The sequence below is a fragment of the Rutidosis leptorrhynchoides genome, chromosome 8, assembly GCF_046630445.1.
Source record: "Rutidosis leptorrhynchoides isolate AG116_Rl617_1_P2 chromosome 8, CSIRO_AGI_Rlap_v1, whole genome shotgun sequence".
Taxonomy (NCBI): Eukaryota; Viridiplantae; Streptophyta; class Magnoliopsida; order Asterales; family Asteraceae; genus Rutidosis; species Rutidosis leptorrhynchoides.
In genome coordinates, this window is record NC_092340.1 from 329,070,976 (window position 1) to 329,143,064 (window position 72,089).

At 32.9% G+C, this 72,089-nt stretch overlaps 1 protein-coding gene across 1 annotated transcript; it reads right to left on the reverse strand.

The window, feature by feature from the left end:
- Nucleotides 1-30,981: 30,981 nt before the first annotated feature.
- Nucleotides 30,982-31,686, reverse strand: LOC139864493 (NDR1/HIN1-like protein 26). The gene has a single exon (XM_071853077.1). The coding sequence runs from the start codon at nt 31,684-31,686 to the stop codon at nt 30,982-30,984; it is 705 nt and encodes a 234-aa protein (XP_071709178.1).
- Nucleotides 31,687-72,089: the final 40,403 nt, after the last annotated feature.

The following is a 72,089-nucleotide window of genomic DNA, read 5'->3' on the forward strand; positions in this document are numbered from 1 at the left end:
AGATGCGAAAAATCAAATCTAGTACTTAATTGGGAGAAATGCCATTTCATGGTTAAAGAAGGCATCGTTCTTGGACATAAAATTTCAAAAGAAGGAATCGAAGTGGATAGAGCTAAAGTAGATGTAATTGCTAAACTTCCACATCCCACCAATGTTAGAGGAGTTAGGAGTTTTCTAGGGCATGCCGGTTTTTACCGACGTTTCATAAAAGATTTTTCTAAAATTGCCACTCCTATGAATAAACTCCTAGAAAAGGATGCGCCATTCATCTTTTCAGATGAGTGTATCAAATCTTTTAATATTCTTAAAGAGAAACTCACTAATGCGCCGATCATGATAACACCAAATTGGAATCTACCATTTGAACTAATGTGCGATGCAAGTGATTTTGCAATGGGAGCCGTTTTAGGACAAAGGATTGAAAAACGATTTCAACCTATATATTATGCTAGTAAGACGTTACAAGGAGCACAAACGAACTATACAACTACTGAAAAAGAACTCCTTGCTATTGTCTTTGCTTTTGACAAATTTCGATCATATCTCGTTCTAGCAAAAACGGTGGTCTATACCGACCATTCTGCTCTTAGATACCTATTTTCAAAACAAGATGCTAAACCAAGATTAATCCGTTGGATTTTACTCTTACAAGAGTTTGATATTGAAATCCGAGATAAAAGAGGAGCAGAAAATCTCGCCGCTGATCATCTTTCTCGTCTTGAAAATCCTGAGTTAGAAGTTCTAAATGAATCGGCCATACAAGACAACTTTCCTGATGAATATCTATTGAAGATAGATTATAAAGAAATCCCATGGTTTGCAGACTATGCAAACTACTTAGTTTGTGGATTCCTTGAAAAAGGATTATCGTACCAAAGACGAAAGAAATTCTTCAGTGATATAAAACACTATTTCTGGGAAGATCCACATCTGTTTAAAAGTTGTCCCGATGGAATAATACGCCGATGTGTATTTGGAAATGAAGCTAGTAAAATTTTAAACCATTGTCACACAGGACCAACAGGAGGGCATTATGGGCCTCAACTAACAGCAAGAAAAGTTTATGAAGCTGGATTCTATTGGCCTACAATTTACAAAGAAGCACACCTTCTTTGCAAATCCTGTGATGCATGTCAAAGGGCCGGAAAAATAAGTCAACGTGATGAAATGCCACAAAATGTCATCCAAGTATGTGAAGTATTTGACATTTGGGGTATTGACTTTATGGGTCCATTTCCAAAATCTCATAATAATCTATATATACTCGTAGCCATTGATTATGTATCTAAATGGGCGGAAGCACAAGCTCTCCCAACTAACGATGCACGAGTTGTAGTCAACTTTTTAAAACGTCTTTTTGCAAGGTTTGGAACACCGAAAGCTTTAATAAGTGATCGGGGTACTCATTTTTGTAATAATCAACTTGAGAAAGTTCTTAAAAGATATGGAGTAACTCATAAAATCTCCACCGCATATCATCCACAAACAAGTGGACAAGTTGAAAATACCAACCGAGCTTTAAAACGTATTCTAGAGAAAACCGTAGGATCAAATCCGAAGGAATGGTCCATTAAATTGGAGGATGCACTCTGGGCTTTTAGAACAGCCTACAAAACTCCAATTGGAACCACACCTTTTAGACTTGTTTATGGAAAAGCATGTCATCTTCCAGTAGAAATTGAACACAAAGCATTTTGGGCTTTGAAGACATGTAACCTTGATTTACATGAAGCCGGACGTCTACGATTAAGTCAACTAAACGAATTAGAAGAATTAAGACATGAAGCATACGAGAATTCGTTAATCTATAAAGAAAGAACGAAGAAATGGCATGATAAAAGAATCAGAAGTTCAAAGGAATTTAAAGAAGGAGACAGAGTTCTTCTTTTCAATTCACGATTCAAGCTATTTCCTGGAAAATTGAAATCAAGATGGTCTGGACCATTCATAGTCAAAAGAGTTTTCCCATACGGAACGATAGAATTAATAAATTCAAATGGGATTGAATTTAAAGTTAATGGTCACAGAGTTAAACATTACATACATGGTCCGATGGAAGTCGACAACGAAGTTAATCACAATTTCAATACCACAGCTAACTAAGTGTGGGGAGAATCAAGTCTTTAAAGGATAATATATATTTCTGTTAGAGTTAGATTGTCTGTTTTCGTGTAGTTCTCGAAAATGGAACACGTATGGTCTTTCCCTAGCAGACCCTAAAGAACTAGTCTTCTCCCCCCATTCTGAATTTTTATTTTTTTTTAGGTTTTTACAAAATGAAGACTGCCTGTGAACTAAACCATGGTCTAATGCTACACGCTTTGATCACTAAACGTAATAATGACATACTACCGAGTGAAATAGTATCAGTAATCAGAGAAAGAATGGACGGAGTTAGAAAAGGATCCAGATGCGAAGATAATAAGTTACAATTTGGTAAAGGAAAATCAAAATCCGCAGCGAAAAGAAGAGCACGACACCTAGAAAGATGTCACAAATGCGGAAAATGGTCACATGGAGGTAAATGTTCAAATAATCAAACCTATTCAAATACCGAATTTGTTACTTTATGCAGAGACGGACCGTTCATATGTTTAGAAGAAAAGACAATGAATGCTCGAGGTTACGCCTATGCAGCCATGGAAAACCAATTAAACCGACTATCTTATGAATATAATAGATCATATAACTAAGAAATCTATTTCACAGGTATGTCTGTACAGTTTTTATTTTTATTTTTATTTTTAACCTTTTGATAATAAACGCTAATTTGTTCGCTAAAAAGTATTAAATTGGTATTAAATAAAATTAGGTTTGGCGACCGAAATTATTGATATCATTCAACAATTTATTACATCACTGCGAAATTTAACGTTTATTCTTAAGGTATAAATATCTTTAATCAATCAACCCAAAATATTTCAAAAATTCGTCATGAGTTAAATTAGGTCTTGGAACCGAAATTACTTTACCGAAAAGAGGGGCGCATATTTTTGATAATATTTGATTGATTAAAGTGGGATAAAAAGACAAAAAGATTTTTAATTTTATTTTTACCATATTTTTAAAAAAATTAATATTTAAATCTTAAATTAATATTGTAAACTTTGTAAAAACAATATATTTAAATTGTAAATATTTGAAAAATTAATATAAGTTTGGTATGAAATATGAATTTTTAAATTAAGTTTGGTGTGAATTTTTAAAATATTAATTTTTAATTTTATGCATTTTAAATTTTGAGTTTGGTGTGAATTTTTAATATTAATTTTGAATTTTATATTTATGTTGTGTGAATTTAAAAACAAAAATTTACTTTATCTCATTAAGTTAAAAATATGATTTTTAAAATTCGTCGTAAGTTGAAGACTAGGTCTTTGAACCGAAATTGCTTTACCCGAGGGAGGGACGAGAACTTTTATTATCATTATTTTTAATCTTATTGATTTAAAGTATGCCAAAAAAAATTAAAAAACCCAAAAATCTTAGCTTTTAAAACAATCGCTACAAAAAGACAAATTTTAAAATTTTGTCGAGGGACGGACTAGGACATCGATCCGAAACGACCTCGTCCTAAATAACAAGGGAAACAAAATTTTAAAATTAATTTCTTAATTGTTTTATAAGTTAAAGATTATAAAAAAAAAAAAAAAAAAAAAAAAAAAAAAAAAGAGAGTAAACTCCGCGACTCGCGGAGTTTGAAGTGCAAACCTCCGCGACTCGCGGAGGGACAAAAACACAGAAAAAAAAATAAAAATAGCTGAACGATCAGTATACTCAAAAACACATAAACACCCAAATACTGCGAAAAAAGAACCCGAAAATCACCTCCAAAAATCTCAATTTTTAACCGTTAATCACCAAATTTTTTGCTAAAATCATGTTGAGAAGGATGATATCTAAGAACTACTCAAGAAAAACGGTAAATTTCTACACCTAAACACCATTTAATTCGAATTTTAGTGTTCTTGAGCTAATTTTTACCCAATTTGATTTTGATGCTTTTTAGTGTAATTAGACTTAAATTGTTTATGTATTATGCTTGTATAACCTAGATTGATGCTGTTTAACATGATTAGAAGCCTTAAACTTCAAATTTTGAATAATCTAGGGTTTGTGTTCTTGAGCAATTTGGGGCTTTTTGATATAAACAGGTTATGGCCGATTTTTGTCATGAATTATTGCTAAATTGAGTAGTGTAACATGTCTAGGTAGTTAAATGATCAAAACTTTGAGCCTAAACATGATTTTGAGAATTAAAGTGGACTTTTTCAAGTCCAAAATTCATGAACTTGATTTTTGAAAAATAATGCCATTTGAGACTTGTTTATTTGCTAGTAATGATTATTTTGACATGTTATTTGAGTTGAATGCTTATGAACTTGGCAAAAATTTTCGTATATGCTTATTTGAAAAAGTGTAGATTTGATAAAAATGTGAAAATAAGCTTAAGTTTGATATAAATTGATAATGTCATTGTAATTATTTTGATTGATGATTTTGCTGACACTAATGCATATTTGGATGCACAAAATTTGTGTTCGATGTGTTTTGCAGAATGAAAGGGGTGAATCTTCATCCCAAGCCCGCCATGCTCCTGCTGAGAACTTGGAACAACAGGAGGTAGATAACTACTACAAGCAGGATGTACCTCATCCAGTCATGACCTTTTCAGATATGCACTTGGAACAGTTGCACCCGAACCTGAGATTTGACAGACTTTGGATAGATTATCCAAAATATCAACGGGGTTTGCATACTCTTCACTCTAAGGTTGTTGAGGTACCGAGGGTCATAGAATGGGGACCCTTAGAAGCTGTAGAATTGGCCGGGCCAATTAGGGAATTACTTGTACAGAGGTATGGTAATTCTTCTTTTAATGACTGGATATGTTTATTCACCATACGCAGACCTGTATATAAAGTATGGTGTGAAGAGTTGTTATGTAGTATAGAGTTGAATGATCGGGTAGCTAGTTTAACCGATCGTTCTTTTATTAGATTTTTGTTAGGCGGTTCGATGCGCCACATGTCTTTACTGGACATGGCTCAGGCTTTACGTATATATACGCCTGAGGAATTAGCGTCTGCCGATTGTAGAGGATTGATACTAAACGGTAGAAAGATAGATGAGAATTTTGATACACACGGTGTGTGGAGTCAAATGACAAGCCATCACCGTTTCAAAGGGGGAAACTACTCTTATTTGGATATAGATAGAGCCGAATTAAGAGTAATACATAGGTTTTTAGCTAATTCGATTACACAAAGGGGTAAAAACAAAGAAAAGGTAAATGAACAAGATTTGTTTTACCATATGTGTATTCGAGACCCACACAGCGCTGTAAGTATACCATATTGTGTGGGTTATTATTTATCAGCTATGGTTCGAGGGATGCGTCCACATAGCATAATAGGAGGTGGTATTTTTATTACTTTGATTAGTGAATATCTCGGTGTGGATATAAGTCGGGGGGGATTATTAGTAGAAGAGCCGGAACCCCGCGACACTATAGGCTTAAATGTATACCATGGTGCGAAAGTTTTGAAGCGGCGAAATAACGCCGCAGTACGATACAATGGTAGACATCCACAGGTAGAGAGAAACCAGGAACAAGGTAATGTAGGAGGGGGGAATGAGATGCAAGAAATGCATAGGTTTATAGCTTCTCAGGAATACGAAAATGCTAGACAGAGGGCATTTGAAGATTGGCAAGTTCATCAGAACCAGATCATAGCGCATTGCCAACATATAGGTAGAAACTATATTCCTACACCTAAACCCGTCTTCCCTCCTTGGTCGATAGAGATGCAGCCACCATATCCTACGTATGACCCTGCCGAAGCATTCTATAGCACTTATGGTTATGCGTGGAACCCCTATTGGTACCAATATCATCCTTAGTTTACTTATTTTTTTTTATTATTTTGTAATTTGTAATTATTGATATGTTTAATATTTTTGTTAATATTGTAATCATTTTTATAATTATCTAACTTTTATTCTTAGATTTTAATAATTTTTGAATGTGGGGTAATAAACCAAACTTCAAAAATATGTATATATGTTTGCAGTTTATCTTATGTACACAACAGGGTAAAACAACGCATTTTCAAAGACTGGCATTAAGTTCAGCAAAAGCAACTAATTTTGACGACAAGATGCAAAATATATGTGAAATAACAACAAGACGGAATGAACAAATGATGTGCACCATTTATCATTCAGCAAACAAACGCCAATATATTCGGAAACTTTGGTAAAAATTTAATCATTTTCACACAAATCACCCTCAATAATTTAAATTGTTACTGATTTCTTGCAAATGAGGGCATTGCAAGATCTTAAGTGTGGGAAGGGATTAAATTCTTTCGGATTTTAAAATTTTTTACTTTATACACTTGGTTACCATTAAAAATACTAGTAAAGCAGTAGTTGTATTAGAATCTAGTGCTCTCTGATAAAAAAGAACAGCCCTAGTCTTATATACTGACTACCCAATTCTAGTAAAAATTTTCAATTAAATGAATTCAAATCATGTTTATACATATTTATGAACGATAAAACTAGGTTTTAACACCGAAATTATTGTTACCTCGGAAAGGACATAAATTGAGAAACAAACTAAAATGTTAAAATTCATTTAAAATGGAATAGAGGACGATAAAAAGAAAAATAAAAAGCCAAGTGTGGGAAAATTTACCAAGTTATTTTAAACATATGTCACATATATTTGTAACAAATAACTGAAAATACTTTTGCTTTGGACTAAACTAAACTGTTTTACCCGATGAAAGAAAAGAAGAGATGGATCTACACGATGAATCAATTCCATCATTAAAAGGAAGTAAAGTCTTCCGAAAAAGACACGCGCTTCTTGATTTAGGTCATGAAGTTGTCGTCCAGACCAGCTGTAGGTTGACGAAAAATCTAGAAAAGTCATCACTAAAATCAGCAGGAAATCCACGGACCTCAGCATTAAACAGGGTCGCCAAGTGGTCAGATTTATCCTAACCATGAGAAGGATTTATCTCGTACAATGGGGGGGCACCGTGCAAATTAGCTTGATAAGACTAATGAATCAGATCCCCAGAAAGGATAATCTCCTTAAAGATTAAAAATCAGCTTTTAAGACTGATATTACTCAATCCTAGAGATTGACCTTAAAGATTGAGAATTACAAACTCATGGAATTCGATGATATCTAAACTCGAGCTTAAACGAGAAAATATTTTGATCAAAATTATAAACCGATTTGTTTTCTGAAAACCCTATTTTCAATGCGTTCATTACCATTGAACGTAAAATCCTAGGAATTCACCTGGAATTCATTAGGTCACCTGAACTAAATCGGGTGTCAACCGTAAGAACGGTGGTTGCATAGCATGGTCAAAGACAGGACCTTGTGCCAGACCGAAAAATTATAAGGGTGAGCTTTACTATTGCTCCTACCAAGGATAGTAATTGCGTCCGACACGTTATAGACCATAATCAAAAGCATGTCACGGGACATTGCCTTAACAGTTGCTTGTTCAACGCTTTCCTTTACAACCGGACGGTAGTTTGCCGAAAGGTAATATACGGAACAAGTAAACTGGACGTGTTGCTTTCCAAATACAAGGTTAGCAAGTGGGTGACACAAAACCGCAAGTTTTGAGCTAAAATTTTCAAATCTAAAACCCACCAAACCCACAAAAATATTTTGCAAACACCGGTAAAGGGTTATTCCGAAAAACTTATCTAGGGTAAAAACTAGATTTAATTTTCAAAAGATCAAATGTTTTCATAAAGATCCAATTTCCTTAATGGATCTAAATTTTTATAGTCATGTGGGACTGTAAACCATATCGTTACTACCATTGTTTATACCGCCATATAGAAATCACTGATGTACAAAGTGTGAAGAATAAAGAAGTGATTCTAGTATTTCAAGACAATATTGCTTGAGGACAAGCAACGCTCAAGTGTGGGAATATTTGATAATGCTAAAAACGAACATATATTTCATAGCATTATTCCTCAAGAAAGACAAGCTTTTAGTTGCAATTGTTCTATTTACAAGTGATATTCGTTTAAATAATAAAAGGTGAAGACAGAAGACAGATTCGACGATTTGAAGACGCAAACGACCAAAAAGCTCAAAAGAACAAAAGACAATCAAAAAGGTTCCAATTATTGATAAGAAAAGTCTCGAAATCACAAGAGTACAAGATTCAAAACGCAAAGTACAAGATATTAAATTGTACGCAAGGACGTTCGAAAATCCGGAACCGGGACCAGAGTCAACTCTTAACGCTCGACGCAACGGACTAAAAATTACAAGTTAACTATGTATATAAATATAATATAATATATAATTAATTATATTAATTATATATATATTATATATATATATTAAAAACCGTCGGCAGCAAGAAACTCCAAGGGTGTGAGCTGTAAATATATCTCCGCGACTCGCTGAGTTTTAAGGGCATTTTGCCGCGAGTCGCGGAGCCCCAATTTTCAACTCTGGCTATAAAGCCAACCGAATTCTGATCAAATTTATATATCTTTTTCTTTCTTCCTCTTCATACGTAAATATATTTATATTTATAATTTATATTTTAATTTTAATTTTAAATCCTAATAATAAGGGTATGTTAGCGAATGTTGTAAGGGTGTAAGTCGAAATTCTGTCCGTGTAACGCTACGCTATTTTTAATCATTGTAAGTTATGTTCAACCTTTTTACATTAATGTCTCGTAGCTAAGTTATTATTATGCTTATTTAAAACGAAGTAATCATGATGTTGGGCTAATTACTAAAATTGGGTAATTGGGCTTTGTACCATAATTGGGGTTTGGACAAAAGAACGACACTTGTGGAAATTAGACTATGGGCTATTAATGGGCTTTATATTTGTTTAACTAAATGAAAGTTTGTTAATGTTAATATAAAGATTTACAATTGGGCGTCCCTATAAATTACCATATAAACTCGATCGGACACGATGGGCGGGGTATTTATATGTACGAATAATCGTTCATTTAACCGGACACGGGAATGGATTAATAGCCACTAGAATAATTAAAACAGCTGTGACGATCGCTCCAAATCCATATGGACGAACACGTCATTCATTGATTTCATTGCGAGGTATTTGACCTCTATATGATACGTTTTGTAAACATTGCATTCTTTTGAAAAGGCATACCATAAATGAATATTTAATTCCAAGGTTTTCGACATCTGATGATTTCTACATATAGACAATTACCGTAAATAATAGTTTACAATAATAATACTTCCGTTGACAATGCAGTCAAAATAGATACATGATGATGGTTTTGTGAATGCAACGTTTTCTTGAATAAAGCATGCAAGACTCCATGCACATAGCTTGTATATCATGTAAGCAAACAGCGGAAGACTTCTAGGGAACCTGAGAATAAACATGCTTCAAGTGTCAACACAAAGGTTGGTGAGTTCATAGTTTTAATATTACACATAATCCGTATATCAATGTGGATTTACAAAAGTTCAGTTGTTTTATTCAAAACGTTTATCAATAGGTTTTACATAAAAGGTGGATCACAAGATTTCAGTTGTTTCATCTGAAACGTTTATCAATCGGTTCTACAAAATTGAGCACCCTGGTAACTAAACTTTAATGCTTATATAATTTGTACCCTTTGTATAATCATCTTAATAATACACGCAAACCAACGTGTACGCTTCTCAAATAGCATACGTCCGTTAAAAGGCTAGTGCTCTAGCTCGGACGGGGATATCAAGCCCTATGGATCCATATATAACTACTCGCGCCCACCAGTTCTTATAACTGGCAGTTACTAGTTACCAAAGCTAAGGGATTTTCGGTTCAAACTCGGTGTAGAATTTAGTATGTACTTGTATCCATTGCGTTTAAAATAAAGTGCATGTATTCTCAGCCCAAAAATATAGAGAGTAAAAGGGATCATATGAAACTCACTGTTTAATATTGATATACAATATTGTAGGAAAGCATGTAGACGCATCGGAGATAATAAACACGAGGTTTGATTCACAAAAATACCCCCGAACATTACCCATAACCTCCTTGGCAATAACCCATATTTTCCTTAGCTCTAGCTCGCTCGGAAACTCGTTTTGAAAATTACTTGGACAGTACTCCGTCGTAATATTTTATGTACATTATTATTTTTGTATCGCAAAAATAATAATACTAATAATAAGATTAATAAGATTAATAATAATCTTAATAATAATAATAATAATAATAATAATAATAATAATAATAATAATAATAATAATAATAAATATTATACGGAGTAATATATATTTGTGTATGTGTGTTTGATTTTTCATTCGAGCAAAACACCTGAATTTATAGTACCTGGCCTGGAATCTGGAGTCATGCGACTCGCATGGAAATGGCCTTCTGGCCATGCGACTCGCATGAGGACCAGGGACAGCTCACATTGTTTTGGCTCCTAGCTTGTCGACATAATATAAAATAAATATAAATATAATATATATAATTTAAATTAATTAATTATATATTATATTAAATTCACGTGCATAGTTGACTTGTAATTTTTGTTCCGATAAGTCGTACGTTGTCACTCGACTTATGTCCCGGTTCCGGTTTTTCGAACGCCCTTTCGTACGCTGAGAAAACTTGTACTTTACGTTTCGTGAATCGTACCTTTGTCAAAATATAGTCTTAAATCATCCATAAAATATACCACTGTAGCAAAGTTACTGCAGCAAAGTCAATTTTTACTGTAGCAATTCACTGTAGCAAGTCAATTTCACTGTAGCAAATAGTGATTTTTGAAAACACTGTAGCATTTTGAGTAATGTGGCAATTTGAAAACACTGTAACAAATTAGTGTTTAACTGGTTCATCTTAAACGCTTTAGTTAACTTATCTAAATATCAATTGAATCAATAAACGAATGTTACTATTGTTTATTATATATATGTATATATCTTTTTAATATACATAAATCAGTTTTTAAATACACATTGGAAGTTATTTATAAATAAATTTTAATAATAAATATTTCAACTTATCATATACATTCAAATAGATATTTAAACCAATAAGTTTAATGTACGGTATCAAACAATTAATACATTGTTACCTTTTCATGTTATAGTATATATGTATCTATTTACATATAATTGTTCGCGAATCGTCGAAAACAACCGAAGGGTATTTAAATATATAAAAGTAATTCAAAAATTTTGAGATTCAGTTTTACAGACTTTGCTTATCGTGTCGGAAATGTTAATCATACAAAGATTAAGTTTAAATTTAGTCGAAATTTTCGGGTCATCACAGTAACTACCCGTTAAAGAAATTTCGTCCCGAAATTTGAGTGAGGTCGTCATGGCTAACAATAAAAATGTTTTAATGACGAATATGGGTTGATAATAGAGTTTTATCTATGTTTGAATAATATAGATAAAATAATCCAATTACTCGAAGCGTATGAGAGAAGTTATCGTAATAAAGTGAAATGGAGAATAAAGATGCGTCTTATCTCTTAATGTAGTAACGATTGATTTCCGGATTTTAAGGAATAGAAAATCTTCATAATTTAAATAAGATTTGATTTTTCAGAATTTGCGGAAATTAAGATTTTCTTTGATTAAATGCGTAATCTGCCTCTATTGCTGCGTCCGATATTTTGCTATAAATTGACCTCTTTCGTTTCATTTATTTTCAACACTCCTATAATCTTCTTTCTTATTTCATACATCCCAATAGATTGTGAAAATGCTTAATCCAGTTCTGATTCTTGATATTTTCCTGGCTATCGTATCCTTCATTCTTCTTTTTCATCTGCCACCAGAGGAAGTTATTTTCTTCTACTATTACCTTGGGGTTATAGTGTTTTTCATTCTCCCGTGTCTTTATATTGCTATACGCATTGATATACATGGTTTGTAATTTCGGGGTTGTTATCGGGCTTTATGTTCTCCATTATATTTCGGAGCTTCATGCTTTCGTTTTCTCTTCCCGGCCTTAAGTCAAGCGAATAATGGTCCAGAATTCGTAGGTATGAATTTCAGGATAAACATAATTAATGTTCTAAGAAAGAAACGGTAATGGCACAATCTGACTTGTCAAATTACCAGAATATCCGGAAAAGACCAAATCATCAAGAAAATATTTTCTTGATATGTTTAGAGGTTAAATAGAATAAAAGAGTTATGTAACATGGTTTATGATGAGGGTGTGATCTGTGAACCTTTGTCACGTTCCATTAGAAACTCAACATGACTTACTGTAATATAATCACGTTGATCAAGTGTCATTACATTATACTAACTCATGCTTCAGTTCCCAACATTACTTCAAAACATCCATTTTTTTCGAATTTTTTTTTTTAGATTTTAGAAATTAAAATAGTTTCTTTTATGATGTAACACAGATAGCGCGAAGAGGTAATGATTTCAGATAAGAATGGTTTAAAAAAAATATCTTCAGAAATATGGAGTATATTTATAATGGGAGATACGATGATATCTTAGAATATTTAAGATAAGATGATGATGAAGAATATTGTCCGCAAAGGTTTTAGTGTAAGGAGCAAGGTATTCTTTAATGATTTCAGCAGACTCTGAATCATTTGGATTCTTTGAAGGTAGATTTAGTCTTTGTGATTTGTCCACAGCCTCCTTCATGGTCTGCTCAATCCGTTTTTCAATTCCAAACCTTCTCTTTTTCTCTGCTTTACCACCATACTATTCTTTATCATCAAACTTTTGACTGTTTAAGGTCGTTTACAGTTTTTGCTGCTTCATCAACATTTTTCCAAAATTCGGAGAACTAGTTTCGTAGTTTGGGGTGTTTTTCAGAAACTTCACATTCGAAGTATGTAAGTCCAGGAGGTAGACGTTATATGTACATATAACTGTTGGCGTAGACGTGCTACAAGATTTCAAGATACTGATTGCTAATTCCCGATAGTTGGTATGGCAATTGCCGTTACAAGATGTGGATGAGTACATGATACGGTTTCAATGAGTATAAAGATTTTTCGGAAGGTCAAAGATCAATGAAGTTGTTGGTAAATTTACTGCTAATGTGGTGAAACATGAAAGGTTCCCTGATAACAAAAACGTATATGCCAAAGTTACAAGTCTGAAAGGTCGTCGTTGACTGATTGAACGATTGATAATACTGGATACTTTGAAAAGGAATTGCAAGGTTATTTTCGGTAAAAACAATGCTAAAGGATTTATCACAGATACGTGTTAAAGTTTTACTTAGGTTTCGAGAGCTTTCCAGATGTATGATTATAAGTACAAATCTTTCTTCTCGTAGATATCGTGTAGTTGGTTTGTCTTCTCGTTTGTTCATTAGTTGAAGTGTTTCCAAGAATTTCGATGGGTTTGAACGCAAAATGTAATCATATGATGTTCTAGTACTGTTCTGAATTCAAAGCATGGTTTTCGAAGCATGGTTTTGAAAGATGTAGGAATCTAAGAGTGATGTTTTTCGTTTAATCTTGACTTGGATTCTGATCTATCGAAATCAGAATATGAAATTGAATGAAAATGGTTATTCTGCGATGAACAGATACGTATATCTATAGGTTTGAGCAGTATAGTTAATGATTGCTGAATCAGAATTGAAGAATGTATAGTGTAACATATTAATGTGGAATTTATATATTTCTAGGGTATTACCTACCCATTAAAATATTCTCATCATTAACAGTTTGTACAAAAGGATTTTCAATTATAATCTTTATGAAAATATATGTATGTATATTTCCTTCAGATGTAATATAGATTTAATGAGTTATTAAACTCATTTGATTTTCGGTTGGAACTAGAAACGAATAATCTCTTCTATATTAAATATTACATAATCGTCGCAGGATATTTCTCCAATGAAGTTATGAATTAATACTTCATCGTTTATAGTTATTAGTATTCTTCGGTGTCTACGGTGCGTATGAGGTTGATACTCGTGGGACAGATTGTGAAGTTGAGGTTTGCGATGAAGATGTTGTTGGTGATGGTAATGGTACTGTTGGTGTTGTTGTCGGTGGTACTGTTGATGCCGGTGATGCTGCTGGTGTTTGTAACCTTTGCACCATATTCTCCAAAGCCACTACCCGAGCACGAAGCTCGTTGACTTCTTCTACTACACCAGGATGATTGGCGGTTCGGACGAGCGGATGAATAAGATCCAGAATTTGAGAGAGTATATGATCATGACGAGATATTCTGGAGATGAGAGAGAAAATGGTATCACGAACAGGTTCGCCGGTAAATGCTTCAGGTTCTTCGCCAAGAGGGCAATGTGGTGGATGGAAGGGATCGCCTTCTTCTTGTCTCCAATAATTAAGTAGGCTACGAACCCATCCCCAATTCATCCAGAATAGATGATGGCTAATTGGTTGATCCATTCCGGTTACACTGTCTTCGGAATTCAGGTGAATATCCATATCGGAATAGCTGTCAGTGTTTGAACTAGATATGGGATCCATCTTGTATAAATAGGGAGATGATTTTTTATATGAATTAGATTATAGAATTTAGTTTGGTATTCTTCAATACATAATTTACGTATGTATATATAATACCAAATTCCATAAATCACGGAGAAATTTTCGGAAGATATCAGGAAAAGTTTACAGTAATAGATACGCTAAGATATGAATTTTTGTCTATACACTATTTATGCAATAAATGCAGGAAAACGTGTCTAGACTTAAGAATGATAAGCATGTAATTTTCGATAAGAAATGATAAGCAAAACTTTTAACTTGCAGACACGGTCGAAGTCCAGACTTACTAATGCATCTTAACAACTATCAGTTAGACACATTCATGCAAGACCTGATTCGCTAGGACCAACGCTCTGATACCAACTGTGACGATCGCTCCAAATCCATATGGACGAACACGTCATTCATTGATTTCATTGCGAGGTATTTGACCTCTATATGATACTTTTTGTAAACATTGCATTCTTTTGAAAAGGCATACCATAAATGAATATTTAATTCCAAGGTTTTCGACATCTGATGATTTCTACATATAGACAATTACCGTAAATAATAGTTTACAATAATAATACTTCCGTTGACAATGCAGTCAAAATAGATACATGATGATGGTTTTGTGAATGCAACGTTTTTTTGAATAAAGCATGCAAGACTCCATGCACATAGCTTGTATATCATGTAAGCAAACAGCGGAAGACTTCTAGGGAACCTGAGAATAAACATGCTTCAAGTGTCAACACAAAGGTTGGTGAGTTCATAGTTTTAATATTACACATAATCCGTATATCAATGTGGATTTACAAAAGTTCAGTTGTTTTATTCAAAACGTTTATCAATAGGTTTTACATAAAAGGTGGATCACAAGATTTCAGTTGTTTCATCTGAAACGTTTATCAATCGGTTCTACAAAATTGAGCACCCTGGTAACTAAACTTTAATGCTTATATAATTTGTACCCTTTGTATAATCATCTTAATAATACACGCAAACCAACGTGTACGCTTCTCAAATAGCATACATCCGTTAAAAGGCTAGTGCTCTAGCTCGGACGGGGATATCAAGCCCTATGGATCCATATATAACTACTCGCGCCCACCAGTTCTTATAACTGGCAGTTACTAGTTACCAAAGCTAAGGGATTTTCGGTTCAAACTCGGTGTAGAATTTAGTATGTACTTGTATCCATTGCGTTTAAAATAAAGTGCATGTATTCTCAGCCCAAAAATATAGAGAGTAAAAGGGATCATATGAAACTCACTGTTTAATATTGATATACAATATTGTAGGAAAGCATGTAGACGCATCGGAGATAATAAACACGAGGTTTGATTCACAAAAATACCCCCGAACATTACCCATAACCTCCTTGGCAATAACCCATATTTTCCTTAGCTCTAGCTCGCTCGGAAACTCGTTTTGAAAATTACTTGGACAGTACTCCGTCGTAATATTTTATGTACATTATTATTTTTGTATCGCAAAAATAATAATACTAATAATAAGATTAATAATCTTAATAATAATAATAATAATAATAATAATAATAATAATAATAATAATAATAATAATAATAATAATACTAATAATAATAATAATAAATATTATACGGAGTAATATATATTTGTGTATGTGTGTTTGATTTTTCATTCGAGCAAAACACCTGAATTTATAGTACCTGGCCTGGAATCTGGAGTCATGCGACTCGCATGGAAATGGCCTTCTGGCCATGCGACTCGCATGAGGACCAGGGACAGCTCACATTGTTTTGGCTCCTAGCTTGTCGACATAATATAAAATAAATATAAATATAATATATATAATTTAAATTAATTAATTATATATTATATTAAATTCACGTGCATAGTTGACTTGTAATTTTTGTTCCGATAAGTCGTACGTTGTCACTCGACTTATGTCCCGGTTCCGGTTTTTCGAACGCCCTTTCGTACGCTGAGAAAACTTGTACTTTACGTTTCGTGAATCGTACCTTTGTCAAAATATAGTCTTAAATCATCCATAAAATATACCACTGTAGCAAAGTTACTGCAGCAAAGTCAATTTTTACTGTAGCAATTCACTGTAGCAAGTCAATTTCACTGTAGCAAATAGTGATTTTTGAAAACACTGTAGCATTTTGAGTAATGTGGCAATTTGAAAACACTGTAACAAATTAGTGTTTAACTGGTTCATCTTAAACGCTTTAGTTAACTTATCTAAATATCAATTGAATCAATAAACGAATGTTACTATTGTTTATTATATATATGTATATATCTTTTTAATATACATAAATCAGTTTTTAAATACACATTGGAAGTTATTTATAAATAAATTTTAATAATAAATATTTCAACTTATCATATACATTCAAATAGATATTTAAACCAATAAGTTTAATGTACGGTATCAAACAATTAATACATTGTTACCTTTTCATGTTATAGTATATATGTATCTATTTACATATAATTGTTCGCGAATCGTCGAAAACAACCGAAGGGTATTTAAATATATAAAAGTAATTCAAAAATTTTGAGATTCAGTTTTACAGACTTTGCTTATCGTGTCGGAAATGTTAATCATACAAAGATTAAGTTTAAATTTAGTCGAAATTTTCGGGTCATCACAACAGGGGTGAAATTACATTCAAGGGTAATTGGTGTAATTGTTAACAAAGTAGTAAAACCTTGGTTTACACGCAGTCGATAACCTGGTGTATTCATTAAACAAAGTATTAAAACCTTGTTACAATTCGAATCCCCAATTAGTTGGAATATTTAACTTCGGGTATAATAATAATTTGACAAGGACACTTGCAATTTATATTTATGACTGATGGACTGTTATGGACAAAAACCAGACGGACATATTGAATAATCCTGGACAAAGGACAATTAACCCATGGGCATAAAACTAAAATCAACACGTCAAACATCATGATTACGGAAGTTTAAATAAGCATAATTCTTTTATTTCATATTTAATTTCCTTTATTTTATATTTAATTGCACTTCTAATTATCGCACTTTTATTTATTGTTATTTAATCGCACTTTTAATTATCGTACTTTTTAATTATCGCAAGTTTATTTTATCGCATTTTTATTCGCAATTTCATTATCGTTATTTACTTTACGCTTTAATTTAAGTCTTGTATTTATTTTATATTTTACATTAGGTTTTAACTGCGACTAAAGTCTTAAAATCGACAAACCGGTCATTAAACGGTAAAAACCCCCCTTTATAATAATAATATTACTTATATATATTTGTATTTTTATAAAAGTAAACTAATATAGCGTTGAGCTTTGTTTAAAGATTTCCCTGTGGAACGAACCGGACTTACTAAAAACTACACTACTGTACGATTAGGTACACTGCCTATAAGTGTTGTAGCAAGGTTTAAGTATATCCATTCTATAAATAAATAAATATCTTGTGTAAAATTGTATCGTATTTAATAGTATTTTTCTAGTAAAATAATAACTATTTTATATACACCTCGTTCGACATCAATGCCCCACTTATATTCACTCATATTACTCCTTTATGAGAAATAAACTCCACTAACAATTTCTATATTAACTAAATTGAACCATGCATTAAACTAACCGTTACATACAAATTAAAGGAAACATACGACCCGTATCACATCACCAATGTTTCGTTGCTATCCGAGAATTCCCACCATTTAACCCTATATTATCAACACCATCGTTAACAGATTACAAGGGCTGCTATCGGATGCAACCCACCACAACCACCATCACCACCCAACCGAGACCACCATGGAACTACCATTACCACCTCACCTCCATCACCAAACGCCACCTTACACCACTCTAATCATCACTCTCATTTTTGTAATTGTTCGTTCGGTTTTTAAGTAAATCACAACCCATCTCGAAGATGAAACATCTCGAACCACCATCACTGTGAATCGTTTGAACTCTACTCGAAGTGCTACTGCTGTAGCAACAATAACAACCATCACCAACCATCACCTTCTCATTCTAACACCACCACATCAACCCATCGCACCACCATACATCCGTCACCTCATCACCACCCTCACTTTACTCTCTCTCTCTCTCTCTCTCTCTCTCTCTCTTAATTCACTACTCGAAAACCCAACAAACCACTACCACCTTCTTTGTCATAACTGCTGCTTCAATTTTTTTCTTTTTCGTTTTCTTCCTCTGCACGACTTCCAGCCAAACAACAAGATCTAAATCATCGAAACCTATATGTTGAAACAGTGAAACGTTAACAATGATATTATTTGTTGTTACCTCGTTTTCTTTGCTACTCAACTGCACCCGTTTGTTTTGATTCGGTACCATACAATTGTGGCCGACAGGTACCAACCCTTTAACCCCACAACCAAACTCTATTTTATTTAATGGTCGAACATCCATGGCAGCCATATATTTTTATTAGTATTTCCAACTGGTAGCTTATTTATTTATCTATTATGATATAGATAATGGAATGTACAGCTGTACTTTTGTTCCAAATCCTTGTCTCCTTGTTACTGCAAACGTAGCAAAACAAAATTCATGGTATCTTGGGCCGTATTGATTTTTCCATTGGGCTGTTATGATTAATTTTCTGTTGGGCTCAAGGTTATCATTGGGCCACGACTTGCAAACCGTCAATCTTTATTTTTTTTCTGGTTCCTGCTCGACAACACACCCACCTACATTAATTAATGTAAATGATGATGATTGATGATGTAAATGATGATGAGTCAATGATAATGAGGAGCATAACAATCGATTATGCTATGATGATATTGATGATGATGCTTCGATGATGATGAGATCGATGGAAAAGGATGATGAAGGTGAAGATATGATTAGATGACGATGGTTATGATATTAGATGATGAGATGAGTATTAACGTGTATGATTATGATTATAAATTCATGATTTAGCTAATGATCATGATGATGTTAATAAAAGATAATGAACGATGATAAATTGGTTAAAGATGATGATTATGATAGATAGATGATGATGGTTGTTGCCCCTGATCAATCCCGTTTAGAAAATGGAGAAGAAGGAGAAACAGAATTACTAGTTTAATATATTTAAGTTGGGTAGTAAATCAGGAAACAGGAGATGGATGAGTGGTTGGGGTTTTGTCGGGTTATCAAGAGGTCTTAGGTTCGAACTCGACCCGGGGCTATTCTTTTTAGAGAAGCTTTTAAAGGGTATACTCTCTTATTGTTTATTTCTATTATTAATATTATTATTGTCATTATTATTATTAATAGGTATTAGTAAGTATTGGTATTATTATTATTATTATTAATATATGTATTAACATATAACATTTATTTTTATTTTTATCATGATTATTAGTATTACAAGTATTTTCATCTTTAACAATATTATTATTTCTAATATTATTAATAAGATTATCATTAGGATTATTATTATTACTATCATTCTTATCATTATCAGTATTATTACATATAGATATTTCTTTAAAAAAAATACAATACAATAATATTAATACTATATCTCACTATATTTTTATTATTAAAAAGATATTAATTAAGCTATGTATATATATATAAGATATCAATTATTATATAAATATATATTTTTATTATTATATATAAACTTTAATATAAATTCTTATTATTAATGAGAAATATTAGTATATGTAAAACATATAAATTAAATATATTAAATTTACATAAATAACATAATATAACAAGTATAGTATTAACAATAATATATAAACATGCTTCGATTAACATTACATGTATTAATATACATAAATGATATAGGTTCGTGAATCCGAGGCCAACCCTGCATTGTTCAATATAGTCATATATATTTTTACTACAAAATACATTAGGTGAGTTTCATTTGCCCTTTTTACTCTTTACACTTTTGAGCTGAGAATACATGCAAATGCTTTATTAACTGTTTTACAATATTTATATGCGTGAGTTTCATTTGCTCCCTTTTTAAATGCTTTTGCAATATATATTTTTGGGACTGAGAATACATGCGCTGCTTTATAAATGTTTGACGAAATAGACACAAGTACTTAAAACTACATTCTATGGCTGGATTATTAAACCGAATATGCCCCTTTTTAGTCTGGTAATCTAAGAATTAGGGAACAGCCACCCTAATTGACGCGAACCCTAAAGATAGATCTATTGGGCCCAACAATCCCCATCCAAAGTACCGGATGCTTTAGTACTTCGAAATTTATATCATGTCCGAAGGAGGATCCCGGAATGATGGGGATATTCTTATATGCATATTGTGAATGTCGGTTACCAGGTGTTCAATCCATATGAATGATATTTTTGTCTCTATGTATGGGACGTATGTTTATGAGAAATGGAAATATGAAATCTTGTGGTCTATTAAAATTATGAAATGATTATTTATGTTAAACTAATGAACTCACCAACCTTTTGGTTGACACTTTAAAGCATGTTTATTCTCAGGTATGAAAGAAATCTTCCGATGTGCATTTGCTCATTTTAGAGACATTACTTGGAGTCATTCATGACATATTTCAAAAGACGTTGCATTCGAGTCGTCGAATTCATCAAGATTATTACTAAGTCAATTATAGTTGGATATATTATAAAATGGTATGCATGCCGTCAACTTTCGATGTAAAGCAAGTTGTCTTTTAAGAACGAATGCAATGTTTGTAAAATGTATCATATAGAGGTCAAGTACCTCGCGATGTAATCAACTGTTGTGAATCGGTTATAATCAATATGGATTTCGTCCGGATGGATTAGGACGGGTCTCTACACATCAATCCACCTATATATGAAGTGAGCTCTATGACCGAGAACCACTTCACCCGACCCGCACCCATCCTACACATACATATGCATATAGGATATTAACACTCACCTTGTCGCCTTGAAGAAAATGCTTCTAAGTATTCCGCAACTCGTCAATGGAAAGTACCTAATCCATTATCACAAATTCAACAACACACTTAGATTGGATCTACAAACCAACCCAATTCGACACTTAGTGCAATTTCGACCCAAATGCACTTCCAAGGACAAACCGCGTCCAAACTAACCAATAATCACTAACACAAGTGATAATGGTCCTAATATGCCAATTAAACCCGAACACAAGTGTTAAACACTTATCGTTCTCAAAATCGCCCATAAACCCTAATTTTGACCCATAAGGTCAAAATCTCACCATTTACAAGTTTTGACACCAAAACATGTTTAACTCGGTTTTATACATCAACTTAATCCATTTTAAGTTTACAAACCTCAACGAATCGACATTCGGGTTATAAAACCCTAATTTTGACTCTAGTCAAAGTTAGTCAACCACAAGAACCCTAAAGGTCTCCAAAGCACCAATAATCACTATTACTAGTGATTATACACCATTCTCAAGTCTTAAACATGGTTAAATCATTAACCAACCCAAAACCCGCCTTTAACACTTATAAACCCGAATCTTGGTGTTAATCTTCAATTAACAACTAAATGGGTTCCATCTATGAACATACAAGCCAAAAGCCTCAAATTTGAATGATGAACACGAAAATGAAATTCGAAGTTAGAGCTTACCACTAGTATCACTGTGTAGCTAAGAACGAGGAGAACACACTTGTCAACTACGCCAAAGATCAACTCCCGATCCTTCCTTTTCAAAAATCCTTTTGAAATCAAATGGGTGTTTGAGTTTGAGAGAAAAAATGAAAAGAAAAGGGAAATTAAAATGAGAAATGAAATGAATGGATGAGGTTAAATCCTCAAATCTGGCTCAAACGCGAAAAGACCAAATTGCCCTTGAACTTCATTTAAAATTACAAGAATCTGGTGCCAGTTCGTGCAGTATGCCGCGCCGCGGCCTTAAATGTCGCGCCGCGACATTTGACTAAGTCTGGGATCATTTTAAACCTAACTTCTGATCTTTGTTTCAGTAGAATGCCGCGCCGCGGCCTCGTTTGTCGCGCCGCGACCCAAAGCTCGACCTGAGCCCTTCTCCCGCGTACAAGACTTTAACACCCGAACATGTCCCGAACCCTTCATACGCCTATCGTACATACACAATACACCTATAAATCATATACGGGGAAAACGGGGTGTTACACAACATTACAGACTTTGCTTATCGTGTCGAAATTATATAAAGATTAAGTTTAAATTTGGTCGGAAATTTCTGGGTCGCCACAGGTTGAGTCGTGCTTGTTTATGACATGTATATTTCCTGTATAGCGAGAGTTTACCTTATAATGTTTGGATAGATCATTGTGTAGGTCGTGTTTTATTTGGGCCGAAAGGCCATCATCTTGTACAGCTTATATATCTATATATACAAATATATTGCTTTTTTTAAAAAAAAATAAAAGAACAGACTATTCATATTCTGATAAAAAGATTTAACTATTAATCTTACTAAATAGTATGGCATATATAAAGAAAATTAATTCATATTTATTTTGATAAGTTTTCCTTTTTTACTTTCGTTTCAACTAGTGAATACAACAACAACAACAACAACAACAACCACCACCACCACCACAACAACAACAAAGCCCAATACCACATGAGTGGTGTATGGGGGAGGTGAGATGTAGACAATCCTTCCCTTATCCGAGAATAAAGATAAGTCATTTCTCCACCCAGAGTGAAACACTCTCAAGAGTAGAGAAATTCATCCCTCTCTTTATTCGACGAATAAAGAGATTGCTTCCGAGAGGACCTCCGGCCTTAAGTAGGAAAAAGTTTTTTTTTTTTTTTTAAATAAAAAATAAAAATACTAAAATTAAAATAATAATAGACGCCATGAAAATGGTAGAATCAAATTTCAATGGGTTTTAAATCCTGCATGAAATTTAATTTAGGCTCTAAGAGTCAGTCAAGTTGCCAATAAATCGACGATTGTTGTCGACTCAATAGTGAATACGTTATATGTTATTTTTGAAACACACGCACGCGCTTTTGTTCTTTTAATAGGTGAATACCGCATATGTTATTATATAACCCGTATTACATTTCTTTTCTTTGTCATTCTCTCATTCCTTTTCCATACCATTGTTTTCCACTTAAAAAAGAAAACCTTTAGATTCTGTACGTTTTGATTTGTTCGCTAATATATCAAGCACAGCAAGAAAAAGTCATTACCACAATGGTAACATTTGTTTCATCATATTATCTGATTTCTCTTATTCTGCTCACTAATTGAAATGTTGTACGTCTTCACCTTTTACTTGCTCTGCAAATTCAAATAAGAATAAGAACATTTATTGAAATAACATGTAACTAGTGAAATGAGTCGCGAAATCAAAAGTTTGTTTAAACGAAATAGCTTAATTATATTTTTTAGGTATTAAGTGAATGTAAATACTAAAGTTATTTAGTTTAATGAACCGCGGAACCAAGGATTCCGACTTAGAAACTTGTCGTTGTTTTCACAAACATATTGATACACTTAATTTGGTCAGAATAAATGAACTACATGTATTCTCCCACCACCCTCTTCCAAATTTCATCACAATTGTTATAATAATAATAATAATATAGATATGGATAGTCAATTTTGGTGTATACATATAGTCAATTTTGGTACACAAAGTATGTATTTTTATATTGAGATTTTAGGCTATAAATACTCATGAATGCAAGCATTAAACTTGCACCATTTCTCACACTTACAAAGTGTTTCTTTCTTTCTCTCCATTATCATCTTTGTTCTTACACTTCACTAAAGGTAGTTATAAGCCTACTGAATTATAACATCAAGAATCAAACCACTAAAGGTAGTTATAAGCCTACTGAATTATAACATCAAGAATCAAACCACTAAAGGTAGTTATAAGCCTACTGAATTATAACACGTTATCAGCACGATAATCTTAATACTAAATATGGTTGGCTCTGCCACCAAAATGATATATGGTCGGTTATACCACCAAAATGATATATGGTCGGTTATACCACCAAAATGATATATGGTCGGTTATACCACCAGAATGATATAGGTCGGTTATACCACCTGAAAAAATATATGGTCGACACTGTCGCCAAATTTTCATTTATGTTTACTAATATTTATATTTTTGTTATATAACATTTATTTATGATTGCTTACACATGGTCGACACTGTCACCTACTTATCATTTATGTTATATTAAATTTATGTTTAATGTTTATATACTTATGAATATAAATTGACTCTAATTTATCATGATGTTTGTTTTAAATTTTGATAATAGAAAATGTCGAATCTGGAAAAGCTTAAATTTACTCCTTTAGAATCAACTGGAAACAACTACATGCCATGGGTTATAAAAGTAAAAATGCATCTTAAATCAATGGGCATTCTTGAAACCATAAATGAAAACAACACTTGTTCTGAAAAAGAACAAGCTACGGCATGTTGCTTTATTCATCAACATATTGATGAATGCTTACAAAATAATTATGTGACTGTAGAAGATCCCCATGTTTTATGGGAAGGTCTCAAAAGCAGATTCAATAATCAAAGAGAAATTTTACTTCCAGCTGCAATGGAACAATGGAGAACATTAAGGTTCCAAGACTTTAAGAAAGTAAATGAATACAGCTCAGCTCTGTATAATACATGTTCACAACTTAAATTCTGTGGACATGAAATTAGTGATGCAGACATGATGGAGAAAACTTTCTCCACAATGAATGCTGCAAACATCACAGTGCAAAGAAATTTGAGAATGCTAAAGTTCAAAACATATCCTGAACTTAATTCATATCTCTTAGTTGCAGAGCAAAATTATGAGCTATTAATGAAAAATCAGCAATCCCGTCCTACTGGTACACTTGCAATCCCTGAAGCAAATACTGCAAATAATTATAAACAGGGACAAGGACGCGGGCAAGGTCGTGGTTATAATAACCATCACCATTATCATGCCAAAAGCCATAACTATGGTAGAAACCATCCTTATGGTAATGGTAATGGGCGTGGACGTGGTCGTGGTCGTGGCCGTGGTGGTCAAAGAAATAGTAATCCACTAAAATATAAATATCAACCACAAAACAAGCCCATTAAACAAGATGTTGAAGAAAATTCTTCTAAAAATTCTGAAGAATCTTGCTACAGATGTGGTAGAATGGGCCACTGGGCTAATACTTGCCGAACATCTAAACATCTTGTTAAGATGTATCAGGATTCGCTGAAAGGTAAAGAAAAGGAAGTAAATTTTGTGGATAATATTGATCCAACAGTCACTGAGATACCATCTGATTTATATGAAGATTTCTTGAATGTTTAAGTTGTGTGTCTTTTGAAAAATAAACGATTTAATATCGTCTGTCTTTGTCATTATGTTTGCTAAATGTTTCAGTACTATCTATTTGCGTTTAAAATATTGTGTAATATTAATGTACTCACTATTTATTTCTTATATATGAAGTTCAATATGAATTTTGCTGGAATACAACATCAATCAAGTGGTGGAGATCTCTGTATAGCAGACAGTGGAACTACACACACTATACTTAAATCCGAGAAATATTTTATTGATCTAAAACCAACGGAAGGAACTATACATACAATATCAGGACCTGCTAACTTGATAAAAGGGATAGGAAAGGCAAATTTCATACTACCAAATGGTACAAAATTTTTAATAAATGACGCCTTATTTTCTCCCAAGTCAAGCAGAAATTTATTGAGTTTCTCCGACATATACCTTAACGGGTATGATTATCAGTCAGTGACAACAGAAAATGAGAAATATTTAAGTATCACTGACAAGAGTCATGTGGTTGAAAAACTGCCAAGACTTAGTTCTGGATTACATTATACACATATAAATGTACCAGAAATACATATGGTAGTTAACGAAAAATATATTGATCCTGGTGTATTCAGTTTATGGCATAACAGATTAGGCCATCCAGGATCAACAATGATGAAAAGGATTATTGAATGTACTCATGGACATCCACTAAAGGATAGAAAAATCCATCATGATACAATGGTTCCATGTACATCTTGCTCTCTTGGAAAATTGATAACTAGACCCTCACCACTTAAGGTTGAGAAAGAATCACCAATGTTTCTTGAAAGAATTCAAGGTGATATATGTGGACCAATTCATCCACCATGTGGACCATTTAGATATTTCATGGTTCTAATAGACGCATCTAGCAGATGGTCTCATGTTTGTCTGTTATCAAGCCGTAATGTGGCATTTGCAAAATTTCTTGCCCAAATTATTAAATTGAGAGCTCATTTTCCTGATTACACCATTAAAAGGGTGAGACTTGATAATGCTGGTGAATTTACATCTCAAGCATTTAATGACTATTGCATGTCTATAGGAATTGTTGTTGAACATTCTGTTGCTCATGTGCATACACAAAATGGTTTAGCCGAGTCATTGATTAAACGTTTACAGTTAATCGCTAGACCATTGATAATGAGAACAAAACTCCCTGTATCTATATGGGGTCATGCAATTTTACATGCTGCTGCATTGATTCGCATCAGACCAAGTGCAAGTCATAAATATTCCCCCCTACAACTTGCTTTTGGTCAAGAGCCAAATATTTCCCATCTTAGAACATTTGGTTGTGCAGTGTATGTTCCAATTGCGACACCACAACGTACAAAAATGGGTCCTCAAAGGAGGTTGGGAATATATGTTGGATATGAAACATCTTCAATATTAAGGTATATTGAACCTATGACAGGTGACGTTTTTACAGCACGTTTTGCTGATTGTCATTTTAATGAAACATTGTTCCCTAGATTAGGGGGAGAAATGAAAAATAAAGAAAATGATGTTTCATGGTGTGAACCTCAATTAAAGTATCTTGATCCTCGCACAAAAGAATGCGAGACAGAAGTTCAAAAGATAATGCATATACAAGAACTTGCAAATCAATTGCCTGATGCATTTACAGATACAAAAACGGTGACAAAATCATATATACCAGCAGTAAATACTCCAGCTCGAATTGAAATTCCAAAAGCTGGCAATAACGTCACTCATGAATCTTTGCCACGTCAGAAACGTGGAAGACCAATCGGTTCAAAGGATAAAAATCCTCGAAAAAGAAAATCAGCTGATAATGAAGTAAAAGAAAGTGTTCAAGAAGAACCACAAATCAGTACTCCTACTGCAGAGGAGATTGATGATGTCAATACAGAAATTGCAATCAATTATGCATATTCAAAAATATTATGGAACCGAAATGAAATGAAAAATCTTGATGAGAAATTTTCATTTAATGTTGCATATGACATCATGAATAATGATGATGATCCAGAACCAACATCTATGGTTGAATGTCAAAATAGACATGATTGGGCTCAATGGAAAGAAGCAATACGAGCTGAATTAGAATCACTCAATAAAAGAAAAGTTTTCGGATCCATCATTCTCACTCCTAAAGATGTGAAACCTGTAGGATACAGATGGATTTTTGTCCGAAAAAGAAATGAGAAAAATGAAGTTACAAGGTATAAAGCTAGACTTGTAGCTCAAGGTTTTTCTCAAAGACCGGGAATTGATTATGAAGAAACTTATTCTCCTGTTATGGATGCAATTACTTTTAGGTACTTAATCAGTCTGGCAGTTTCTAAAAATTTAGAAATGCATCTCATGGATGTTGTGACTGCTTATCTATATGGATCACTTGATAGTGATATATATATGAAGATACCTGAAGGATTTAAGGTACCAGAAGCATCAAATGCAAAACCCAAAGAAATGTATTCGATTAAATTACAAAGATCTTTATATGGGTTAAAACAATCGGGACGTATGTGGTATAACCGATTAAGTGATTACTTGATAAGCAAAGGGTATACAAATAATCTTACTTGCCCTTGTGTTTTCATTAAGAAAACAACATCCGGATATGTGATCATAGCTGTTTATGTTGATGATCTTAACATCATAGGTACAAATAAAGAGATCCATGAAGCCATTCAACTTCTAAAGAAAGAATTTGAAATGAAAGATCTCGGAAAAACCAAGTATTGCCTTGGTTTACAAATTGAGCATATGCCTAATGGTTTACTTGTACATCAAACAACATATACTGAAAAGATTTTGAAACGTTTCAATATGGACAAGGCAAAACCATTAAGTACTCCTATGGTTGTTAGATCACTCAATGTTGAAGCTGATCCATTTCGTCCATGTGAAGATCAAGAAGACATTCTTGGACCAGAAGTACCATATCTTAGTGCAATTGGAGCTCTTATGTATCTTACAAATTGTACAAGACCTGACATTTCTTTTGCAGTTAATTTGTTGGCAAGGTTCAGCTCTGCTCCTACCAAAAGACACTGGAATGGGATCAAACACATATTTCGATACCTTCGAGGAACTACTGATTTAGGATTATTTTATTCTAACGAATCAAAACAAGATTTGGTTGGTTATGCAGATGCAGGTTATTTATCTGATCCACATAAAGCTAAATCTCAAACTGGATATGTATTCCTAAATGGAGGTACTGCAATATCATGGCGTTCTCAAAAACAAACACTTGTTGCTACATCGTCAAATCATGCCGAAGTGATTGCATTACATGAAGCTACTCGAGAATGTTTTTGGTTGAGATCAATGACACAACTCATTACTGATTCTTGTGGACTAGAACGCGATAAAAGTCCAACAACTATCTATGAAGATAATGCAGCTTGCATAGCACAGATGAAAGAAGGGTATATCAAAAGTGACCGAACAAAACACATACCACCTAGATTCTTCTCATACACTCAAAATCTCATTAAGGACAACCAGATTGAAATGAGATATGTGCAATCTAGCAAAAACTCTGCTGATCTTTTCACGAAAGCACTTCCAACCGCTATTTTCAGAACACACGTTCATAACATTGGCATGAGACATGTTCAAAAGATGTAACAGCTGAAGCGATGTCTACTTGAGGGGGAGTCAACTCCATGCTGCACTCTTTTTCCCTTAGCTAAAGTTTTTTCCCACTGGGTTTTCTTTAGCAAGGTTTTTAACGAGGCAGTAATTTATAGTTGATCTTCAACAAAATAAAATTGCTATCCAAGGGGGAGTGTTATAATAATAATAATAATATAGATATGGATAGTCAATTTTGGTGTATACATATAGTCAATTTTGGTACACAAAGTATGTATTTTTATATTGAGATTTTAGGCTATAAATACTCATGAATGCAAGCATTAAACTTGCACCATTTCTCACACTTACAAAGTGTTTCTTTCTTTCTCTCCATTATCATCTTTGTTCTTACACTTCACTAAAGGTAGTTATAAGCCTACTGAATTATAACATCAAGAATCAAACCACTAAAGGTAGTTATAAGCCTACTGAATTATAACATCAAGAATCAAACCACTAAAGGTAGTTATAAGCCTACTGAATTATAACATCAAGAATCAAACCACTAAAGGTAGTTATAAGCCTACTGAATTATAACAACAATTACTATTTTTCTTGTTATAAAGGTCCACATTACAACCTTTTATTGAGACATGTATTTCGCATACGTATGTAACGTAATTAATGCCGTACAAAGTTTGCTTTAAAAATGAGTATTTATATTTTTAATAATAATTATTAGTAATAACAAATGTCTTTTGAATTTTTTAAAAAAATTAAAATACAACTATTATACGAAGGTTGTACAATATGCTTCAAATTTTTTTTTTTTGAAAGGCAAGTTGTTGCCATCGAATACTCTCATTTGCCACGCACGCACGCGCTTTCGGACAGGAAACACAAACCACATTATAGGGATCCGAAACTTATACTATCCCTAGGGGCAGGCGGTCGGACCTGGGTCCTAATACGGGTCGGTAAAACCTTCCCCGGGGCAATTCGGCTTTCAGAAAATAAATCCCACGAATATTTTTAAGGGGAGTGACTCGAACTTGAGACCTCCCCACCCCCATCCCAATGCACAAGTGCAAAGGGGTGAACCAGTGGACTCAAAGTTTGTACATGTGTTCATGGGATGTTTGGTAAAAGATTGGACAATTTGTTTTAAAGTTTGTACATATGATCATGATGGTGTTTTATTATAATAATGTTGTATATAATACTTCAAATATTGTACATATGGTTATATGGTGTTTTACCTATAAGGTTGTACATAATGTTTCAAATATTGTACATAAGGTCATAAGGTGTTTTATTATAAGGTTCTACATAATACTTCATATATTATACAATTAACATGTTAATATTTTTATTAAATACAATTATTTATTTTAATGACATCGTCTTGAAGGCTTAGAATAATCCTTATTTATCACATCAAAATTTTAGAGATTTATACGATATTATTTGACTTTTACAATGAATCTTCAATTTGTTTACACACAAAATTATAACAAGCCAACAATAATCAGAAAAAATAGATATCATACAAATAGTTGCTGGAAAACAAAACAAATAAATTAATTACAATACAAGTTAATAACCTTAAATTGTGATGTTCTAACCAAAATAAACTGGACATTTGGGAATTGTATAACTTGCAATTAGCAACCCATCTGGTCCAACCCCAATTTCACAGTTTGCATGCATTTTATGCCATTTGCTTTGCCATCTCATAACCTTAAACTTAATTGCTGATGCAACTTCTAGACGAAACAGAACCTTCCCACGCATCCGGTCTGCTACAATTTGAGCCCAGAGCGCTTCATCAATCACCAACGTAGGCCTCACAAATGTGTCTTGGATAATAGTCGAGGTCTTGGGTGATTGATAAAATGCAGGTAGTGATGGCTTTTCCCCAATATTTTGATTATGATAATAAAGCGTTACGTGCATTGTATCATAAGAAATACCAATATTTAAATTGGAATTTCGGGCAGTCACATTATAAGTCGCTTGAGCTGACGCGAAGCCGTTTTCTTGTGCTAAACTTGGGAATGAGAATTGATGGATATGAAATCTTGGACGATGTGGACGTAAACTAAGCCATAAAATGAATGATATTAGGCCAACAATGAAAAGTAGGCTAAGAAAAACGGCACATATTAGTTTCGAGACACGGGTACTTAGACTTTCCTTAACACGATGCACGTAGTATTGTGCAGTATGGTGCCGCCTTAACTCACGGCCCTGGTTCACGTGGGGCCGGTTAAGGCGGTCATCAGGAGTGTAAAGAATTGGGATTTGCTGTTGTGGGGTGCTCATTTTTTATTTTTATTGAAAGGATTTAATTTGTAGGGATAGATGAACAGAGGATGTTGTGGTTTAAGGTTTCTTTATATGAAACACAAAATCAAGAATAAGATGGCCTGAGAAGAAAGGGATGCTACTAGTCTTTAGTTTGTAGAAAGGAAGGAATATTGGTCTAGCTCAATGTAGTGTATAATGGGCCATCTTTAAATATTCCTAGTAGTCAAGGCTTTGTACCCTAATTTTATTTTGAAAAGAAAGGAAGGGAAACTAAAGGAACTTAAAAAATTATTAGTGTTCACGAGTTTTGACAGAGAGGAAAGAAAAGGAAATAAATGCGTAATTCAAATATATTTTTCATGAAATCTTTCCTTCAAAATTGAAAGAATCACACTTCATCCCCTTTTATCTCTCATCGCTTCGTTTCTTTTCTTTTACGGAGTATATTAAGGGGGTGTTTGGGGTTGCGATTTGAGTGTGATTTTTTGATTATTGCGACTATAAGACGTGAATAATTTGTTTCAAGTGTTTGAAGAGTGAAATTGAAAAAGTGATTTTTTGCGTTTGGGTCACCTCAAAACGCAACTTTGAAACAGTAGCATATGAGCTACTGCAAGGAAAACGCATTATCTATATGTTGTGAATTTTACTAAACTACCCTACCAAACATATGCATAATTATGCTAAGGTGACATTTTACACACTACTTAATTACCACACCAACAGGTCACCTATTCCACGTGTGCACCCATTATTTCATTTTAGTTTGGTTTTATGTTCTTTTTTAAAAGTATACACATACACAGTTTTAATGATATACTCCTATTATATTTTTAAATACGAAAACATAAGTATTAAAATTAGCTATATCGATAAAAAAAATCATTACATATTAAATTTGCATATTTTATTAGTTTTAAAAATGTCTCTTTTGGTAATTTTACTTGTAAAGTTATCAAACAAGCCTATTTTCTCAAACACTCAAGCATTGATTATCTGATTTTTACGTTATCGAACATCATAATCAAATCCAAACACTATTAATTAAAATTCCGTTTTGATAAAGCTGATTATTTGATTACAATTATTTAAAACACATAATCAATTTTCAAAACGCTAATCCAAACACCCCCTAAAACTCGAGAATAGTATATATGTTGCATTATCTACATGTACATTATGCTAATATTGTTGTACATTAGATGCCATGGTATTTCTTCATATGCACTTTAGGTATGTGTATATAGATCCTTTCTAGCTAGCCATAGCAACTTACACAAACATATACGAGTAGTACATAACTAGAATACAGGCCGCCCGCTTTGCTGGGTCAAAGTGCGTTGTCGCTGGTGAGATAGTTATCGGTTTACAAAATTATATATTTCTCGGACCAAACAGCGTTGTTGCTGGAGAGATAGTTATCGTTTTACAAAACTATATATTTTCCATTAAAATATCTCGTAACGTGTGTATATATATATATATATATATATATATATATATATATATATATATATATATATATATATATAAGAGATCCAGATAGAACTAAGGGTAGGAAAGAACTCATAAAACCCACAGATTGAGATCAATCTACACACAGATTGAGTCAATCTGCACACAGTTTGAACTCAATCTGCACCGAGATTGAATCAATCTGTACACAGATTGAGTTTCAGTCTTTGAGTTCTCTGAGTTCTCTCTTATCATTGGTTCTTTCTGAATCATCACCATATATATATATATATATATATATATATATATATATATATATATATATATATATATATATATATATCCTAGTTAAACGGTTAGACCTACCAAATGGGCATAATAATATTATTATTATTTTCATAATTTAACCAATAAAATTTACATAATTAAATTGTTAATACAAATAAAAATAAATAATAATTGTTATGTATAACTCCACATTACGTTAACAACGTACATCTAATATGTTATGGTTAAAAACATTAAAAAGAATATATAATTATGAAATAAAAAAAAATGTAAGCTACAAGTTAAATTATTGAAATTAAAAAATAATGGTAAAAGTTAAAGAAATTAAAGAACTTAAAAAAAAAATCACATGCTAGGCATGTGACTCATATTTAGCCAATCATATTCATTAGATTGTACAATGTTTAGTATGTATATATATATATATATATATATATATATATATATATATATATATATATATATATATATATATATATATATATATATATATATATATATATATATATATATATATATATATATATTAGGTTTTAGAGCCCGTGCGTTGCACGGGTGTGTAAAAATCCGTGCAAAAATGTAATTTGCAGTTCATATTGGTATGTAAATAGCGATATTAAAAAATAGAAAAAATATATGAATTATTTTAGAGCTCATGGTATTGACAAATTTTAAAAAATCTTTTGAGTTTAATAGCCCGTGGTATTGATAAATTTTAAAAATTCTTTTTGAGTTTAATAGCCCGTGGTGTTGACGAATTTTTAAAGTTCTTTTACTTCAAGTTTTTTTGTCACCATTAATATCTTTTCAATATATAAATTATAACATTTTTGATATATATATATATATATATATATATATATATATATATATATATATATATATATATATATATATATATATATATATATATATATATATATATAATATCCTTAAATAATTTTTAACTTCTAATTAATCACTTTGCAATTTTGTTGTAATAGATTTTATAGTTCTTTTGAGTTTTTGAGTTTATGAGCCCGTGGTAATGAAAAATACTCCTTCCGTCTCATATTAATAGTCCACAGACAAACAACACGCAGTATAAGAAAATGTCACATAATAGAACTTAAACTTCTTATTATTTTCTATTTATGGAAGTGGATTATTAATTTGAGACATTTCAAAGTGGAATACTGGACTATTAATATGGAACGGTGGGAGTACTAAAATTAAAATATAAAGTGTAACATTAATTAATTTTAAATATGAAATATGTATTATATTCAATTTTTTAGATAAAAATAGAGTATGAAAATTAATATGGGACGTGTGACCCGATCCAAATCCATCTTTTTACGTTGACCAGGTCAATGACTTGTTACTAACTTTTTGGAATTAATCTTTACAAAATAATCTTCTATACATATATAATCTATACGTACGTAGTATATTTTATATATTTGTTATAATATAATATAATATAGATATATAGATATATAGATATAATATATAGATACAAACATCCTAAAATAACTTTCAACCACAATTCACAAAAACTTTTTGGTTTATATATATATATATATATATATATATATATATATATATATATATATATATATATATATATATATATATATATATATATATATATATATATATATATATATATATATATATATATATGGGCATGATCAATGGGGAAGTAACCAATCGGGGGGAAGCGGGGGGAAGCAAAATTTTATTTTTTTTTCGTTTTTCTTGAAATTTTTTTTTCCAGCATCAAGATCACACGAAAATATGAACATTTAGAAGAGACTTCGTGATGAATGTTACTATTATTTAGGCGGGAAAACGATCGAAAAAAATAACATTCAAGATAATATTGTTCGTGAAGAATATGAACGTTTTTTTTTCCATGTTTTGTGAAGTAAAATTTAGCCCGATTTAGAGTTTAGGGTTTAGGGTTTGGTGTTTTGGGTTTATTCTATAAACCCAAAACACCAAACCCTAAACCCTAAACCCTAAACCCTAAACTCTAAACCGTTCGTGTTAAAAACTCAATCTAAATCCTAAATCTAAACCCTAAATCTAAACCCTAAACCCTAAATTTCTAAACCCTAATATCTAAACCCTATAAACCCTAATATCTAAACCCTAATATCTAAACCACAATAGCTAAAACATCAAAATACGCTCGAAAAACACGATAATTGTTATATATTACTTCTTCAAGCGTTTTCCCGCCAAAATAAAAACATTTATCACAAAGTGTCTCTACTAAATGTTCATATTTTCATCTCATCTATAATGTTCGTGAACAAAGTTTTTTCAAAAAACGAAAAAAAAAAAGTTTTTGCTTCCCCCCGCTCCCCCCCGAATAGTTACTTCCCTCTTGATCCTACCAATATATATATATATATATATATATATATATATATATATATATATATATATATATATATATATATATATATATATATATATATATATATATATCCTAGTCAGATGGTTAGACCTACCAAATGGGCATAATATTATTAGTTTCATAATTTAATCAATAAAATTCACATAATTAAATTGTTTAAATTGTTAATACAAAAAAAAAATAAAAATAATTGTTATGTATAACTTCACATTGCGTTAACAACGTACATCTAATATGTTATGGTTAAAAACATTAAAAAGAATATATAATTATGAAATAAAAAAAATGTAAACTACAAGTTAAATTATTGAAGTTAAAAAAATGGTAAAAGTTAAAGAAAGTAAAGAACTTAAAAAAAAAAATCACATGCTAGGCATGTGACTCATATTTAGCCAATCATATTCATTAGATTGTACAATGTTTAGTATATATATAAATATAAATTTCAATATTGCTGGTTGGGTATATATTTAGCAATCTGAATATTTAGTACTCCGTAATATTTAGTAATATTGTTAGTTGGATATATATTTAATAATCTGAATAAGCATTTAAAAAGTTGATGATTCTTACACACTTCTTTTTAATTCGTCCAAACCATTTTATATTTTATGACTATTCTATCCTTCACAATAATTTACCTAAACATCCCAACTTTTATCTTAAAATTATACTAGTATAAGATATAAGATATAAGATATAAAATAATCATTCTACTCCCAAATTAAAAATACTTCATGATACTCAATGTCTAAACCAAAAATCTTCGTCCTAAAATCCTAACCCTAACTGTAACGGTTCATCTTCTCAAATGTGAACGTAATCAACCTAGCTATTCAAATCAAAAGGATTTCTCCTTTGATCCAATCTTTTTAACCACCTCGTCGTTTTTGCTTTGTGTGACGATCGCTCCAAATCCATATGGACAAACACGTCATTCATCGATTTCATTGCGAGGTATTTGACCTCTATATGATACGTTTTGTAAACATTGCATTCTTTTGAAAAGGCACACCATCAATGAATATTTAAATCAAAGGTTCTCGACATCTGATGATTTCTATATATGGACAATCACCGTAAATAATAGTTTACAATAGTAATTTCGTTGACAATGCAGTCAAAATAAGATACATGGTGATGATTTTGTGAATGCAACGTTTTCTTGAATAAAGCATGCAAGACTCTATGCACATAGCTTGTATAACATGTAAGCAAACAGCGGAAGACTTCTAGGGAACCTGAGAATAAACATGCTAACAAGTGTCAACACAAAGGTTGGTGAGTTCATAGTTTTAGTGTTTCGCATAATCTGTATATAAAAGTGGATCACAAGATTTCAGTTGTTTCATCCAGAAACGTTTATCAATAGATTCTACATAACAGAGCACCCTGGTAACTAAGCTTTAACGTTATAATGATAAATACCCCATACGTTTTAATACACGCAAACCAACGTGTCCTAAACTCAAATAACACACGTCCGTTAAAAGGCTAGCGCTCTAGCCCGGACGGGAATGTCAAGCCCTATGGATCCATATACTGTTATTCGCGCCCACCAGTCCATATCCTATGTACTGGCAGCTACTAGTTACCAAAGCTAAGGGATTTTCGGTTCAAACTCAGTGTAGAATTTAGTATGTACTTGTATCCATTGCGTTTTAAAATAAATTGCATGTATTCTCAGCCCAAAAATATAGATTGCAAAAGTAATTAAAAAGGGAGCAATGAAACTCACCTTAGCAGCATATAAAGTCGTTCACCAAAATGTGACCAAAACTCGGATTACCAAATAACCGTAGATCTCAACCTAGAGAACATATGTTGGTCAATAAATGTCTATCAAGCTAGGTCAGGTCATAGTGTATCACAATCCTAATGCTCGATATCGACATACAAAAGTTATCCAAAGTCGTTTTAAAAAGTCAATTTTGACAGTTGTTTAACAAAACGAGACGTACCTTATATAAGGATTCATTTACCCGGTTGGTAATGTTCAAAAATCCAATTTATCAATCTCGTAAACAAGTTGTTTAAATCTTAATTGTAAATTCAAAAGCAATTTCAATTAACGTTAATCATAATTCAGTTGATCATATCTTTTAATCCGTTCATCGAAATTATTCGATATCTAAATGAAAAGTTATTGATTTTTCGCCAGCTTTTCAAAAACATGTATATCATATACCTTTTACCAGTAATATATGTAATTAATTCGTGATTCATTATAAACTGTTTAACGACGAAATTTAGCATACTCGTATGTATAAATATATATACTCGAGCACTAGACATGGATACTCAATTAATATATAAAAGATAAAATATGAGTGCTTACGTATCAATATTGAGATTCAATATTGTAGGAAAGTACGTAGACGTAACGGAGATGATAAATACTAGGTTTGATTCATAAATATACCTCCGAACATTACCCATAATTTTCTTAGCTCTATCCCGCTTGAAAACCATTTTGAAAGTGACACGCTCAAGAACTCGTCGTAGTATTTTATGTATAATACTAATTAATAATAATAAGATTAATAATAATATTAATCTTAATAATAATAATAATAATAATAATAATAATAATAATAATAATAATAATAATAATAATAATAATAATAAATACTTACGGAGTAATATTAATAGTGTGAGAAAACATAACTGAAATCGTGCAATTTATAGAACCTTTTCTGAAAAAGTACCCCATGCGATCGCATGGGATTTATGCTTCAAGGCCATACGATCGCATGGCCCTCTGATCCAGCTCACAAACTCTTAACTTTTTGTTTGTCGACATAATTTTATATAATATATATAATATATTTAATTTATATAATTAATTATATATTATATTAAATTCACATGCATAGTTGATTTGTAATTTTTGTTCCGATAAGTCGTACGTCATCACTCGACTTATGTCCCGGTTCCGGTTTTTCAAATGTCCTTTCGTACGCTGAGAAAACTTGTATTTTACATTTCGTGTCACGTACCTTTGTCAAAATATAGCCTTAAATTATCCCTAAACTATACCACTCAAAGTATATCTTAAACTTTCGAGTATTTTGATCATTTACTTCTATAAATCATCGTCTCGCTATTTGTTAATATATATATAATAACAATTCGTTTTTATGACCAAGTTAATATTATATTTTATCGTATTGTTAAATATATATTTTCAATATTAATAAACACGTTTTAAAATACATATCGCAAGTTATTCATATATCTAATTCCAACAGTTGATATTCCTTATTATTGTATGTGTCCAAATTACGTTATTTAAACAAACACTTTACCATTTATTCCGAATACCGTTAATAATGAATGATTTCCCAAATCAACGTGGACCTTACAACAGAGACCCGTAATAATATCATAATCCTTAAGGGACTCAATAATTATCTTTTAATTCAATCGTTTGGCATAATCTTTTAACTCTGTATCTAAATATATCAATCAGATAATCAAACCAATAAGTTTAATGCACAGTATCATATACTCAACACTTTGTTATGTTTTCAAGTTATGGTATATATATGTATCTATTTACATAAAATTGTTCGCGAATCGTTGAGAATAATCGAAAGGTAATTGAATAGTTCAAAAATTTTGAGATTCAACTTTACAGACTTTGCTTATCGTGTCGGAAATGTTAAAGATTAAGTTTAAATTTGGTCAGAAATTTCCGGGTCATCACAGTACCTACCCGTTAAAAAAATTTCGTCCCGAAATTTGAGTGAGGTCGTCATGGCTGGCAATAAAAATGTTTTCATGACGAATATGAGTTGGTAAATAGAATTTTATCACCATTGAATAATACGGATAAAACAATCCGATTACTCGAAGCGTATGAGAGAAGTTATCATAATAGAGTGAAATGGAGAATAGAGATTCATCTTATCTCTTGATGTAGTAACGATTGATTTCCGGAATTTAAGGAATAGGAAATCTTCGTAATTTAAATAAGATTTGATTCTTCGGAATTTAAGGAAATCAGGATTTCCTTTGATTAAATGCGTAATCTGCCTCGATTGCTATGTCTGATATTTTGCTATAAATTAACCTTTTCCGTTTCATTTATTTTTACCACTCTTATAATCTTCTTTCTTATTTCATACTTACAAAAGATTTGTGAAAATGCTTCATCCAGTTCTGATTCTTCATATTTTCTTGGTTATCATATCATTCATTCTTCTTTTTCATCTGCCACCAGAGGAGGTTATTTTCTTCTACTATTACCTTGGGGTTATATTGTTTTTCATTCTCCCGTGTCTTTATATTGCTATACGCATTGATATACACGGTTTGTAATTTCGGGATTGTTTTCGGGCTTTATATTTTCCATTATATTTCGAAGCTTCATGCTTTCGTTTTCTCTTCCCGACTTTAAGTCAAGCGAATAATGGTTCAAAATTCGTAGGTATGGATTTTGAAATGAACATAATTAATGTTCTAAGAAATAAACGGTAATGGCACAATCTGACTTGTCAAATTACCAGAATACCTCGAAAAAGACCGAATCATCAAGAAAAATATTTTCTTGATATGTTTAGAGGTTAAATAGAATGAAAGAGTTATGTAACATGGTTCATGATGAGGGTATGATCTGTGAACCTTTATCACGTTCCATTAGAAACTCAGCATGACTTACTGTAATATAATCACGTTGATCAAGCTCCCACACTTTGTTCAAAAATTAAAATCGACCCCCCAAACAGGGGGTAAAGTGTCAAATCAACATTTTCATAAAAAAATCTTAAATAAACTCCACTCAAATATTCAACGGGTCATATTTTCTCGTCCGCAACGAGTTAAATTTTTCCGACATCATCGTTAAGCTCGAAATAATTTTACGAACACAATGTCACTAACTATACGCAAAACGGACGCTTTTTAAAAAACGCTAAATATTTGAGTCCACCTTTCATACACGTTGATTTTTTCCTCACAGCCCCGTAACTATTTTCATCTATTAACAACATATACATATATGGCTTATTATTTTTAAAAAAAATTATTTAGTAATTTTTTTGGTATTACTCAGTAAATATTCTATTCTTAAATCATACGGAGTGTTAATATAAGCTAACGAGTTAATTGCGTTAAATTTTAAAAAGTCAACAACTCCATAGCTAAACGCGAAAATACACATATATTGTTAATTTAAGATAACATCTAAATCTTTGACGGGTTATACCTTTTCATTCGACTTGAGTTGCGCTTCAACGACATAATCGTTAGCCACGAAATAATTTTGCAAAATAAACATAATAAAATACATTGGAAATCGAACCCCGGCGTGAAGCGAGGTTTGAAAAACTAGTTTGTAAAAGAAGCAAAAGACTGTTAAGTAAAACATTAAATGTTTCGTCTTTCATGAAAAAAAATAAGAAATGGGTGTTTTTATTCTAGAATAAGATCCGAATTGTTCTTTAGTGTGGCGACCCTTAAACCAGTTTCAATCGTGAAGCCTGGTGACATTGACGTAAAGTCAAAGAGTGCACTTTTTAGCCTGCTGATTGTGACATAACGAAGGTCAAGGTCTAACCCTTCTTAGTAGAGAAATATTAAAATGGGCCCACATATTTTTGATTATTTTTTATTTATAAATATAATAAAAATAATACCTCATGTATGTTGCATTTAGTTTCGTGTCTATTTTTCGTGTTTTTTTTTTTGTTCCTGTATCTAAAACTGCATAGTCACTTCTATGCTTGTATCTTGATTGAGTTCTTAATAAAAGTCTTGGCCTTTCAAAAAAAAAAAAAAAATACATTAAATAAATAAAATACGTATTAAATATAAAAAGGATACAAAATAATATTTCATTAAAATTAACTATTGCATGAAATTAATAATATAAACTTATAAACATAAATTTAAGTTAATTTAAACATTAATTAAAATAAAACATACCATTAAATTAAATACTATTGTTGTGTTAAATAAAATATTAAACTGGTCCATACAATAAAAAATCGACCAACAAAGTTGATACTAAGAAGATGGGCTTTTAACTTACGTCTCCTCTTCAATCAGTCAAAAGAAGCCATGTTGCTATAACGCTTTTCTTTTTATCTGTTTCACGGGTGACTAACTCCGCCTTTGCATCACTGGTGACGCCGTGTTAGATGGCGTCACCGGCACCATGTCGCCGTTTGCTAAACATTAAGTAATTATAATAAAAAAAAAAGGAATTGATATTTCCAGTCAACCTTTTTATAAATCCACCACTTTTTTAAGTAACTACCCAAAATACCCTTTACAATTAATTATATTTATTTTCTTTGATTAGTTGACTCTTTGAATTTGACATTACTTTCCTATACATCCTTTAGTCTCTCTCTTCTCATATCAATGTTGGGTCAAAACGTGTAAGTTGGCAGAGACACGCTAACCCTGTGTGCCGTAGCACTCACCAATCCCACCCCGAAAGAGACCTGTGCCGGCAAAGTACCTCCTCCCAGTACCCACAGTGACGGCAAGGCGATTTTTACCCCAGCTAGCTAGACCCCCGAAACACTTCACAAATTTCCCCCCGGAGGGAGAAATAATTCCATGCGGGGCGCCCAGACTGAGAATCGAACTTGCGCCTTCATTGGGTCAAAGCTTCCCCCACTGTGGGCCCAGGGATCAAAGGCATCGGGTACCACTGAGCTATAAGCTCGTTGGTCATATCAATTTGTCTCACTTCTCAGTTCTCACCCATTTCTTTTTTTTTTTTTTTCCTCCAAAAGAAACTTGCAATTCTTCACAATAAATTAGTGATTCTATTACTGTATAATTTTACATTTTAATTCTACCATTCAATTTAATCTTGCATGAACTCTTAGGTATATATTTTTGTTTTAATTTCTCAACCTTTTGTTCATGGTCAACCAATTAAAGTCAAACTCATTTCATTGAACTCAAATTGCTACAGAATATAATGGCTTTCTATTCAAATCAAAAAGGGGGTGGGGTTGAATACTACTACCAAATCTTGAGTTAAAAACGATACTCCGTAATTCACATCTAGGAGTTCGTGATTGGCTTGATTGAAAAAATATGTTTTAAAATCACAGTAGAATACTAGTTACGAATGAGAAAGAAATGTATGTAATGATAAGTGAATGGTTAAGTGAAAAGAATTGCAAGGGTTGGAAGAAGTGCAAAAGTGAGACGAAAAGATTAGAAGAATAAATAAATTGATTTATGCAGACTACTAGATAATCATTGAGAAAAGGGTATTTTGGGAACTATCTTGAAAAAATAGGGGATGTAGTAAAAAATAAGTTGGAAATATCACCTCCCTGAAAAAAAAAAGTAAAAAAAAAAAAAAAAAAAAAAAAAAAAAGACTATTATAGAGCTCATGTCGATGCTTCACCTAATAAAGGCTATTGGGCCTATCAGAGAGATGTTTAAGACATAGGCCCAACAGAGACATGAAGATTAATCGAATTTCCCTCATGGGCTAGACTGGATTGATATTAACATATTAAGTATTAGCCAAAATTTACGAATAGTATCAGGGGTATTTTCATTTTTTCACCTTTTTTTTTCTTCCCCTTTTCCCTTCTTTCTTTCAACTAACACCACAAAATCTCCCCACACTTTGTTTAAAAATTAAAATCGGCCCCCACCACAGGGGGTTAAAGCGTCAAATCAAAATTTTCATATAATATCTTACATAAACTCCACTCAAATATTCAACAGGTCATATCTTCTCGCTCGCAACGAGTTAAATTTTTCCGACACCATCCTTAAACTCGAAATAATTCTATGAACACAATGTCACTAACTATACGCAAAACGGACACTTTTAAAAAAACGCTAAATATTTAGGGTACTTTTCATATATGTTGATTTTTCACTTGCAGGCTCCGTAACTAAACACACTAAAATACATTAAAAATCGAACCCCCGGCGCGAAGCGAGGGTTCGAAAACTAGTTATTCCCAATTAAGTCAGTATTTTGAGTTTTAAACAAGTGTGGATTACTATACCCACTATCCAAGTATCCATAAAAGAACTGGTAAACTAATTGGAGCTCCAAATGTTTGGGCTGGACTTGATTGAAAAATAGACACTAAAATTTAAAGTCCTTTTTAAACTTTGAGATGGATGGATATCGAATCATCATGACGCCTCTTGCTCTTACGATGATCAAGTTATCGATATCCTTTGTTAACATGTAACCGTAAAAAGAAAGCATAAAGTTATAACTATATGTACACCAAATTAACTTCGTGATATTACATAAGTAGATCAAGTACTTTCAATTTAGATGATTACAATGTGTTGTTATTTTAAATATAAAAAACCATATTATGTATTATTTTATTTTATAATATATATAAAATATAAAATGATTTGATCATGATTTTCTATTTCTTTTATCTATTAGTACGAGACAATTAAAACTCGTTGATCTATTTTTGAGAGATGAGAGAGAGGACGAGTGCGAGAGGTTATGAAGCGGCAAGGAGCACGGCGGCGGAACATGGAGGCTATAACGGCAACAACTACGAGTATCGATTCAAGGGCAACTTCGGTCACCATATCACTTCCTCTTCTTCAACTTTCCAATCACCTGGTTAGTTGCCGATATGTGGAAGTTTTTCAAAACTCGTGGCATCGTTAAGGAAATTTATATGGCAAGAAAAACTTTAGCAAGCGGACAAAGATTCGGATTTATAAGGTATGAGAACATTCAAGATGCTGAGTCCTTCGCAAAAAAACTTAGCAACATTCGGGTAGGTGATTCAAAACTGAGGGTCTATAAAGCAAGAGATAAAAGTGATAACGATGGTATTCAAGATACCACTTACCGGAATATGAGGGATGAAAAAGAAAAAAGCATGTGATATCAACCAGTAAGTCACCATGGCACTAAGTCCCCTTATGACTCCTACAGAGATGGTAGAAGCTTCAAGGAGGTTATGAACAAATCCAAAGAAATCAATAATGAAGAAACACATACGGTAACCATTGCACCCATGTCACACCCCCAAATAGGGCATGGGGTATTTGTGACTAATTATATCAAATTACAGTTGTATAAACGAGAACGACTCTATTTGAGACGTTTTGAATAAAACATTTAGTAATAAAACAGCGGAAGCATTAAAAGTTTTTACATTAAATCCAAACCGAAATAGTATTAGTTTTAACATGCAAAGTAAATGTAATGAAATGAAGACTTCATGCAGCAGCATTCAATTCATCATGTAGCATTCATAGCAATCACCTTATTCGTCACCTGAGACAAAACATGCTTAAAGTGTCAACCAAAAAGGTTGAGTGAAATTCATAGGTTTATATAATATGCATTAGACCACAAGATTTAGTTTAAAGTTGATTGATACCAATTATATCGATCTAAAAAGAGTTGCTGCAGTTTGTAATATCGCTACTAGACAAAACTTTACCCCGCGACACCTTGAACAGTCAGTGTCAGTTGAATCATTATTATGTAACCAAAGACTATCAGTCAAATAGTTAGAGACGTCACTCTCAGTAGCGCTACTCACAATAACTAAGTTTGCATCTTATACCTCAGCAATTAACGATATTACGGTGGGGATTTGCATGACAAAGCACGACAGCACAATAACATTTTAGTACTTGTGTCTAAACGTAAAACAGTTATAAAGCAAGCATGTGTCTCACCCCAAAAATTATAAACAGTTAAGTAAACAGTAAAAGTGGGGCTATGAAAATCACCTTAAATAGCAGTTGAAGTATTCCACGCAAGAAGGAAAGTAAAGCAAGTAAGTGATCTGGATATCAACCTAGAGGTATAACGTTTGATTAGTTAATGTCTAACTTGGCATAAAGTGTGTTTATTAATATAGCAACTATATTGACAGTGACGGTTTTCGAGAAAAGTTCCTATTTCTCAAAAGTTTCTATTTTTGGAAACCTACTATTTATGAAAAGCTTCCACTTATAGTAAGCTTCTAGTTTAAGAATGTTCGGGTTATAATTCTTAACAAAGATGTTATACAATCTCGCCCAAACTTCGTCGCTAACGTGCAAGTCACTCGAATGATCTATTGTTACCGAGCGGCCCAGGATCTCTTGACCAGAATCTAAGTCTTGGCATTCGAGATCCACAAGCGTCCCATAATGGTAACAAGGATCACCCTAGGCCACAAGTAGCGGTGATGTTTGTAGTCTTTGTACGCTATCTTTAATTATAACCTTCACGTTATGTGCGTATATACATATATATTCATTAATTCGATTTTAATTATAATTCCTATATATTAATTCATAAAAATACTTTTATAATTTTTAGTAACATATATTACTAATTATAACATGTTATTTATTTTTATTTTAATTGCATATAAATTATAACATTATTTACATGTTTCGGTACAAAAAATAATAAACCGAAGTAAAAAGTAAAAAGTAAAAAGTAAGAAAATAATACTTACTAATAGTAATTCTTCAAAGAGAGAATGAGAGAAATTTTGGTGTGAGTTTGAATGAGAAATGAGGGGTATTTATACTTGAAAAAATTAGGTAAAAAGAATAAAATAATTAAAAGAAAAAAAATATTTTAATTCTTAATGAGATTTTAATAATTAAAAGTATTTAAATGTTAGGTCATGAGTCATCTACAAAATAAAATAATAAAAGTAGTAGTCCATTATAACTTTAAAATAAAAAGTAAATTTTTTTTAAATTTTTTTAATTAATAAATACGAATTTTTGTAAAATATTAAATAATTTCAGTATTTTACATTTTTAATACATAATTATGATTTATTTCGGCATTATATATATGTTAATTAAAAATTATGATTTTAATTTAATTATGATTATTACCTATGGTTTTTATTAGGTTTACTAATGTTATTACATTTTTTTTAATTGTATTTATTATATTAAAAGTAATATAAAGTTTAGATAAATTAAATTATGTCAAATTATATAAATTAATATTATATAATTTATTTAAGCGTACGTTGTTGACAAAAAATTTCTATTCGGTCAATGTTTAATTGTATATAACAACCCTTAAATAATTAATACATATAGTCAGGCAGAAACCCTAGGGTCAATTCAGTAAATTTAGAAGTCGAAAAGTGAGGGTTGTTATAGTACCTCCCCGTTAATAAAAACTTCGTCCCGAAGTTTTAGGTAGACTTTTCGGATGCATCAGCGGTTGAGAAGAGATGGGGATATTTCTGTTTCATTTGGTCTTCACGTTCCCAGGTATAGTCGGGGACACGTCGTGAATTCCAATGGATCTTAACAATAGGTATGGTACTTTGTTTCAAGCGTTTAGCAGATCGGTCCATGACTTCTACGGGTTCCTCTATGAAGTGCATTTTATCATCAATGCGAATGTCATCCAAAGGAATAACGAGAGTGTCATCATCGAGACACTTTTTAAGATTCGAGACATGAAATACGTCGTGTACGCTGCTAAGTTCAGCAGGTAATTCTAATCGATAAGCCACGGGTCCGATTCTTTCAGTAATCTTGAAGGGTCCAACAAAACGCGGACTTAGTTTGCTTCGTTTACTAAAATGAACGACGCCTTTCCAAGGGGATACTTTCAACATGACTTTGTCACCAACTTGGAATTCTAAATCTTTCCGACCTTTATTAGCATAGCTCTTCTGTCGGCTGTGGGCAGTTTCTATTCGTTTCCTAATCTGAACTATCTTTTCGGTTGTCTTGTGTATGATTTCAGGACCGGTTAACTGTCTGTCCTCTAATTCATCCCAGCACAGTGGGGATCTACATTTTCGTCCTTATAAGGCCTCAAAAGGTGCAGCCTTAATACTTGAGTGATAACTATTATTGTAAGAGAATTCAACCAAAGGCAAATGTCTATCCCAGCCTTTGCCGAAGTCGATAAAACAAGCGCGAAGCATATCTTCCAACGTTTGAATGGTTCGTTCACTTTGACCATCGGTTTGTGGATGATAAGCAGTACTCATGCCGAGTTGAGTTCCAAGAGCAGTTTGTAAGGATTTTCAGAATCTGGAAGTGAATCTACTGTCGTGAACGGATATGATTGATATTGGAACACCATGACGAGAGACAATTTCTTTGATATATAGTTGTGACAATCTCTCCATCTTGTCGGTCTCCTTGATCGATAAGAAATGAGCAGATTTAGTAAGATGATCTACTATGACCCATATAGTATCATTGCCACTAGAAGTCTTGGGCAATTTAGTAATAAAGTCCATAGCGATACATTCCCACTTCCACTGCGGAATATCCGGTTGTTGCAGTAAACCAGACGGCTTTTGATGCTCGGCCTTAACTTTTAAACAAGTAAGACACTTGCTCACATATTCAGCAATATCAGATTTCAGATTAGGCCACCAATAAAATTCTTTCACATCGTGATACATCTTACTGGAGCCTGGGTGAATATAATATCTAGTCTTATGTGCTTCATCCAAGACTAGTTTTCGCAGATTTTCGAATTGAGGAACCCAGATACGGTTGTTGTAGTACCATGTTCCGTTCTCCTTGATTTGTAATTGGTTTTCAAATCCTGAAGGTCCTTCATGTTTGATATTTTCTTGCTTTATAGCTTCTAGTTGTGCTTCCCGAATTTTAGCTGTCAGATTTGTTTGAATGATCATATTCAAAGCTCGCACTCGGATAAGCTTGACTCGATCCTTTAGACTGAGTGCATCAGCAACAACATTTGCCTTACCAAGATGGTACTTGAGTTCACAGTTGTAGTCATTTAGTAATTCGACCCAACGTCTTTGTCTCATGTTCAGTTGCTTTTGATCAAAGATGTGCTGAAGACTCTTATGATCGGTGAATATGGTGAATTTGATTCCATAAATATAGTGTCTCCACATCTTTAATGCGAATACTACAGCTCCTAGTTCCAAGTCGTGGGTAGTATAGTTCTTCTCATGCTTCTTTAATTGTCTGGATGCATATGCAATGACTTTCTGGCGTTGCATTAACACACACCCAAAACCTTGGTTTGAAGCATCACAATAGACTACGAAGTCTTCAGTTCCGTCGGGTAGTGATAAGATTGGAGCGGTAATCAACTTTTCTTTCAGGGTCTAAAACGCAGATTCCTGTTCAATAGACCACTCAAACTTATTATCCTTATGAGTCAACTTGGTCAGTGGTTTGGAAAGAATGGAGAAATCTTTGATAAGTCTCCGATAGTAACGGGCAAGTCCTAGGAACTGACGAATGTGTTTCGCGTTCTTTGGTGTTTCCCAGTTCTGAATAGCCGAGATCTTCGTGGGGTCGACATGTATTCCATTACTGTCAACTACATGCCCCAAAAACTGAACAGTCTTTAACCAAAACTCACACTTGGAGAACTTAGCATACAACTGTTCCTTCTTTAATAACTCCAGAATTTGTCAGAGGTGTTGTTCGTGTTGTTTCTCACTCTTAGAGTAGATGAGAATATCGTCGATGAAAACAATCACAAACTTATCGAGATAAGGCTTGCATACACGGTTCATGAGATCCATGAACACAGCAGGAGCATTAGTTAACCCAAAGGGCATTACCAAAAATTCGTAATGTCCGTAACGAGTCCGGAAGGCAGTCTTGGAAACATTGGATTCCTTAACTTTAAGTTGATGATATCCAGATCTCAGGTCGATCTTGGAATAGATGCTTGATCCTTGTAACTGATCAAACAAGTCATCGATTCTAGGAAGAGGATAACGATTCTTGACGGTCAACTTGTTTAGTTCGCGGTAGTCGATACACATTCTCATTAAACCATCTTTATTTTTAACGAACAATATAGGTGCTCCCCACGGTGATGAGCTAGGACGAATGAATCCTTACTCCAGAAGCTCTTGTAGTTGCATAGATAGTTCTTTCATTTCTGATGGCGCTAGCCAGTATGGTGCCTTTGCAATAGGTGCAGCACCGGGGATCAAATCGATTTGAAACTCAACTTGTCTTTGTGGTGGAAGACCAGGGAGTTCATCAGGAAATACTTCAGGAAAGTCTTTAACAACAGGAACGTCTTCAATACGCCGTTCATCTGGCTTGACTTCCTTTATGTGAGCCAAAATGGCTTGACATCCTTTCATAAGGTACTTTCAGGTTTTGATGCATGAGATAAGATTAAGTTTGGAACCACTCTTATCTCCTTGGATAACAAGAATTTCACCAGTTTCGAGAGGAATATTAATTGTCTTATCAAAACACTGGATACCCACTTTCATCAGGGATAACCAATCCATCCCTAAGACTACATCAAAGCTTTCTAGTTCAACAGGCAATAAGTCAACCTTGAAGTTTTATTGGCTAGAGTCAGATTACATTCCTTGTAGATCCGGTTAACTTTTATAAATTTCCCGTTGGCCATTTCTACAAGACACTTAGTGACTAAGTTTTGAGGTTTCTCGTCAAATAAGGCACAGAATTCAGTAGACACATAACTTCTATTAGCACCAGTATCGAATAAAATAGAAGCATAGCAGTTGTTGATAAGAAATGTACCAGTAATAACGTCATCGTCATCCCTAGCTTCTTCAGCAGTCATGACGAATGCTCTTCCCTTAGCATTACCAGTTATTGCAGTATTGTTCTTAGGGCAGTTGGTTTTGTAATGCCCCTTTTCCCCACAACCAAAACAAGTAGGCACGGTTTGATTTGTATTTGTAGTAGGCAGACCAACCTTGCAATTCTTGGCCGAGTGACCAATCTTCTTACATTTTCCGCACACAGCAGTGCAAAACCCATAATGATGCCTATCACAGCGATTACATAGCGGCTTTGTTCCAATATAACCACTTTTTGTAGTGTCACCAACCTTCTTGTTTGAATTCTGACCTGTACCTTGAGTAGGCTCGAACTTTCTTTTGTTATCAGTAGCCTTCACTTCAGTCTGTTTTTCCTTGGCATTTCTTCTCGCAGCCATAACCAGATTTTGAGTCATCAACATCGTAGCCTGAATAGTTTCTTTACCAGCAGCTATAATATTCCCCTGAATCTGAGGAGAAAGACCGATGATATACTTTTCAATCTTCTTGCTTTCAGGAGTAACCTTACTAGGGCATAGAGCAGCTAGCTCCAGAAATCGGTTGCTGTATTCTTCAACTTCAAGATTTTTCATTCTTAACTCCCAGAATTCGACTTCAAATTTCTGGACTTGATTCCTGGGACAATATTTACCAGCCAGCATGGTCTTTAATGTTTCCCATGGTATGGCTAGGGCAGCAGTCCATCCAACTGTACCAGCATATGCAGTCCACCAAGTTAAAGCTCCACCAGATAGATTTTCAGTAGCATACTTGACCTTGTCAGCTTCACTGCAGTTACACAAATGAAACACAGATTCCATCTTTTCGAACCAGCGGTTTAGTTCAATTGGTCCTTCGGTTCCTTTAGAGCTTGGTGGCTTACAATTCATAAATTCTTTATGTGAGCATGAATTCGGAGAGATTCGGTTTCCGCTGTTGTTGTGTTGATTATTGTTGCTGCCTTGAGCGGCAACAAGGAGTTGTTGAAATTGCTCATTTGTGAGAGTAACGTTAGGAGAGTTGATGTTGTTACTTGGTTGTTGTTCTCCAGCCATTGTTCTTCAATACATAATTATAGTATTAGTTGAAGAGTTATGGTGCAATAATTATAATATGTAATTATCATCAATAATAATCACATAATCACACACATATGGCAAGATAAGTCAAGACATATAAAAACAACCACTTAACTTGTTATTAACAACGAATGGATAAATCATCCTTATTACACATAGAAGGAAATGAGAAGTAAGGTAGACAATGCCTTTACATAAATGAAATAGACATAATGGACGAAACGAAAATCCTGAGGATTATCAGTTCTTCTTTGAAATGGAGGGTTTGTGTTGATCCTTTTTCCCATTCGGGTATTAATGCTTGTGTTGGCCAACTCCTCCACATATATTGCAAGTAGGAATGGCTGCATTAGCTTTGGTTGCAGAAGTTTGAGTTGTGGGAATCGTAACTCTACAAATTTTGGCTATGTGACCCACTTTCTTACATTTGGAGCACATAGCGTTACATTTCCCAAGGTGATGTTTCTCACACCTTTGACAACAAGGAAGGGTTCCTTTATAGCGTTTGTCGGGTTCACCCTTAGAGTGTTTTTGCTCTATCTCTTCCCACTTTCTTTTAGCATCTCCTTTCCTCCCAGGTTTGTTAATTAGCTGGTTTGCCATACAAATGGCTTCTTGTATGGTCCTTGGGTTTAATACGGCGACGCCCCTTCGGAGTCCATCAAGTAACCCATTGATGTAGTGTTAGATCCCTAGATACTCGGGAGTAGTCATGGGAGGATTCATGAAAGAAAATTCTTGGAATTGGTTGGTGTAGTTTATGAGATCAGCATCCACCATTTCCATGTTCCCAAACTCGGGTCTTTCAATACCCTTGTATGTAGGGAGCTGGTAGTTCATGAAATTATGATATGAATAAATAGTCGGAAGATTTCGCGGTGCACTATTGTTGCCATTGCTTTATGCCGCAGCCAACAGTTGTTGGAATTGGGGAGATGTCATGGTGACGTTTGGAATTGCGTTGCTTGATTCGCCGTGAACCATGTTTCTTTGAAACACAATAAGGTTAGCGTTCTAAGGAAGACCTAAGGCAAGAAGTAAAACTATGGATAACAGATAGCAAGATAATAAGGAATAGGCAATTAAAACTAAAGCAGGAAAGACTATAGTCCTAAAGATTGCTAAGGCACCCTATTTAACACATAAGGCACACATAAAATGAAATCCTGGTTCTCTATAACAACCTGCTCTGATACCAATCTGTTGCACCCCCAAATAGGGCCTGGGGTATTTGTGAATAATTATATCAAATCACAGTTGTATAAACGAGAACGAATCTATATGAGATGTTTTGAATAAAACATTTATTAATAAAACAGCGGAAGCATTAAAAGTTTTTACATCAAATCCAAACCGAAATAGTATTAGTTTTAACATGCAAAGTAAATGTAATGAAATGAAGACTCCATGCAGCAGCATTCAATTCATTATGTAGCATTCATAGCAATCACCTTATTCATCACCTGAGACAAAACATGCTTAAAGTGTCAACCAAAAAGGTTGAGTGAAATTCATAGGTTTATATAATATGCATTAGACCACAAGATTTAGTTTAAAGTTGATTGATACCAATTATAAAGAGTTGCTGCAGTTTGTAATATCGCTACTAGACAAAAGTTTACCCCGCGACACCTTGAACAGTCAGTGTCAGTTGAATCATTATTATGTAACCAAAGACCATCAGTCAAATAGTTAGAGACGTCATGAAACAACCCGTCCTAATCCACCTGGACGAAGTCATCAACATTTGGTCCCATTGCGAGGTACTGTCCTAAATATGCAGGAATGACTCCAAGTAATATGAGCAAATGCACAACGGAAGACTTCTTTCATACCTGAGAATAAACATGCTTAAAAGTGTCAACCAAAAAGGTTGGTGAGTTCATAGGTTTATCATAACAATCATTTCAATATGTTAATAGACCACAAGATTTCATAATCATAAACATAATACACTCGCAAGTGTATGTAAAGCATTCTAAGTGGTTGAGCACTTGGTAACCATACTTAACATTTAATCAACATTGCATATTCCCTTTATTATGAAATCTCACTACACCGTACCAAGTGTAGTCACCAAAACGAAGTACTGTGCAACCGTTGAATACTGGTCGTCCAGTCCGGTTGGGGTTGTCAGGCCCGATAGATCTATCAACAGGATTCGCGTTTACAATACCCATGTAAATAGTAGTTACCAAGCTACAGGGAAATATGCCAGTGGTACAACTCAACGTAGAATATATTTTTAAGTACTTGTGTCTATTTTGTAAACATTTATAAAAGCAGCGCATGTATTCTCAGCCCAAAAATATATATTGCAAAAGCAATTAAAAGGGGAGCAAATGAAACTCACCTAATGTATTTTGTAGTAAAAATACATATAACACCATTGGTAACTTATAAGGTTGGCCTTCGATTCACGAACCTATATCATGTGTATATCTATTAAAACATATACTCGTAATCGAACAATTTCATATAGTATATCTTTAAGGTAAGTATATTATATATATATATATATATATATATATATATATATATATATATATATATATATATATATATATATATATATATATATATATATAGTATTATATTCAGAACACTTTATTTATTATATATGAATATTTATGTAGAATTTGTTAATAAAATTTATACATACTTATATGTAATATAAATATATTCTTACATGTTTAATATTCGTTTGTCATAAAAATAATAATGATAATAATTTTAAATAAAAAGATAGTTTTAATAACATGATAATTTTTAATAATACTAATAATGATATTAATAATAATAACTATAATAATAATAATAATAATACTTATTGATAATATTAGTAATAATGATAATATTATTAATTAGGTAATTGATAATAATATTTAGACTCCTAATTCTAAGGAAATAATAACCATAATAACTATAATTACACTCATAATAATAATAATAATAATAAAACTAATGACAATGATAGTAATATTCATAATGTTTATAATTATGTTAATAATAATAATAATAATAATAATAATAATAATAATAATAATAATAATAATAATCATAAAAAGAATTATAATAAAGCTTTATACCCTTTTAAATCCTTGGATAAAAGAATAGCCGCAGACGGGACTCGAACACCCGACCCCTCGCTTAAACCGAAACACACCATACCAGTTGGGCTGTTGCCCTTTTTCTGAATTATTACGCCTTTTAATTGTTATAACCCGTAATTTAAATGTTTAAAGTCCATCTCCTTCCCCACGTTAACAGTCAAGCTTTCATCAAATCATAACCATAGTAATCTTATTGGTTTTAGAAATCAAGAACGAACCAAGAGCAAATTGCAACACTTTAAATTTAATTAACAGAAAAAAAAAAAATGAAGAACAAGAGCCTACTGCTGGACGGATACCCCCAAAAAAAATATGATTTTGAAATTTAGGGCTTCTTGGACAATAATTATAACACGAAAAAGATTTGAAATCATCATTAGAAACTTTCTAAGTTAACAATTTAACTCAAGTCATAGTACACAACTCGAATTTAATGATGAACATAAAGATTGACTTTTTGAGATAAGATTTGACTCGTAAAATTCGAACTCGTTAATATGAATTGGAATCCGAGATTTTGTAAATAGCTTGAGTAAAGGATTCCTATTACTTCTGCTATTTTAGTTTTGGCTAATTGCTTCGGAAATGAATTAAGAGAAAAAAAAAAATTTGAAGCTTACAGCGAAAAAAAATATATATATATATATCTGTGGTTTTCTGTTTCGACTGGCAATCATAAAAAAAAAGGAACGTTCTAAATAAATACTAGTAATCAATTAGCTGTAATCCGTTGGAAGTGGTAGGCACAACATCACGAGCAAACAGGAAAAAAAAATGAAGATGACAGGTACCTAAACTAATACGTGAATATATATGTGTTATCAATATTTTGATTTGGTCGAATATATATAGAGAGTTATTGACAGATCCTTTAAAAAAAAACATATGCTGGATAAAAAAAATTACGCGAGGTAAACCTGTTTCCTTATATGTAACTTTTAATTTTTAATAATTAAATAATTTTATTAATAAAAATATTGATATTGTTACAATATACATACCAATAATAATAATACAAATGTTTTAAAAGAATACTAACCAAATTCTAATAATAATAATATTTATACTACTAGTAAGTAATAGCGATGATATTATCTATACAATTGATACTAATAATCTTATTTATGATAATAATACTATTTATAATATAATTGATATCATAAATGATAAGAATAATAATAATATTAGTACTAATATTAACATATCAATTTATGTATATCAAACTCCATATTTCTATTTTAAAATAATAATATGACTAATACTGATTTCAATATTAATTTTAATATTAATAATTATAATAATAATGAAAGTAATAATAATATTCGTACAACACTCATATTTCTAATTTGTAACTATATTTAATTTATTAACCATACATTTTATTAATTATATAATATATATATATATATATATATATATATATATATATATATATATATATATATATATATATATATATATATATATATATATATATATATATATATATATATATGATATGATCACACATATGTATATACACATTCTTATATATTTACACACCATTGTTCGTGAATCGTCGGGCATGGTCAAAGGGTATCTAATTATCTAAATATAGATTTCAAACTTTCTAGACTCAATATTACAGATTTTGCTTATCGTGTCGGAAATATATAAAGATTATAGTTTAAATTCGGTCGGAAATTTCCGGGTCGTTACAGTACCCACCCGTTAAAGAAATTTCGTCCTCGAAATTTGATAGAGATCATTATAAATAGTAATAAGGATGTTTTCAGGATGAATATAAGGTTATAATAGAGTTTTATCATTATTGATAGATATAGATAAAACGTCTCGATCATGTGAAGCGTACAAGTGAAGCTATCACAAAAGAGTGAAATGAGTAATATAGAATTGTTTGAACCGATGATGGGGTTAGGATTGATTTTCGGATTTTAAAGGATTTAAAGAAAATCTTATGTAATAAGATTTGGTTTTTCGGCGATCAGGATCTTCTTTGATTAAATGAAATAATCTGTTTCGATTTCTCTGTCGGATATTTCACTATAAAACTACCTCCTTCGATTTCCTTATTTCCATATCCCACATTTTCTACTCTTTCTTCTTATTCCTACCTTAAAACATTCGTCAATATGCTTCATCCCATTCTAATTCTTGATATACTTCTAACTTTTGTATCTGTAATTCTTCTTTTCTATCTACCACCAGAAGAATCCATTTACTCCTACTATACTCTTGTGTTTATAGTGTTTCTAGTTCTCCCGTGTCTCTATATTGCTATCTGCATCGATATACACGGTTTATAATTTCGGGGTTATTATCAGGCTTTATATTCTTCATTATTTTTCGGAGCTTTATGCTTTCGTTTTCTCTTCCCGACTTCGAGTCAAGCGAGCAATGGTCCGGAATTCGTAGATATAAAATTTGGAATGAACATAGCTAATGCTCTTAGAAAGAAATGGTAATGGCACGATTTTGATTTGTCAAATTACCAGAATATCTTGGAAAAAACCGAATCATCAAGAAATATTTTCTTGATATTTTTAGAATTTAGATAGAATGTAAGAGCCGTGTAACATGACACATGATGATGGTACTGTGAATCATCACATTCCATTAGAAACTTAACATGACTTACTGTAATATAATGAAGTTGATCAAGTTTCATTATATTATACTAATTCATGCATCAGTTCCCAACACTACTTCAAAGCATTCATATTTTAATTTCGAAGGTTTCAGAATTTAGAAACTAACACAGTTTCTTTTATAACGCAGATATTACGGAGAGATACATGATCGCAGATAGGAATAGTTATGAAAATATCTCCAGGAATATGGAGAATATATATAACGGAAGATATGAAGATATCTTATAATATCTAAAATAAGATAATGATGAAGAATATCATCCAGAAAGGTTTAGAATAAGGAGTAGGGTTCTTACTAACGGTTTCAGCAGGCACTGAATCGTTTGGATTCTTTGAAGTCAGGTTTAGTTTTCATGATTTGTCCACGGTCTCCTTCATACTTTGCTCAATCCATTTTCCAGTTTCAACCCTTTTCTTTTTCTGGGCTTTTCCAACATACTGTACTTCATCGTAAACTTTTGACTATTAAGGTCGTTTATGATTTTTTTTTTCTTTTTTCTTTTACTGCTTCATCAGCATTTCAAGAACTACTTCATAGTCCAGGGTGTATTTCATAAACTTCACATTCGAATTATTTAATTCTTAGGGATAGACGTTTTCGGTATAACTGGGAGAATTTCTACGAGATTTTCAAAATACTGATTGCGGATTTCGCCAAAGAGATAACTAGTTGCTGGTACATCTGCTGATGATGTTGTGAAATATAAAAGGTTCTCCGGTAACGACGGCGAAAGGACAAGGTATAATTATCGAGGTTATATTAGGAGTAGTCTCACTGAGAAGTCGAAGTGGAGCTGTGACAAAATTAACTTCTTGAAAAGGAACTCTAGGGTTGTTTTTGCTAATAAATGGCAAAAGATTCAACACGGTATGTGTTAAACTATGAATTTGGATTCGAGAGTTTTTCAGGTGCATAAATATTTTCTTCCGTAGATGAAGTGCGGTTGGTTCATCTTTCCGATAGAGGTGTTTTCAAGAATCATGAAAAGATTTGAACGCGAATTGTAATTGTCGAGGTACAAATGAGGTTTAAGATGAATTCAAGTGGCAAACTTGAAGAATTGTTTAGTTCCATATGGTATAATCAATATTTTAATTCATTTTACTTGTCCATAGTTAGCAGACTAATAGTCCGATTGTTCAATGGTCCAATAGTTCAACAGTTCAATATATTTATATATAATTTAATATATATACTTAATTAATACGTATCGTGACCCGTGTACCGGTCTCAGTGTCGATCACAACTCAAAGTATATGTATATTTTGGAATCAACTCCGACCCTGTATAGCCAACTCCCACCTTCACATATAGAGTGTCTATGGTTGTTCCGAAATATATATATATATATATGGGTCAATATGATAAGTCGAAACCTTGTATACGTGTCCCGTTATTTAAAGTGCGTAAAATAAATAAATATATATCATGACCCATTATACAACGTGTTGTCTCAGAATTAATCCGACGTATTGTTGTACATGTGTCCCGACAGTATGTAAAGTGCAGAAATTAAATAACAATAAATAAAATTGCGAGAATGTAAATTGCGATAAATTAAATGTTAGCCGGGAACAGTTAGCTAGGAACAGTTAGCGCGGATTCCTAACAATATTTCAGTTAGTTAATTCGTCTGTTTCTAACAAATTTTATTTTGTCCAATGTTTTCTTCTTTATGCCACTTGTTGGATTCTGATAGGTCAAAATCCGAATATGAAATTTGAATGGAAATGATTAATCTGGAATGAACGGATACGTATATCGGTGATTGCAAGTAGGATAGCAAATGACCGTTGAATTAGATTTGAAAAATGTACAGTGTAACTTATTAATGTGAAACTCAAATATTCCTCGAGTATTACCTACCCGTTAAAATATTTTCATCATTAATATTTTGTACAAAAGAACTTTTAATTACAATCTTTATGAAAACATATATACATATATATTTTCTTCAGATGAAATCATGAATTTAATGAGTTAATATGATATTAATCTCATTTGCTTTTCGGTTTGAGCTAGAATAAGAAATCTCTAAAACTTTTTGAAACCACATATTCTTCGCAGAATATCAATGAAGTTATGGATCAATACTTCATCGTTCATTATTGTTGGTACTCCTTGGTATCAATGGTGCGTATGATGTTGATGTTTGTGGGACAGATTATGATGTCGAGACGTGTGATGCGGATGTTGTTTGTTAGTGGTGATGATGGTATTGTTGATGTTATTGATGGTGGTGCTGATTATGCTGCTGGTGCTGCTGCTGGTGTTTGCAACCTTCGCACCATGTTCTCCAAAGCCGTCACGCGAGCGCGAAGTTCGTTAACTTCTGCTAGTACACCGGGATGATTGGCGGTTGGAGCGAGCGAATGAACAAGATTTGTAATATGGGATAGTATATAATCGTGATGAGATACTCTACAAATGAAAGAGAAAATGGTGTTTCGAATAGGTTCGCCGGTAAGTGCTTCAGGTTCATCGCCAAGAGGGCAATTTGGTGGATGGAATGGATCACCTTCTTCTTGTCTCCAGTGATTTAGTATATTACGAACCCATCGCCAATTCATCCAGAATAGATGATGGGAAATTGGTTGATCCATTCCGGTGACGCTGCTTTCAGAGCCCGAATGGAAATTCATATCGGCATAACTGTCGGAATCTGAAGAATTCGAACTAGTTGCGGAATCCATCTTGTATAATGGGGAAAATGAATTTTTGGTATGGAATAGATTATAGGAGTTAGATTTGGTACTCTTTAATACATAATTTACATATGTATATATAATACCAAAATCCCGTAAATTACGGAGAATCTTTGAAAAGATATCAGTCAAAGTTCGCAATAACATATATGCTAAGATAAGAATTCGTCTATACACTATCAATGCAGTAAATGCAGCAAAACATGTCTAGGCTTATGAATGATAAGCAGGTAATTTCCTAAGGATGATAAGCAGATGATTTCCGACTAGAAATGATAAGCAAAACTTTTGACATGTAGACACGGTCGAAGTCCAGACTCATTAATGCATCCTAACAACTACTAGTTAGACACACTAATGCAAGACCTGGTTCGCTATGACCACCGCTCTGATACCAACTGAAACGACCCGTCCTAATCCACCTGGACGAAGTCATCAACATTTGGTCCCATTGCGAGGTACTGTCCTAAATATGCAGGAATGACTCCAAGTAATATGAGCAAATGCACAGCAGAAGACTTCTTTCATACCTGAGAATAAACATGCTTAAAAGTGTCAACCAAAAAGGTTGGTGAGTTCATAGGTTTATCATAACAATCATTTCAATATGTTAATAGACCACAAGATTTCATAATCATAAACATAATACACTCGCAAGTGTATGTAAAGCATTCTAAGTGGTTGAGCACTTGGTAACCATACTTAACATTTAATCAACGTTGCATATTCCCTTTATTATGAAATCTCACTACACCGTACCAAGTGTAGTCACCAAAACAAAGTACTGTGCAACCGTTGAATACTGGTCGTCCAGTCCGGTTGGGGTTGTCAGGCCCGATAGATCTATCAACAGGATTCGCGTTTACAATACCCATGTAAATAGTAGTTACCAAGCTACAGGGAAATATGCCAGTGGTACAACTCAACGTAGAATATATTTTTAAGTACTTGTGTCTATTTTGTAAACATTTATAAAAGCAGCGCATGTATTCTCAGCCCAAAAATATATATTGCAAAAGCAATTAAAAGGGGAGCAATTGAAACTCACCTAATGTATTTTGTAGTAAAAATACATATAACACCATTGGTAACTTATAAGGTTGGCCTTCGATTCACGAACCTATATCATGTGTATATCTATTAAAACATATACTCGTAATCGAACAATTTCATATAGTATATCTTTAAGGTATGTATATTATATATATATATATATATATATATATATATATATATATATATATATATATATATATATATATATATATATATATATATATATATATATTTATCTAATTAGTATTATATTCAGAACACTTTATTTATTATATATGAATATTTATGTAGAATTTGTTAATAAAATTTATACATACTTATATGTAATATAAATATATTCTTACATGTTTAATATTCGTTTGTCATAAAAATAATAATGATAATAATTTTAAATAAAAAGATAGTTTTAATAACATGATAATTTTTAATAATACTAATAATGATATTAATAATAATAACTATAATAATAATAATAATAATACTTTTTGATAATATTAGTAATAATGATAATATTATTAATTAGGTAATTGATAATAATATTTAGACTCCTAATTCTAAGGAAATAATAACCATAATAACTATAATTACACTCATAATAATAATAATAATAAAACTAATGACAATGATAGTAATATTCATAATGTTTATAATTATGTTAATAATAATAATAATAATAATAATAATCATAAAAAGAATTATAATAAAGCTTTATACCCTTTTAAATCCTTGGATAAAAGAATAGCCGCAGACGGGACTCGAACACCCGACCCCTCGCTTAAACCGAAACACACCATACCAGTTGGGCTGTTGCCCTTTTTCTGAATTATTACGCCTTTTAATTGTTATAACCCGTAATTTAAATGTTTAAAGTCCATCTCCTTCCCCACGTTAATAGTCAAGCTTTCATCAAATCATAACCATAGTAATCTTATTGGTTTTAGAAATCAAGAACGAACCAAGAGCAAATTGCAACACTTTAAATTTAATTAACAGAAAAAAACAAAAATGAAGAACAAGAGCCTACTGTTCGACGGATACCCCAAAAAAAATATGATTTTGAAATTTAGGGCTTCTTGGACAATAATTATAACACGAAAAAGATTTGAAATCATCATTAGAAACTTTCTAAGTTAACAATTTAACTCAAGTCATAGTACACAACTCGAATTTAATGATGAACATAAAGATTGACTTTTTGAGATAAGATTTGACTCGTAAAATTCGAACTCGTTAATATGAATTGGAATCCGAGATTTTGTAAATAGCTTGAGTAAAGGATTCCTATTACTTCTGCTATTTTAGTTTTGGCTAATTGCTTCGGAAATGAATTAAGAGAAAAAAAAATTTGAAGCTTACAGCGAAAAAAAATATATATATATATATATATATCTGTGGTTTTCTGTTTCGACTGGCAATCATAAAAAAAAAGGAACGTTCTAAATAAATACTAGTAATCGATTAGCTGTAATCCGTTGGAAGTGGTAGGCATAACATCACGAGCAAACAGGAAAAAAAAAATGAAGATGACAGGTACCTAAACTAATACGTGAATATATATGTGTTATCAATATTCTGATTTGGTCGAATATATATAGAGAGATATTGACAGATCCTTTAAAAAAAACATATGCTGGATAAAAAAAATTACGCGAGGTAAACCTGTTTCCTTATATGTAACTTTTAATTTTTAATAATTAAATAATTTTATTAATAAAAATATTGATATTGTTACAATATACATACCAATAATAATAATACAAATGTTTTAAAAGAATACTAACCAAATTCTAATAATAATAATATTTATACTACTAGTAAGTAATAGCGATTATATTATCTATACAATTGATACTAATAATCTTATTTATGATAATAATACTATTTATAATATAATTGATATCATAAATGATAAGAATAATAATAATATTAGTACTAATATTAACATATCAATTTATGTATATCAAACTCCATATTTCTATTTTAAAATAATAATATGACTAATACTGATTTCAATATTAATTTTAATATTAATAATTATAATAATAATGAAAGTAATAATAATATTCGTACAACACTCATATTTCTAATTTGTAACTATATTTAATTTATTAACCATACATTTTATTAATTATATAATATATATATATATATATGATATGATCACACATATGTATATAAACATTCTTATATATTTACACACCATTGTTCGTGAATCGTCGGGCATGGTCAAAGGGTATCTAATTATCTAAATATAGATTTCAAACTTTCTAGACTCAATATTACAGATTTTTCTTATCGTGTCGGAAATATATAAAGATTATAGTTTAAATTCGGTCGGAAATTTCCGGGTCGTTACACGTCACTCTCAGTAGCGCTTGTAGCGACCCGACCAAATCATGTTTGACGGCGCCGTCTACGTAGGTCCCATTACATGGTCATAAGTCTTTAAGACAAAGTTTGACCGAAAATATGTCGCATTCATTTCATAAGTGTGGATGTTTCAAAGTTTACAAAAGTAGTTTCCATAACTAGTACATAACGATGTTTAAAGTACAAATGAAACACGTGCGACACAGTTTAAAGTAGTCAAAAGACGCTCCACATATGCAAATATACTCGACATCCAAGAAAGTATCAAAAAGAATGTGCGGAAGCATGCATCACCTAATGATCAAGGACCTGAGAAAAACATAGGGAATCTGTTAACGAAAACGTTGGTGAAATCATAGGTTTAAATAAGTAAGTGAGTAAATGTAAGTCGAACTACAAGATTTGCACATTGATAAAATAGTAATACATTCTAAAAGTTAATATTCACGAGCACCCAATTATCAAGGCTTAACATTTCGTCCGTTGAACCCCATTAATAGTGCTAGAACAACACTGTTTCTCGAAAATATATTTCATCCGTAGACGGTAGCGAACCGTCCGAGATAAGGGTTTGTCAAACCCATATGGCCGTACAACATAAGTTCACGCCTATACTTACACACTGCAAGAGTAACTAATGATAATCGAATTGAGGATTTTGTTCTAAACTCGTATGTAGAATGTTTGTTTTCCTCTACTTGTGTTCACTTAGTTAAAAAGAAATGTTTATGTTTTCTCATCCCAAATGTAAGTTCAAAAGAGTAAAAGTGGGACTATGATCTCACCTTGAGTGCACGTATGAAAAGTACTTCACAAAGTAACGTGTGCAAAGGATAATGCTAGTCTTGACCTAAACAAATAGGTCGTATCAATAATGGTAAACACGATAGGTCAAAGATGTTCAATTAGTCCTATGGCTCGTTACGACTCGATTATGTAGCATGTGAATCAATTTGTCAAGTTTCATGCAAGATACAAGTATAGAAACAAGTTAGGAAGGTTGCATAAACATTTGGTTAAGTTTGACAAAAAGTCAAACTTTGGTCGGTCAAAGTCAACGAAAAAGTCATCACGTTCGGGTCGGGTCCCGAACAATTTTTCTAAGGTTTTTATTCATATATAAGCATGTTAGAACAAGTCTCATGTGAATCGGAGGTCCATAGCGTGCCAAACATTTTTCTTATTTTGACCAAGGAGGTCAGAACCTGGACACGGCTTAGGTCGCGCCGCGACCCAGGATTGCCGCGCCGCGGCATTGGTCATGTGCTGGTACCTGGTCAGTCTCAATTGTTCAAGTCCCAAATCAAAACTCTTTCAAGCATATTTTACAAACCGCTAACACTTAGAACTCGCACCTTATATCGTTAGAAAGCTAATTTGACAAGGAACCCAACTAAACACATTTCACCAACCGAAAACATTATTTGCAATAATTGACTTTTTAAATCAAATGATCAATCAATGCACACATTTAATGCTTCAAATTTTACAAGTGCACATTTATAATTCGGGCATTTAATGCATACATAAAACACGCCGTTTTGTAGATAATCAAGCATACAATACAACTAACTACTTACTAACAATAATTCATGGCTTTCAATGCATTAAATGTTCACATTCAATTCTATCAAACCCTAACCAACAACATCAAAATCACTAATCATGTTTATGAAGTTTTCTAAAACAACCTACACATCAAATTGAAGCTAGTGATGTTAGGAACACATTTAATACATGCATTTATAACATTTAACATCATTCAAACAACCAAATCACCAAATCAAACACATCAAAGTTTATGTTCATGCTAGTTACTTCAAATAACAAAATCGAACATATAAATCATATATTCATGTTAGACTTGAGCCATAGACACTAATTAACAACTTTATAAGTTAAAAACATCAAGAACACAAAATCTAGTGATTTTAGAAAGTTACCCAAACTTGATGAAATTGGTATGGAATCGAAGAGGAAGTTGCAAGGATTCCAAATATGTAATTTGTTTTGTAAGACACCCGCTAGCTTGGATTTAGATGATGATTCTTTTGTTTGGAGAATTGTAAGAAAAATGGAAAGTATGAAGAGAAAAGGAAAAATGAAAATGAAAAAGATGAATGGATGGGAGTGGTTTGACCACTTTGACCTAGTCAAAAGTTTGGTCACATGGCAAGATTGATCCCTCAAGTTTTAATCGGGTGCGTGAATTACCTAAACGAGATAATTTAAAACGCGTATTAACGGGAGGTGTTATAAACATATAACGGACTTTAAATAATTAAACGGAAAAGTAAACGGAAAAAGACGGGATGTTACATTACCTACTCCTTAAAATAAATTTCGTCCCGAAATTTAAGTAGGCGTAGTAGTCGTTGTTTCTTCCTCGGAATCTTGCGTTTCCGGAACCGGGAATAGATGAGGGTATTTCCTTTGCATTTGATCTTGCCTTTCCTAAGTAAACTCGGGTCCTCTTTTGGCGTTCCAACGGACTTTAACAATCGGAATTCGGCTTTGTGTCAATGTCTTGACGGAGGTGTCCACAATTTCAACCGGTTCCTCCACAAAATGAAGTTTGTCATCAATAGTAAGTTCCTCGAGAGGGATGACGATATCGGGTTCGGCAAGACACTTTTTCAAGTTAGATACATAGAAGGTAGGATGAACGGAGCTCAATTGAGGTGGAAGATCTAAACGATAAGCAACGGTTCCAATACGCTCCAAGATTTCGAAAGGACCAATATACCTTGGATTTAGCTTCCCGCGTTTCCCAAAATGGATTACACCTTTCCAAGGCGCGACTTTTAATATTACTCGGTCACCGACTTAAAATTCGAGGTCGTTGCGTCGTTTGTCGGTATAGCTCTTTTGACGACTTCGGGCCGTCCTAAGCCTATCTCGGATTTGAACGATTTTCTTGGTGGTTTCGTGAATGAGTTCGGGTCCGGTGATTTGCACGTCGCCTACCTCAGCCCAAAAAAGAGGAGAGCGACACTTTCGACCATATAACGCTTCAAAAGGTGCGGCTTTTATACTCGCGTGATAACTATTGTTGTAGGAGAATTCGGCGAGAGGTAAGTGCTTGTCCAAAGCTTTTCCAAAATCGACAACACAAGCTCGTAACATATCCTCCAAGGTTTGTATTGTACGTTCACTTTGCCCATCGGTTTGTGGATGATAGGCGGTGCTCATGTCTAAACGCGTTCCCAATGCTTCTTGCAAGGTACGCTAAAATCTAGAAACAAAACGGCCATCTCGGTCGGAGATAATCGATAAAGGTATACCGTGTCGGGCTATGATCTCCTTAATGTAAAGTTGTGCAAGTTTCTCCATTTTGTCCTTTTCTTTCATGGCAGGAAGTGTGCGGATTTGGTGAGACAGTCAACAATAACCCAAATAGTATCATAACCGCCCGTCGTTTTTGGTAGTTTGGTGATAAAATCCATCGTTATCCTTTTCCACTTCCATTGCGGGATCTCGAGTTGTTGAAGTAGTCCGGACGGTCTTTGGTGTTCGGCTTTGACTTTGGAACATGTCAAACACTTGGCAACATAAGTAGCTACGTCCCTTTTGATGTTCGGCCACCAATATTGTTCTTTAAGGTCGTGGTACATCTTATTGGCACCGGGGTAAATTGAGTATCGTGACTTATGGGCTTCATCTAAAATAAGACTTCGTAGGTCCCCATAACTAGGCACCCAAATCCTTCCGGTGAAATATCGGAGTCCGGTTTCCTTAGTTTCGAATCGAGAGATGAGAATGTTCAAGAGCTCGTGTGAAATGTTTTCATCCTTGATAGCTTCATCTTGGGCTACCCGAATTTGGCTATTAAGGTTTGTGTGGATGGTGATGTTTAAGGCTCGGACACGAAGAGGCACCACTCTTTTTTTCGACTTAAGGCATCAGCTACTACATTTACCTTTCCGGGATGGTAACGAAGCTCGCAATCGTAATCGTTTAAGGTTTCAATCCACCTTCGTTGTCTCATGTTTAGTTGCTTTTGATCGAAGATGTGTTGGAGACTTTTGTGATCGGTAAAGATAGTACTCTTGGTTCCATAAAGATAGTGTCTCCACATTTTAAGTGCAAAGACAACGGCTCCGAGTTCGAGATCATGTGTCGTGTAGTTTCGTTCATGAATTTTGAGTTGTCGGGAAGCATAAGAAATGACTTTCGTTCGTTGTATCAACACACACCCAAAACTATGTTTCGAGGCGTCGCAATACATAACAAAATCATCGTTGCCTTCGAGAAGTGACAAGATAGGAGCGGTGGTTAGCTTCGTTTTCAAGATTTGAAATGCGGATTCTTGCTCGGTTGCCCAAACGAATTTTCTTCCCTTATGAGTTAACGCGGTTAGAGCACGAGCAACCAAAGAGAAATCTTTGAGGAATCTACGATAGTATCTGGCGAGAGCCAAGAATTGACGAATGTGAGTAGGAGTAGTAGGAGTTTCCCATTTACTAATGGCTTCGATTTTTGATGGATCGACTTTAATACCTTGATCACTTACAACATGACCAAGAAATTGAACTTCCTTCAATCAAAATTCACACTTGGAGAATTTGGCATAGAGTCGTTCTTGTCTTAAAAGTTCAAGCACAAGTCGGAGATGTTCCTCGTGTTCTTCTTCATTTTTAGAATAGACCAAAATATCATCGATGAACACGATAACGAATTTGTCGAGATACTGTTTGCACACGCGGTTCATAAGATCCATGAACACTGCCGGTGCGTTAGTGAGACCAAATGACATGACAAGGAATTCATAACTACCATAACGAGTTCGGAAAGCAGTTTTGGAGACATCTTCCCCCTTAACCCTTAATTGATGATAACCCGAGCGGAGATCGATTTACGAATATACACAAGACCCTTGTAGTTGATCAAAGAGGTCATCGATACGAGGAAGAGGATATCGGTTTTTAACCGTCAATTTGTTTAGTTCATGATAATCAATGCACATTCGTAGGGATCCGTCTTTCTTTTTAACAAACAAAATCGGAGCGCCCCAAGGTGAATAGCTAGGTTGGATAAAACCACGATCAAGTAGTTCTTGGATTTGACTTTGCAATTCTTGCATTTCAGATGGAGCGAGTCAATATGGTGCACGTGCTACGGGTGCAGCTCCCGGAATAAGATCGATTTGGAATTCAACCGGTCGATGAGGTGGAAGACCCGGCAATTCGTCGGGAAATACATCGGAAAAGTCACTAACAATTGGCACATCATCGATATGATTCTCATCGGACTCGACTTTCTTAACGTGAGCAAGGATCGCAAAACAACCCTTACGGAGTAGTTTTCTAACTTTAATGCACGAAACGAGGTTGAGTCCAGTGCAACTCTTATCGCCATAAACAATCAAAGGTTCACCATTCTCGATAGGAATTCGGATTGCGTTAAGATCACAAAGAATGTGAGATTTCGTTTTGGCTAGCCAATTCATACCGATTATTACATCGAAGCTTCCTAGTTCCATGGGTATCAAGTCAATTTCAAACTCATTACCCAAAATTGTGATGACCCGGAAATTTCTGACCAAATTTAAACTTAATCTTTAACGTTTCTGATAAGATAAGCAAAGTCTATGAAGTTGAATCTCAAAATTTTAAACTATTCAATTACCCTTCGGTTATTCTCAACGGATCACGTACGTCATAACATGTATTATATACATATTTTAATAAATATAAGAGTTTTCGATATATACGGAATTATGCGAATAATATTTATATACGAAATGATTAAAAATTTACTATTAAACGATGCTATTTCAAAATAAAAATTTTACGTATTAAGTCATTTTATTTTTATGATATAATTTTTGTATTTTTTTAAGAAACGAAATTAAATTAAAAATGTACAATTTGTAAAGCACAACGTACAATGTGTAGCTTAAATAGTTGAATTTAAATTAATTCATTTACTATTCACATGAAAACGACATGATGGAAATTATTAATTATAAGTTACATAACATACCCCTAAGGTATTTAAGAAATACGACTTTTTTTTTAAATTTTCGATTGAATTAATTAAAACACGAAGTCGGGTGTCGACACATAAAATACAAAAATGATGCGGCTTCAATGTTTTAACACGTTTTTATGCACTAATATTATTATATTATTTAAATTATTATTATTATTCTATATATATGACTCATTATAAACAAACATAGAGCCAACAAGTTCTACAAAATATACAAACATACACTTAGTCACTTACATATACCCACACCCAAAAAGACATCACATGGAGATGAAAAGAAGGATTTTTTAGTAGATTACGTCAACAATAACACGAGATTTTATGTCTAGCTTCGTTCAAGTGCTCGGTTTCTTTCAAAGGTATTTCTTAATTTAACATGAATATTAACATGCTATGAGAAGCTCCTAATCATATAGTATTCATATCCCTAAAAATCAAATCGAGACCAATCAAAAGTAATGATTAAAGTCGTCAAAATAGAAAAGTTATGAGTCTTTGAATATGTCGTTTACTAGTGATTCGGGATACAAAATATTTCAAGATTTACGCTTCTATATTTACACATTTTTTTTTACTAAGCATTAAGAACAAAATTTACAAATTAGAATAAAATATAAAGAGTGAAAAGTTGGTAACTGTTATGTTACTCAAAAATTGAAAGAAACGATGCAGACAAGAAAAGATATTGGAGTAATATTATGATTTACAACTTAAGCCCCTAGATTATGTATAATTTTACAAATTAGTTTTAAAGTATGTCATATTTACTGGTTTACCCCTGAACCATATATATAGCTACAAATAATATCAACAAGTTCATGTTACTTACTAATTTCCTCTTAAGTATAAAAATTAATACGAAACACATCCTTAAATAGTTATTATTTATTTATTAGTATAAGTATTAAATTTATACGATTATCCAGGATACACTCATTTGTGGTCGTCATCTCATTTTTTTCCCCATTAGCTTTCATCACTCGTACTCAGGTGAGTTTCATTTGCTCCCTTTTTAATTGCTTTTGCAATATATATTTTTGGGCTGAGAATACATGCACTTTATTTTAAACGCAATGGATACAAGTACATACTAAATTCTATACTGAGTTTGAACCGAAAATCCCTTAGCTTTGGTAACTAGTAACTGCCGGTTATAAGAAATGGTGGGCGCGAGTAGTAGTATATGGATCCATAGGGCTTGACATCCCCATATGTTCCAGGTATAGAAACCCTAGCCTGAACTATAAAACAGACGTATGCTATTTGAGTGTATCGTACATGTTGGTTGCATGTTAAACACCGGGGTACTTATTAGATAAACGTTAAAGCTTAGTTACCAGGATGCTCAATCTTATAGAATATTTTGATAAACGTTTCTGGATGAAATAACTGAAATCCTGTGATCTACCTTTACATACAGATTATACGAAACAATAAAACTGTGAACTCACCAACCTTTGTGTTGACACTTGTTAGCATGTTTATTCTCAGGTTTCCTAGAAGTCTTTCACTGTTTGCTTATATGATAGACAAGCTATGTGCATGGAGTCTTATATGGCATATTTTTCAAGAAAACGTTGCATTCACCAATTCATCATCATGTACCTTATTTTGACTGCATTGTCAACGGAAGTACTATTGTAAACTATTATATACGGTGATTGTCTATATGTAGAAATCATCAGATGTCGAAAACCTTTGATTTAAATATTCATTTATGGTGTGCCTTTTCAAAAGAATGCAATGTTTACAAAATGTATCATATAGAGGTCAAATACCTCGCAATGAAATCAATGAATGACGTGTTTGTCCATATGGATTTGGAGCGATCGTCACAGTTGGTATCAGAGCGTTGGTCCTAGCGAACCAGGTCTTGCATGAATGTGTCTAACTGATAGTTGTTAAGATGCATTAGTAAGTCTGGACTTCGACCGTGTCTGCATGTTAAAAGTTTTGCTTATCATTTCTTGTCGAAAATTACATGCTTATCATTCTTAAGTCTAGACACGTTTTCCTGCATTTATTGCATAAATAGTGTATAGACAAAAATTCATATCTTAGCGTATCTGTTACTGTAAACTTTTCCTGATATCTTTCGAAAATTTCTCCGTGATTTATGGAATTTGGTATTATATATACATATGTAAATTATGTATTGAAGAATACCAAACTAAATTCTATAATCTAATTCATATCAAAAATCATCTCCCTAATTATACAAGATGGATCCCGTATCTAGTTCAAACTCGGACAGCTATTCCGATATGGATATTCACCTGAATTCCGAAGACAGTGTAACCGGAATGGATCAACCAATTAGCCATCATCTATTCTGGATGAATTGGGGATGGGTTCGTAGCCTACTTAATTATTGGAGACAAGAAGAAGGCGATCCCTTTCACCCACCACATTGCCCTCTTGGCGAAGAACCTGAAGCACTTACTGGCGAACCTGTTCGAGACACCATTTTCTCTCTCATTTCTAGAGTATCTCGTCACTATAATATACTATCTCAAATTCTGGATCTTATTCATCCGCTCATCCGAACCGCCAATCATCCCGGTGTAGTAGAAGAAGTCAACAAGCTTCGCGCTCGGGTAGTGGCTTTGGAGAATATGGTGCAAAGGTTACAAGCACCAGCAGCATCACCGGCATCAACAGTACCACCGAAAACAACACCAACAGTACCATTACCACCACCAACAACATCCGCATCGCAAACCTCAACTTCACAATCTGTTCCACGAGCATCAACGTCATACGCACCGTAGTTACCAAGAAACACCAGCAACAATAACCGATG

What these genes read in the sequence shown, in the direction of transcription:
- LOC139864493 (XM_071853077.1), bottom strand. Translation starts at nt 31,686, where the DNA reads ATGAGCACCCCACAACAGCAAATCCCAATTCTTTACACTCCTGATGAC.